Genomic DNA, 72,089 nt, shown 5'->3' with positions numbered 1-72,089 from the left:
CTTATTCGTTTGATAGAAACCTCAACATGATACCTTTTCCTATAGGTTTCGAGACTTCGAGGTACAAAAAAAATGATGGAAGCACTGACCCTCAAGATCACATAAGAGAATTTTGCACAATGAGCATGGAGTTTGCACATGAAGATACATACTTAATGAGACTATTTCCAAAACGCTTAACTGGATTAGCCATGGAATGGTTCTCCAAACTTCCACCAAGAATCAGATCATTTTCAGAGTTGGTGGATAACTTTGTATCCCAATATGCTTATAACATCCAACACGAAATAACAATGCTAGACCTATGTAACACAAAACAAAAAAGCGGAGAACCCTTCATGACATTCTTACAATGATGCAGGCGGTTAGCTTCGAGGTATCCTCGTATAGTGCCGGAGTATGAAAAAATGGACATTTTCATAGATAACTTAAACGATCAAATGAGTTATTACTTAAAAATGCAAGGAAATCAAAGTTTTACAAAAATGATTGATAATGGAATCGGAATGGAAGAAGCCATGATAAAGAAAGATGAGTTGAAAATATTCAAAGGAGTTCACCCTCCTAACAACACTAACAACAATAATCACAATGATAAACCAAAATTTTGGAATATAAATCGTAATGTCGTCAATGACGGGATAGTGGATAACAACAATGTAAAACCAAAGCAACTGGTTTTCAACTTATCCAATCACTCAGCAGCAGCTCAACAAAACAACAATCACCAAAAAGCAACTATCAAAAATTTCTTTCGAAGACAATTTACAAACATTGGTGAACCCCTTGGGTCCGCATTAAAAACACTCATCGCAAACAAATTGATTACATTACCAGAAGAAAGAAACTTTGAACCCAAGGTAAAACCTGCTTGGTGGAATGACAACCATTACTATGATTTCCATCGAAACAAAGGACACCAAATAGATGCTTGTCAACGATTAAAACATGTCATCCAAGATTTGATTGATAATGGAATAATAGCTATGGATGGACATACAACAAATGAATCTCACACAGCTTTCAAAACTCCACTTCCTAATTATGAGAAGGGTGAATCATCAATAGGGCAGAATAGTAAAGGTAAAGCAAAGGTAAACTATGCTCATGCATATGACAATGTGGTAAATGTAATCGTGGTTAAAGAGAAACAACATCATGAACCTGCTCATGTTATCACACGAAGTAAAGCCAAAGTGGTTTTGCCAGATCCTACAACAAACATGTCATCCACTACCAAACAATACAATCTAGTGGATCAATTACAAAAAACACCCGCACAAATATCCATCTTAGAACTTTTAAAACTGTCACCTACACACAAAGAGATTCTTGAACGAGCATTAGTAGATACCACAGTGTCCAAAGATCTTGATATAGATCAATTCCAAACCATGGTGGGACACCTCACAACTCCTCACTACTTATCATTTACCGAAGAAGACGACATGTCCTTGCAACACCCCCACAACGCTCCTTTGCATATTGAAGTCCTCGTTCACAAAATGCGAGTTAAATGTGTTCCAATAGATGGTGGAGCTGGCCTAAATATTTGTTCATTGAGTCTTGTTCATGCCTTAGGATATTCAGAAGATGCAGTTGATCCCCGCAAAAAAATCACCATAAAAGCCTATGATGAAGAAGAACATTCCTCCAAGGGAATTGTGATACTACCCATCAGAGTGGGACCTTTACAGAAAAACACAACATGCCAAGTTTTGGACTTGGACTTATCATATAATATACTCCTGGGGAGACCATGGATACATGACTTGCAAGTTGTCCCATCAACCTATCATCAGTGTGTCAAATTTCCCTATGATGGACAAGAAATCACAATATCTACAGATTCAAATCCATTCCAGTATTGTGGCAATCTAAAAATGGCTCAAGAAGTCATTGTTCCTCATAACAGGGAGGCGTCATCTTCAAAAACACAATCCAAAGAATAATCCTTTGCATCTATTCTATCAAGTATGGAAAAACAGATGCAGCTAAGAGATCGAGGAAATGGAGAATACTCAATATCACAATTACCACTCTCTCCTAAATCTTTTGGAAAACCATCAAACTCTAAACAACAACCAATTGTGAAACATCTTCCAATATTTGATGGAGCATTCATTAGTGTTGGAACCTTATCAAAGAAGATAGAAGACAAAGATGTGCTACAGTGGCTATACAAAGATGAAGAAGTTCAACAAAAGGTCAACAATGTTAGAATACCTACAGAAAAATATGGAAAAGGATTCAACATTCTTCAAAAGATGGGATACACTAGAACAGGTCCTATAGGAAAAAGAAAAGAAGGTATCTCAGAACCTATCCAACCTAATACTCAGCAAGCTACAGACAAAGCAGGCTTAGGGTATGGACAAGTTACTTCACCAGAAGACATATTCTCTAATCAGCACCAAGAATAATATGAAAATAGACAAGAACAACTTGCAATTGAAAGGGGAAAAGCATCTGCAAAGCAACAAGCACAACCAAACATGAAATGGCAAAAGAAACAATCCTCAAATCAACAAGAGAAACAAACCAATAGTACCTCCCAAGCAGCATTAACTCTCAATCAAAACAAGCATGAACCTAGTACTAATCAAGGAGAGCTGATAGTAAAGCTGACAGAACTCAATCTCAGTCCAGAAGAAGTTGAATATGAAAGAAGGAAAGATATAGCAAGACAAACAGAAGAAACACACCAAAATCTATATGAACAAATTTGTAGATTGCAAGCTGCAAGTGAGATAGATTCTGATGAATGGGAATGGGATTCCTATCATTCTGAAGAATCAGCTGAAGAAAATTGCTTTAAGGAAGATGTAGGAGTCGATGTAGTGCACACGTATGCAAGGCAAACGTTAGGAACTAGTTCGCTTGAATTAGAATCACATTCAGCTGACTTGGACTTAATTGAGGACAATCAAGAACTTCTTGGACGAGGTCATTCTGATGAGGGTACCGTTCTAGACATTGACATACATATCGAAAACTTTGATAACTCAATCATGACCCTAAATATTCTCGAAACATCTCAACCTGATGATCCCTTACCTCTAATACACCCCGAACTTATTGAAAGGGAAAATGAAGGACATACGGCCATTGATACCTTTCCAAATGACTATGCCATATCCGTATATCTTAATGCAATTGAACCCACAACAACTTCCACCATGAATTTCAACAATGCCTCTTCCAGTCAAGTGAGTGCCAAATCTCCTAGTTGCAAAAAGGAAAATAAAGAAAACAATATCAGATCTAATGTTGAATACCATTTCTTGGTAACATTAGATCAGGAAAAAGTAAAAAGAAAGGATGCATCTAATAGTGAAAACCTCCTCGAGGCGCCGGAAGATGGGAGATTTGACACTTTACCTAAGTACTATCAAGAAAGGTCATCAATTTTGATTGAACCAATAGAAGCAGTTAATATTGGGACAACAGAGCAACCAAAGATCCTACATCCAGTAACTTCTCTATTAGAAAAAGAAAGGAAAGAATATATGGAATTCTTTACATGACAGCAAATCAATTTCGCCTAGTCATATGCAGACATGCGAGGGTTGGATCCAGAGCTTATTATGCATCACTTGAATCTCAATCCAGGAGCCAAACTAGTCAAACAAAAATTAAGAAAGATGCATCCACATATTGCTCTCTTGGTCAAAGCGGAACTAAAAAAATTACTGGATGTAGGATTCATCAGACCTATAGCATATCCTCAATGGGTATCAAACATTGTTCCTATTTCAAAGCCAGACAAAAGTATCAGAGTATGCACAGACTTCAGAGATATTAATAATGCATGTCCAAAGGATGACTTTCCTTTACCTAACATTGACATCATTGTAGATTTAACAGCTAGACACTCCATGTTTTCTCTAATGGATGGTTTCTCCGGATGCAATCAGATTAAAATAGCACTTGAAGATCAAGAAAAGACAGCTTTCACATGTTTATGGGGTACTTTCTGTTGGAACATCATGCCTTTTGGATTAAAGAACGCAGTTGCCACATATCAGAGAGCTATGACAACGATATTCCATGACATGATGCATACATTCATGGAAGACTATGTGGATGACATCTTGGCAAAATCATACAACAGAGAAGAACATATTGAAATACTGGAAAAGATCTTTGATCAGTTAGAACAGTACAAGCTATGGCTAAATCCTAAGAAATGTGCCTTTGGTGTCACTTCAGGAAAGCTATTGGGATACATTGTTTCAGCTAGAGGTATCGAAGTAGATCCAGCTAAGGTCAAAGCAATCATGGAAATGGCATCTCCCAAGAATATAAGTCAACTCAGATCACTATAGGGAAGATTGCAGTCAATTATAGAAGATTTGTGGCTCAACTAGCAGATAAATGTCAACCATTTACCCATCTATTGCATAAAAATGTTCATTTCAAATGGGATCATCAATGTGAGGATGCATTCAACAAGATCAAGGCATATCTCATGCAACCACTTGTTCTAATGTCACCAATTCCAAACAAGCCGTTATTGCTCTATGTATCGACCACTGAAGTATCATTAGGAGTTTTACTTGCACAACAAGATAATGAAGGAAAAGAGCGAGCCATCTACTACATCAGTAGAACACTAGTGGGATACGAGCTCAACTATTCCCCAACAGAAAAAAGCATGCTTGGCGGTAGTTTTTTCTTCTCAAAAATTAAGACACTATCTACTGTCTCACTCCATCAAGTTGATAGCTAAAATCGATCCATTGAAATATTTGCTCAGCAAGGCAACATTGACAGGACGACTAGCAAAATGGATCATGATCCTAAGTGAGTTTGATATTGAGTATGTAGATAGAAAAGCTATCAAGGGACAAGTCATCGCAGATCAACTAGCAGAGGCACCACTTCAAGATGATCATCCTCTATAGATTGAGTTTCCTAATGTTGATATCCTAACAGTCACAACAAAAGCATGGCAACTATACTTTGATGGTTCATATACACAGCACGGATCAGGAGCAGAAATTCTATTTATCACACCACAAGGTCATACCATCCCAAAAGCATACAAATTAAGCTTCCCATGCACCAACAACACCGCAGAGTATGAAGCTTTGGTTACAGGTATCAAAATGGCTATGGAATGGAACATTACACAACTTCAGGTCTTTAGAGATTCTTAGCTCATCATCAATCAAATCAATGATGACTATCAAACAAAAGATAACAAACTCATGCCTTACAAAAAGATGGTGGATGACTTCAAGAAATATTTTGTTGAAATCACTTTTGAACAAATTCCAAGAAATGATAACAAAGCAGTAGATGTCATGGCAACCCTTGCTTCTCTATTACAAACACAGGAAAATCAAGAGCATTATGAATTCCTGGTTGAAGAGTTGTTTTACCCTTCTCATAATTGTCCTGATTCCCAAATCATTTGTCAGCTTATAGGACATGATTCCTCCCGTTATGGCCAAACTTACACATACCTGAAAGATAACATCTTACCTCCTGACTTATCAAAAAATCAAAAGAGAAACTTTATCCGCCAATCCTCCCATTATACTCTTGTCATGGATACCCTATTTAAACGAGGTCTAGACGGTACTCTTTTAAGATGTCTCGAACAAGAAGAATCTAAGAAGGCCTTAAAGGAAGTCCATAACAGTATTTGTGGCACTCATTCAAGTGGTCTTACCCTTTCGAAAAAACTCATATGCTTGGGCTATTATTGGCCGACTATGGAACGAGGTTCTTTTCAGATAGCTAGAACATGCAAACAATGTCAGATCCATGGGAACTTGATCCATGCACCAGCACAAGAACTTCATGCTTTGGCAACATCTTGGCCTTTTTGTCAATGGGGTCTTGATCTAGTAGGAAAAATAAATCTTTCTTCATCAAATGGTCACAAATTCATCCTTGTAGCTAGAGAATATTTTACAAAATGGATCGAGGCAGTACCTCTCACAAACATCATAGGAAAACAAATTGTTGCATTCATCTTGAATTACATCATCTGTCGCTATGGAATACCAATGACCATTATCACTGATAATGGGCGACCATTCAAGAATCAAGATGTACAAGAGCTATATGAGAAGTTTAAGATCCAGCACAGATTCTCCACACCCTATTATCCACAGGGAAATGGGCAGGCAGAAGCATCTAACAAAACTATTCTGAAAATTCTCAAAAAGATAGTGAACGATGTTGGGAAAGATTGGGATATTCAACTAAACCCTGCTCTCTGGGCCTACCGCACTAGTATCCGCACACCAACAGGTGCCACACCTTTCTCTCTTGTATATGGATCAGAAGCCATATTGCCAATCGAAGTAGAGATTCCCTCTCTACGTGTATCACTAAAAGGTCTTATTCCAGATGAAGAACAACGAGTATCTAGACTGCAGGAGTTAGAATTGATCCATGAACGAAGACAAAATGCCTTTGATCATTTAAAGGTATATCAGCAAAGAATGTGTTGAAGCTATAATCACAAGGCCAAACCACGAATCTTTCAAGTGGGAGAACTAGTACTAAAGGAAAATCCACGAAATCAGTCAGATCGAGAAAAGAAAGGAAAATTTGAACCAAACTGGTTAGGTCCGTTTGTAGTCACAGTAGTATTTGGGTGAGGGGCATATCAGCTATCAACACAAGATGGAGATCAGCTTGAGAAACCCATCAATAGCATGCATCTGAAGAAGTTTTATGCCTGAAAAATCCAAAAACAGTGAAAAAGTAGAAAATCCAAAAACAGTGAAAAAGCAAAAACAATAATAAAGAAAAAAAAAAAATCAAATATGAGAAAAAGTGCAATAAAAAAAATAGATGGTGAAAACCTGGCAAACAGGTGCTATCTATTGGCTAGCTCTGCCATCTATTGGTTCGCGCTTTCTTCTGCTTGCATTCTTTTCCATCAGTGTTGTTCATATCATAAAGCCTTTTGTACATACGCAGGCATCCCAGGTGATTTCTCGTCATGGTTTGGATCATTGACTATATCATAATAAGGCTTGTTTCTAGGCTGGGGGCAAAATCCTAAACCTGGTTGGGGGCAAAAAGTTGCAATCATTTTGAGCTTAATCAAAGCAGGTAGAACAATAGTCAGACAACGCTTATCAAACGAAAAACTGAGATACATCCAACATTGAACATAAGATCACATTGTCAACCATTAACTATCACATATCAATATAAACATGACAAAACATGTATCAATGGATGATATATCTTGACTCATGAATTTAACACTTTGGCAATAATGCTTCAATTATTTTATTTCGATTTTCGCTATCATGATTTCTAAGTAACTCCAGGATGTCTTTGACTAGAGGAACGAGGAAGGAACATGATATTTTTCTTGTCTACTATCTGTAAATTAATCATTAATATGTGCAAAGATGTCTAAGGAAATGATCATCAGAATATCATGGAAGACATTTCGGACTTCAATATAGATATGGTTAATACTGCCTGTTTTACACAAGCAACACTCTAGTCATCTTGGTTCAATTATACCTCGATGCTTGTGCTAACTTGCAATATCAAAACCCAGGAAAGTAGTACTTAGGTCATCATGGTTCAATTATACCATTGATGTTTGCATTCACTTCCCACATTTTAAAGGCTCAATGATGAAACAAAGCAATGACTCCATGACTGGTCTAATCACTGCATTGCATTGCATTTTAAGATAGATTTGCATTCCATTCTGCATGGGATCACAATGCTCATCTTTTCCAAGGCCAAAGCTAACATGGTGTTATCTCTCTTATTACGTGATTGAGTACATTGAACAATAACAAAAATAATCAATTCATTCATCCTGCATGATAAGTTAGTTCATCTCATGTAACCATTGCATACCAAGGCATCATTCATATAAAGCATCAAATCATTCATTCATTTAGTAAGATCATTGCAAGGCATTCATCAAATCTCAAATCATATAAAATAACACCATTGCATTGCATTTGCATCCATCTCATATTAACATGCATGAGAAAATCATAAAAAAATATCATAAACATAGAAAGCATTGCAATCGCACAAACGTCACATAGAAATTATAAGCATCACCATCCATATTTGCATTTGCATACATCATGTAAATACTGCATCATCATATATTCATCATATAGAATTCATAAGAATATAGAAATTAAAGCATACATCATGAAAGTAACTGCACATCATAATCATATATCAAATAGAATGCATCCATCATCTCATAGGTCATGTAGAACGAATAGGATCGACTATATATCATATCATCAAAACAAGATCAATGTCCAAGGTACAATGATATCACAAAATATATGAGATACATCACAAATATACATCGTAGGAATAATCAATATCTCATCACAAAAAGGTGTGTACATAAATAGATCAATGTCCCATATCAGTGTGACCACTTGGACGTGGAGCAAAACTCTGTCCTGATGCGGCAGGTAGAGTAGCACTAGCTAGTACCCCTATACCTGAGTCCCCACCTGAGGGAGCTCTCTGAAGTGGCCCTGTCACTCCTTGACTCTCAGTCTGGCTCTATCCCGATCTCCTACTCAGCTATGAAAATCCCAGAGCCCTCCGCTCAGGAGGAACAACAGTAAAATATAATGTCCTGTAATACTCAGCCTCTCAGATCCCCTGGCACATCATCTTCAGGGCACTCTTCCCTGAAGTAGACCCTCCTGACAACTGTACCTATGTCTCAGCCTGCCGACACCTATCCATAGTTGCGTCTCTCTCGACTAGGAGAGAAGCCATCTGAGTCTCTAGCTAGGCCATTTGAGAGTCCCTCTCTACTAGTCGACTCTCTAGCTACTGAACCTGAGCCTGTAACTCTATAATCTGAGCTTGTTGCTGATACAACGGCATCCTAATGAGGATCCGTCAAGGTGCCTCTTCCTGTGGCTACTCAACCCGTGATACTATCGTAGGTACCTGCTCAACTGGGGGTCCCTCCTGCTCTGGAACCTAATGATCCTGATCCCTTGGACCTGATCTCCTGCGTCTAACCACCCAGGCCATCCAATCTGTATATACATCTCTAGCAGATCTGGAATTGCTAGCTCTTGGTGTGCCTGTCCCTGCCACTGCCACTGCTTGACCATCTCCCTCATCATCATCTTCCCCATCATCATCTCCACCATCATCTCCTCCATCACCCTGATCTCCTGCATCTCCTCCATATCCATCTCCATCTCCGCTATCATCTCTGTCTCTACCATCCCTTCGTCGTCTAGGAGCTCTGCGTCGTGGCCTCTCATCATCCTCATCTAACACTGGCTCTGGCTCATTCGGACGTGTCAGCCTTGAAAACCTGTGTGTAATATAATACATGGCGTACTCATGTGTCATCCCGCTATCCATCACACCTGGAAGATAATCCCAATCCATAGGCCCCAATGATCGATACTCTACGCAGGCATGGTCATATGAAATAGAAGGCCCCCAAGTAGCCACATCCAATCTCTGATGAGCATAATGAGTTGTACCCTATGGTATCCCTTGTATCCTGCCATACTATCTCAACACCCTCATACAAGGGAATCGCTCGATGATGTAAGGTGTCGAGCCAATCAGATATCGTGTCATGAATACATATGGCATCTCCACTGCATCCTTGGGCCAAATCTCGCAGTCCCTATATGGCCTCCATATCACAGTATCTAGGTCATCCAAAGTCCGTCTCCAGTACTCTAATTTGCCCAGCTTTCGCTGGACAATGGCACCAGGATACCCGTCAGCATAAGGTCTGCCTATAGGTCTCTCTCTGTCTGCCAATGGTCATGTGATAGGTAAATGCTCCCAGGCTCATATCTGAAGCAAAGTCACCCCTACTGATAATGCAGCTGATCCCTGGTATAGAACTCGGTGCAAGTCATGATACAAATGCACTAACATACATGATCCCCATGAAAATTAGGTCCCCTCTATCACCATCTGCTCAAGCAGATGACCCCATCCAACAGATAATCCCTTTGACCTATGATCAGGACAAAGGAAGCCTCCAATGAATCCAGCAAGCACAGTCGGTAACGTGGCATACCCTAACTCTAACATCTCCTACCACACAATATCATACCCGTCGATCTCGTCATCCTCAAACATGCGACAAAGTGCCTCTGTCCCACCCCGCTCGCTAAGATCATAATATACTAAATCGCCCATCACAGGGATCCGCAAAATTTGGTAGACATCCTCGGGTGTCACTGTTATCTCTCCAGTTGGCAAGTGAAACGTGTTATGTTCACTATGCCAGCACTCTGCTAAAGTTGTCAGTAATCCCTGGTTTATCAAGGGCAGGGGCATGTCAAGAAGGGAAGACAGACCACATCTACTAATGTGATCTCGCTTCGCCTGGCTAAGGCGGGGTATCAACATCCATGTCTTCGGGAAATGCTCTTGAGACTGAAGAACGGTAAAGTGCTCCTGCAATCCAATCATCTCATCATATCAGTTTCTTGATTTATCTATCAAATCTATCTATCGGTCTATTTTGCTCAAATTGAGATTTTTATCAAATCTCATTAGGTCCCTATCAATGATGCTCATCTATCATGAGGTCATTATCAATCTTATCTCATCTCTCACGTGCATCGAGATAATCAGAACTAATCATCAAATTTATCAATCAAGAGTGTCTAATTTTATCAATTAGATAGCTAATCAAACCTTACATTATCAAAAATCAAAAAATCAAATCAAATCTTACCCTTTCAAAAATCAAATCCAATTGACAGCAAATTTGAAGAATTGAAAAATCAAATCAACTCATCAAAATCAAAAATCGTGAAAAATCATCAACCAATTGCCAAATTGAAATAAAAAATTGTGAAAACTCATCAACCAATCACCAAATTGAAATCAAAAATTGCGAAAATCATCAACCAATCATCAAAATCAAAAATCGAAAAATCAAATTAAAATCATCAAAAAATCGAAAAACTCAATCATCAAAATCAAAAAATCAAAAAACTCAGTCAAAAAATCAAAAAATTGAAAAACTCAGTTAAAAAATAAATAAATAATAATAATAATAATTTTCTAAGCCCTGCGGTGGCGCAGGCAGCGCCGGCGCAGGCGCTCGCGGTGGCGGCCGCCGCCAAGCCTCCACCGCCCCGCCTTTTCCCTCTCCAGCCCAATTTTTGAAAATTTCAAAAATTGAAAAATGCATGAATAATTTTTGGGGGGGGGGTTTCGAGTGAATTTTTTTTTAAAATCGAAAAACCCATTTCACTACTCAAAAAACCCATCTCAAAAATGCAATTTTATCCCCAACCCATCTGACGAAAACGCTAAAAATGATTTTTTATGCTAACAACTAAATTTTTTTTTAAAAATCAACAAAGCTGGGTTTTCTCGAAGTGCGTACCAGTGGACTGTATGTCGGAGGACGCTCATATCGCCGAACTCGCTCAAACCTATGCTGGTGATACAGGATCATCATTTCCTTCCTCCAGAGCAATTTTTCTCCAACAACTGCAGTGCACAAATGAGGAGTGGAAAAATGAATTCACCTTTTTAAACTCATAATGGGGCATTTAAGTGGGATTTTTATTCCACTTATTGTTAATCATCTAATCAACTAATCAACCTGGCAGGATAATATTTTCAAATTTCTTATCGGGAAATGAATCGGATCGACTCTAAAAATTAAAAAATCATTAAAATTTACAAATTGCAAAAAATTTCAAAAATTTCAAAAAATTCAAAAAATCGCGAAAAATTCAAAATCATTTGAAAATTATCCGATTCATCTCTCAAAGGGGCATCCTCACATCAATTTTTATCAATCAGAGTCTGGGGCATCATATCGAGATTTATCATCTCCAAGATCGAAACTGCATCATATCGAGATTTATCATCTTCAAGATCGAAACTGCATCATATCAAGATTTATCATCTCCAAATCAAATCAGTATCATATTGAAACCAAATCTGCATCAAATCAAGATCAAATCTGCATTCTATCAAATCAGCAACATCATCAATCAAGTTTTCTTTGAACCAATGCGTCGTCACACATCACTTCAAAGAGGGGCAAAATGTATACACCTAAAAATGGTATGAAGATAGTTAATTAAATACATCAATTATTTGATTAATTCCCCTTCCCAATTGATTGAATTCACAAGCAATTTAATTAATTTCTCTATTCATCTACTAGTAAATAAATCGATTTATTTATATAGTTCATCTCACATCCCCCTTTGATTAATTAATTCTAAATTAATTAATGTCTCTCCATATTAATCAATTCTTCTAATCCCTAATTAAGATTAACAAACTCAAGTTTGTTGAGATTAATTATCATTTTCCAATTATTTGAATTTCTAAATTCAAATGAGCACATGGCTCCTAACTTTAACCACCCAACCTAACCATCCCCTAACTTAACCCATTCAATCTAATCTTGGGTCTAACTAAACCTATCCTATCTTGCACATTCTAACCTCCTTATCCTAACCTCTCATGGTGTGGATATTCTCTCCTTGAGACACATGGCACTTTTGCCACATGTCTCCTCCCTTGGACACTTGCCCTCTCATGAGCAAGGCTCCTTGACACTTGTCACCACAGAGATGACAAGTGTCCCTTCCTCCAACCTTTTCTCCAACTTCCTCAATCTTGGCCCTTGACATCTTCAAATCAAATCTGGACCGTCGATTCCTGTCACCTCAACTTTGGCCTTGGAAATCATATAAATACCCCTCATTTTGGAGAAACAAGGATCCCATCTCATATCAATTTAGGCATTGTTACTATAGGCATTTACATTTCAATTATCTAGTAATTAGCTTTGGATTTATCATAGCATGTTAATCTAGTTTCTTAAATCATGCATTTCATATCATCTCCATAGTCAATCATGATCAATTAGCTACTCAACTCTTGAGTTGTCACTTTGGAGGTCATTGCTCTACTGAGAGCCCATCAATCCAACACCTTCAAGGTCCTCAAGAATAGAGGAAAATGGGACATTTCGAGGAAGGCTTATGGTTTGCATCTTTGATTTAGTTTTGAAATTAAGCTTTTCAATTATTATATATTGTCTCATTATATGTGTATGCCTCTTATACTAACCACATTTTTAGCATCACAAAACTGAATTCTTTAAAAAATTTAGTGATGAATCTATGTTCATGAATTTACGAATTAGTCAAAGATCATTTGAAAAATGCAAACCCTAGTATGTTAAAATCAATAAATAAAGAATATCTTGTTGTTGTAAAACTCATGTTCAGTTTCGTTACTATTCTAATGTTTTTCGATATATACGTTGTATGTTGCATGGTAATGATCTTGTGCAGGATTGTGGTGTTTATGTTCCACTTGAAACTATAAAATATTTTATTGGAAGTTTATTTTGTAAACCACCTAATGAGCAATAATTTCTTTCCAGTTCATGCATTTATGGCCTTTGAAATTTATGTGGGAACTATTCTTTGATAGGTGAATGTTTGCATGAACATGTTTCATTTGAGTTTGGACAAAAAATGGTTGATGTTAGGAGATTTAAAAATATAGAATACCCTCTAAAGGATGGAAAGATGGTGAAACGTTTAGAATTGATTATAGAACAGAATAGTGTGAATGCATTTATTAGTGAGTTTAAAACTCATATTGTTCCAAAATATGTGAAACATTCCCAACATGCCTGATGGCTTGATGGACAGTTTCACATATGCAAGAGCACATTTCCAGTTGGAACAATAGTATCAGTTGTGGATTTTGTAGAAAATTATACTCTAAAATCACAAGAGGAAACTCAATCACAATACTACAACTCAGTGCAAGTGGCCATATTTGTGCACATTATATATAGACATGACCATGATAGTACAGAAGATAACAGAAAAATTTTTGAGGGAGTATCATTTCTATGTTAGTGATAATCCATTAAACTCTTCAGAGTTTGTTCGGAATTGCTTTGAGGTTTTATGATAATCTTAAGGAAAAAGAAATTGACATGAAACAACATATGATATGGTCATATAACTGCACTGGACAATTCAAAAATGCAAGAATGTTTTATTGGCTATGCAAAGTTCACAAGATAACCAATGTCCAACATTTATGGAGTTTTTTTGAAGTGGGACATGGTAAGGGGGAACACAATGGAGGCGGTGCCTGTGTAAAAAGATCTCTTGCTAGAGAACAATTTAAATTTGAGGATGCAGTGAAATTCAGAGATGCTCGTGTAGTTATAGATTGGTGCAATTCAAAGTTGTCAAAAGGATCAACTGAAAACTCTGCAATTCGACGTTTCTTCTGGTTGATAGAGGAAGATAGTATTCCTATTCGGCATGATTGTAATACCATCATTGGATCAGCTACATGGCATTTGTTTAAGAGTTCTAATTCAAACACATGGACTATATTCATAAGGCAACTTGCTTTCTTTTGTCAGTTTTGTGTTTCCAGAGATTGGGAATTTTGTGAGAATAAAGAATGGGTTGAAGAATGGCAACAAAGATTATTGACACCCATAGATGCAAATGATCCGCATGAAAGAACTGATGAAGATATGGATCAGATGTTTGCATCAAATGACTATGATCGCATTTCAGATCTTATGGAGTTAAGTTACAATGTTGTAAGAGTTCATATTTAATTTATGAATTATAAGATACATACCATAGATGGTGTCACAGTAGTCATACCCTCTTCTCAATGTGATGTAGAGGGTCCCTCATGACCTAAATCCTGGAGAAAGAAGCATTCAATGTATCAACATGAAAATTTACATAGTATATGATGATAACATATTAACTTAAAAAGATAGTACAATGTCTAGATAGAAATTTATACTATACCCCATAAGGTGTGCCAAGTTGTGTTCCAATAGATGCAATATTGACTCTAACATTAGGTGTAGTCCTTATCTACATAAACAAAATTTATTTAATGAAGTATTAGATTGTATAAAAAAAAGGCATGCACTTAATTTATACCTATATTTAATGAAGTATTAAAAGATTGTCATGTACATGTATATATATCTATACCTAGTCAAGATGATCATCCAAGCAAAGAAAATCCATATATGATGTCATCCAATCTAGGGGGTGGAGGTGGAGGTGGTGGTGGTGGTGGTGGTGGAGATGGAGGAGGAGGAGGAGGGGGTTGTGGTGGGGGATTTTCACCTAATAGTTCATCTATGTCAAAGACATCCATGATAACAAAGAGCTCCTGCATATATAAAGATATACATGAATTATATACAACTCTATGTCAAAGAAGAATTTATTTTAGTTTTAAAAAAAACATTTATAAATAGTAACATTTCTATGTTGTTGAATGAGATACACGTGAAATATAATATAATATTAAACTTAAAAAAATATACATGTACATACTATTGAATCTTTAAATATAAAATTTGCGCATAAAAATTAATAAAAACTTACAATGAAACTTCATAAATCTATTATATATTCAATTTAATGCATTCATTTCTTGTAAAATGCATCAACTATTAAAATCAATATAAAATATTTCATACAATAAGATCAATAAAGAAGTGGGAAATAAGATGATACTCCTTCTAGTGTAAGAATATATAAGGATTGATGATAAGTGCTTAAAATGAGATATTGAAATGTAAGATCATTACGCTCTATAAACCAAGATATGATCATATGATCATCATGTGAGGCACAATCATATGATACTAAGATGCAAAAATGCATGATAAAATAGTGATAAACTATTATATTCTCTAAAATAATAGGCAAATGTATGAACATAAGATATAATTATATATAAATGGAAGGATATACAAAAATGATCTAAAGTGATAAATTGCCCAATGTATGAACATAAGATAATACTTTAAGAAGATAGATTAACCAATATACAAACATAAGATAATGCTTTAATAAGATTAAAAAAAAAACACTATATGAACATACATGTGAGGCAAATAGTCTTGAAGATCATAAGATAGAACAAAGATTAAAGTATAAGACATAAATCATTATGGGAAATCAGTCTAGTTACTAATAAAGATTAGATAATGTAAAAACAGGAGATAATTTACACATGAAGTAAAAGTAGGATTAAAAAAGGAAATCAAGTGAGAAAATATTAAACATACACTACAAGTGGGGTAATAGAATACATGCACAAATTCACGGAAGTATAAGGATCTAAAGTGATAATAGGATCTAAAGTGATAATAGATGCATGCCCTACAAGTGGGGTAATAGGATCTAAAGTGATAAATTGCCCAATGTATGAACATAAGATAATACTTTAAGAATATAGATTAACCAATATACAAACATAAGATAATGCTTTAATAAGATTAAAAAAACACTATACGAACATACATGTGAAGCAAATAGTCTTAAAGATCATAAGATAGAACAAAGATTAAAGTATAAGACATAAATAATTATGGGAAATTAGCCTAGTTACTAATAAAGATTAGATAATGTAAAAATAGGAGATAATTTACACATGAAGTAAAAGTAGGATTAAAAAAGGAAATCAAGTGAGAAAATATTAAACATGCCCTACAAGTGGGGTAATAGAATATGAAGTAAACATAAAAGATTAAATTATGTGATATCTAGTGGTTTCTCTTTTATGTTATGTGTCACCTCAATGTGTACATTCACTTTGTTGGTGCATCATTATTTTCTTGCATTTAGCTAACTATTGTATTGCATATTTGCACCTAGAGGATAGGATAAGATTACTTGGGTAGATATCTACCTAGGTAGGCATCACATGTTCAACTCATACTCCATACTTTGGTAGAGATGTGGATATATGTTACTCATCTTCTCAATTTTTTTGTAAGAGTTCTCTGTAAATAAGATTTTATATATTAGAATTTTCCTAAAACGTGTATCAAAATGATTAAAACACTTGAATCAAGGTCAAAAACTAGGAATGTGAGATACATGATATGGATGATGACAAGGATGGTTGAGAATAAAGAGAATTTGAATGGATTATGGTATACTCCTAAGTGTAGCGTACTTTTAAAAAAAAATTATACATGATGCCAAGGTACTTGTCCAAGGTGTCATAAGAATGGTTTTCACCCATGAATAAAAAAATTATGTTTACTTTTCTCTCTTTTTTAATTTTAATGTAAGACCAAATCCTTTAGGTGTGGATATGTTAAATGATACACAAGATATTTATAAGTTTTTAAAAATCCAATAATAGGACCAACTATGGACCTATTATGCAATGTCATGGCATAATAGGACTATCATGGCATAATAGGTCCATAATTGGTCCTATCATACTAAGTAAACATGTCAAATTAGCATAGTTTAAGTGTTGGAGATGAATTAGATGATGAAGTTGGCAATTCAAGAAAATCATGTCATGTTGTGGCTTAATAGGTCCTATTATGGACCTATTATGTCATGATGGCATAATAGGTGGACTGTTATGAAATGTCATGGCATAATAGGACCTATTATGCCATGATGGCATAATAGGTCCTATTATGTCATGACATGATATAATAGGACCAACTATGGACCCATTATGCAATGTCATGGCATAATAGGACATATTATGCCATCATGGCATAATGTGTCCTATTATGCCATGACATGACATAATGTGTCCATAATTGGTCCTTTTATACCATCACATGACATAATAGGACCATAATAGGACCTTTATGTCATGACATGGCATAAACCTAAGCCTAAACTTTTATATCTAAAATTTGAAGAGTAATGTTAATTAATTTTAAGGTTATACTAATATTGGTAAGTTTTGTATTGCCTAATGAGGATTAAGAACAATTTTGGTACATATGTTCGGTTTTGTTTCTATATCCTTTTCATTTTTGTTTTTGTTTCGATTTTATTTTCGTTTTTGTTTTTGTTTCGATTTTGTTTTTGTTTTTGTTTTTGTTTCGATTTCGTTTTCTTTTTTTTTTGTTTCGATTTCATTTTCGTTTTGATGTTTCTGAGATATCTAATTTGATATTTTGTTTTGTTAACTATCTAGGTTTGGTTTTGATTTGTAAATTTGTTGATTAGGGTTTAGGGTTAACTATTGAAGAATATTTCATATCAAAATCAAGAATTTACAAATATAAAAACTAATTTATTTATAGGCTACTTTAAAAAAAACTAAACTAATACAAAAAAAACTAAATAATACACAAAAAATAGGAAAATTATACAAGAAAATTATGAAATGTGAAAATAGATGACTGAATGTGTACCTTGGATAGTGGTGGAGGCTTGAAATGGAATCCACAACACAGGGGACCATTTTTTATCTCCTCTTCTCAATTTACTGTCACAGTGAAAATGAAAAAATTCGCCCAAAAAAATGGTAAAAATACAATTTAAAAATGGGGGCCCGTTTACTTTAGCTTCGGGCCCCCGTCACCTTTCAGCTCGGGAGCCCGAACCATTAACGGGCCCCCATTTTTTTGAAACAGGCCCCCATTTTTTGAAAATAGGGGCCTGTTTTGAAGAGCGCATTTTCCAACACGTAGACTTCTGTGAATTTGTGACTCATTAGCTTGCACTTGCCCTTATGACAATTAAAACCTACTAGTTTGTAGGTTCTCTTATCGATGATCTTCTTGGTTTTAGGTGAAGATTTATCTTCATGCATGATGTCCTTGGTATCAGATGGCTCTCCTTGTTAAAAGTTCATGTATCCCAAGCCATGTGTATCTCCATTCTACCTTTGTGTCTGAATCTGCTCAGCAAGCATAGCAGTGCTCTTATTGAATTTAGCTAATAACTCATTAGCATCAGCCAACTCCTTGGTAAGCTCTTCATTCTTCTTTGTAATACTTTCTCTAGGAGACATAGCCATGTCTAGATCATCTTGTATCTCCTTTTTTTATTCTTTTTCCTCTGAAGATGTCCATGCAGGGTACCAATCTCATGGTTCAGCTTAAAGATCTCATGCTCCTTCTCTCTTATCTTGTCTTCATCTATCCTCCTAGCTTCCAACTCTTGGCCCATCCTGATGGTTAGGGATTCTAACTATCATTCAGCTTTTCCACCTCATTAGCCAAGGCATCAATGTTTGCTTCCTCAAATGAACTATTTTTACTAAGTGATAACTTAATGATGAGCGAATAGTACCAAACCAGTACTGAGAGGGGGGGTGAATCAGTATAGACAAAAATTTAGTCCAAAACCTATTTGACAGCAGAGACTTCAAACAACTGGCAGACAGTGACACTGGTTTGAAACAGAGTGCAACTGGTAAAGCTAAGAATGTCTGAGACAAGTATTAACTGGTTACTCACTTAGCTTTTCATTCAACTTGAGACTACACTACCATTTCACCCTTATGCATAAACAGGTAATCTATCATCAGATCATAATAATAGCTAGTTCAACATGTTTTATTGACCGGCATAAAACACAGAACCATCATATGCTTGACAGACAATAGCAAAGAATCACACATGACACACATATTTTTCACGTGGAAACCCAACTGGGAAAAACCATGGTGGGGATGAATACCCACAAGCTATTTTTGAACTCTTTAGAAGTCTGCTGTGTTAGGAGCCTTGTCCGGTTAGAGACATTACAAAAGGTTCTGCTAGGAACCGATCCTGTTAGAGATCACCCGGTTAAGGGTTAAACCCTGTTAAAGGTTACCTTGTTAGAGGATTTCAAGAACTCAATAGCTAAAGGATTTTGAACTCAGTAGCTTTGAGTTACCCTGTTAAAGGATTTTTAGCAAGCCGCTTAAGGCTACCCTGTTAAGGGATTTTCCAACTGTTGAGGTGGTTAGAGATCAACAAGTATTACAATGATCTGGTAACAACACTCAATGCCAATGCAGATCTGCTTAAGCTCCTCTTCACCTTTTGCACTTAGACTCTACAGGTATCACTTCTCTCCTTTTGATCTGGCAAGAATCATGTATCCTTTCTCTTGGATACACACACACAACTTTTGCCAACAACCTCAGAAAGAGACACAACATCGACCTTATAGGAAAACAGACAGGTCAGTAGCATAAACCCTAAACCCTAAACCTGTTAGGTTAAGGAATTCAAACGGTTCAATCCTGACCGTTGAGCTCACTGCATTAAATGCAGCAGATCTTGATCCAAACTCAAGACATTCTCCATCGTCCATTTCCACCGATTTTATGGCGGCTGATAACCCATCACATGTTATCACCATTTTACAAACTTCGCACATTCCTGAGGTAGATAGGAACAATCTCCCTCATGCAAGATCCGTTACACACACAGGCTTGCATGGCAACATGATCTGTTCTTCTTTACAATGCTAACTCATCACACAATATCATCGGTTGAGCCACATAGACTTGAAGCACATTAACTGGAAACCCTAAAGTTGAGACTACCAACCGGTAGTCATACAATACTTCCATATGCTGGTTCCCATAACTCTATGCCGGTTCATCATGAACAAGCACACCGCTTCACTTTGGCATGAATATCGGTTCACAGTGTTATACTGGTTCTCACATATGTTGGTTCACACCTCTTCATCATATTGACATCAATGACAACATACAATGTCATTATGTCCTCATACCGATTCACATAATGCCAACAATCTCCCCCTTTGGCATTGATGGCAATATACAAAGATATCTCTCCACTTCACATCTTCTCCCCCAATTTCTGCAGATATCTTCTCTGCTTCACATCTTCTCCCCCTTTGACAACAATGCCAAAGTGGAGGTACAAGCTACCCTATTCCATTATGTTGCTCCCCCTGAGGAGTAGCATCCTTCAACACATCAATCCAAAATAAATTTGACTATGCAATACCTGACTGATGTGGAGCATATGCTTTTAGTTCACCTCCGGAAGGGGCAGTACCCCTAATTCACCTCTTAAGTATGTAAATGTAGTCTTTGGGAGAGGCTTGGTGAATATGTCTACTAACTGCTCCTTACTGGAAACATGCTCCAGTGCAATCTCTTTGTTCTGAACCTTTTCCCTCAAGAAATGGTACTTAAGCTCAAAGTGCTTGGTTCTAGAATGTAAAACCGGATTCTTGGAGATATTAATTGCACTGGTATTCTCACAAAATATACTTACCGGTTCAGATACAGGAACTTTGAAGCCATTCAATACATGCTTCATCCAAATTGTTTGAGTGCAGTTCATGAAAGCTGCAACATACTCTGCTTCCACTGTAGACTGAGAGATACAACTCTTCTTTTTACTCATCCATGAGACCAGTCTACCACCAAGGAAGAATGCACCACCGGTTGTGCTCTTCCGGTCATCTACATTACCAGCCCAATCAGCATCTGTGAACACTTTCAGGTTAAAATCATTATTGTATGGATACCATAACCCATAGTCAATAGTTCCTTTCAGATACCTAAGAATCCACTTGACTGCAACCAAGTGGGATTCTCTTGGACTTTTCTGGAATCTTACAGTAATGTTGACTACATGTGCAATATCCAGTCTACTGTGCACTACATAATGCAACTTACCAATCATTGATCGGTTTTCCTTCTCATCAACTAATGCAGAGTCATCCTCTTTGGATAGTTTACAACCGGTCACCATCGGTGTACCAATCGGTTTGCTATCTTCCATGTCAAAGGTCTTCAACACCTCTTTGACATACTTGGACTGAGTGATAAAGATTCCATCCTTCATCTACTGGATTTGTAGTCCAATGAAGAACTTAATCTCGCCTATGAGTGACATCTCAAACTCTTTCTTCATCTCATCTGCAAATTCATGACTCATCTTGTCATCTCCACCAAAGATAATGTCATCAATGAATGCCTCACAGATCAAGATCTGATCTCCTTCAGAATTCAAGTAGATATTACTATCTTCACTTGTTCTCTCAAATCCAATCTTCACAAGATGGGAATGCAAGCATTCATACCATGCTCTAGGTTCCTGCTTTAGCCCATATAAGGCTTTATGTAGCCTACATACCATGTCATTATCTTCAGATAGGGAAAACCCATCGGGTTGCTCTATATACACCTCTTCAAGTACACCATTTAGGAATGCAGATTTTACATCCATTTGATATACTTTCAAGCCTTTAAAAGCTGCATATGCAAGAAGCATACGAACTCCTTCCAATCTGGCTACAGGAGCAAAGGTTTCTCCATAGTCTTCTCCTTCTTCTTGACCATATCCTTTGCATACCAATCTAGCTTTGTTTCTAATCACTATGCCATCCTCATTCAGCTTATTTTTGAAGACCCATTTAGTACCAATGACATTTTTATGCTTTGGTCTAGGTACCAAAGACCATGTACCATTTTCCTCTATCTGGTCAAGTTCCTCTTCCATTGCCTTGATCCAGTCTTCATCTTTATGTGCTTCTATAAATGATTTAGGCTCAAATTCAGAGATCATACATGAGTTTTCTCTGACCTTTCTTCTTGTAAGGATTCTTGCATCCTTATCTCCTATGATCTGATTAGGATCATGATTCAACTAGACATACTGAGGAATGGTCTTGATGGATTCCTCTTGCTTTTCTTCTTCATCCTCATCTCCATCAGTATCAGCATCTACATTTGTCAGTGTAGGAACACTATTACTGGTACTCGGTTGACTGACAACCGGTTCCCAAAAGGTTGCAACCGGTTTGTTTACCGCTTGCTCACTGTCGGTTTCCTCAATTTTCTCAGAGGTTTCATCAACTCTTACATTAATGCTTTCCATTATTCTCTGAGTCCTATTGTTGAAACACTTGAGAGCTTTTCTCTTGGTGGAATATCCAAGGAATATTCCCTCATCACATTTCGCATCAAATTTTCTCTGGTGTTCACTCCTCTTGATGTAACATTTGCTACCAAACACTCTAAAGTAGCTAACCATGGGTGTCTTACCGGTCCAATACTCATAAGGAGTTTTATCCTTACCTTTCTTGATGAGTACCTGGTTCATTGTGTAGACTGCAATGCTCACCGCTTCTCTCCAAAAGGTGTGAGCTACCTTTCCTTGTATCATCATGGTTCTAGCTGCTTCAACCATAGTCCGGTTATTCCTTTCTGCTAGGCCATTCTACTATGGAATCCGGGGGGCAGACAATTGCCTCTTGATGCCATGTTCTTCACAGTACTTGTTGAATTCACCGGAAATGAATTCCCCTCCTTGATCAGTTCTCAGGCACTTGATCCTTTTACCGCTTTCCTTATCCACTAAAGCTCTGAAAGCTTTGAACTTTACAAAGGCTTTAGACTTTTCTTTCAAGAATGTGACCCACATCATTCTTGAGCAGTCATCAGTGAGAATCATGAAGTACCTATCACCCTGCACACTTCTAGTTTTCATAGGACCACATAAATCAGTATGCACAAGATCAAGCAAGTTGTCAGCAGTGAAAGATTTACCTTTAAAGGTTGAGGAAGACATTTTCCCCAATTGACACTCTCTACACAAGGTATTATCCAGTTTTCTTAGCACCGGTAACCCTCTAACTGCCTTGATCTTACTAGCTTTCACAATGTTATCAAAGTTTACATGGTAGAGTCTCCTATGCCATATCCAGCTATCATCAAATTTTGCCATAAGACATGTACTTATATTTGCATTCAGATGAAATAGGTTACCTTTGGTCTATATGTCGATGGCCACCAATTCACCATTCTTTCCTTTGATTCTACAAATTCCATTCTTGAATTTCAGAGTGAGGCCACTGTCATTCAGCTGGGCAACACTCAGAAGGTTGTCTGAGACCATCAACCCAATACACATTGTCAGCACTACTCTTTCCATTCAGAGCGATGGACCCTCTGCCTTTGACCATGCATGGTGCATCATTTCCAAAGCGAACCACACCACCATCATACTCCTCCAAGGATAGAAACTTGCTCCAATCACCAGTCATATGGTGAGAACAGCCACTGTCAATAATCCACTCATTGGAATTATCAAACTGGGAGACAAGAGCCTTCTTGTCTGACACATCTTCCTTGACAGCAACAAACACAATATCTTCATTTTCTTCATCCTCTGATTCTTCATCTGTGACACCTTCATCAACTGTCACAAAATGGTTTCTCTAGTTTCCTCCTTTGAATTTCTTGAACCTTTCCGGTTTGTCCTTGTTGTCACCATTAGGACAATTTACAGCAATATGTCCTATCTGGTTGCAAGAAAAGCATTTCAAAGGTAGCTTACCTTTGTATTTGCTGGTTCCTTTAGGAATTTTCCTAGCAAGGAGAGCTTCAAATGCCATCAAAATCTCCTCATCATCCATTTCTCTGCTCTGTCTTGGTTCACCACTAGTGCTAGCTTCTTTTCCTTTTCTGGATGGTATAGCAAAAGCTTTAAAAGTTGATTCAGTATTTTGAACACTGACATCAAAACTATTTAGCTCATAGGCTATCAACTTTGCTATGATGGAGTTTAAGGATACCTTAGTCTTGTCTATTGATCTTAGCTCCTGAATAGCAACAACCCTTATTGCATAGACCGACAATAGGGATCTTAGGACTTTGCTTACCACAGTGGCATCTTCTATTTTACCACCTGCACTCTTTATATCTCCAACAACAGTTTTGATCCTTATTCCATACTGTTGAATGGTCTCACCTTCAACCATCTGCATATCTTCAAACTTCCCTCTAAGGCTTTCTTCCTTAGCCTGTTTTACATGCTCATCACCGCCAAAGATATTTTCAAGAGTATCCCATACCTCTTTGGGATTTACCTTATCCTGAACATCAATAAACTCAATGTCAGATAAACTACTAATTAGGGCTTCCATGACTTGCCCATTCTCCTGCATCTCTCTCTTTTGGTCATCAGTAAGGGTACTAGTAGGAGCAGCATAGACAGTCTCAACATAGCTCTAGTGTTGAGCACCCATGCTTCTAATGAATATCTTAATTCTGTCTTTCCATATTCTGAAATTTTCTCTATTAAACTTTGGACCTTCCCTCTTCATCATTAGACTAGGATCTTTACCTCAAGCAATTAAGCTTATAGCACAGAGGACCTAGAGAATGCTCTGATACCAATTGATAACTTAATGATGAGTGAATAGTACCAAACCGGTACTGAGAGGGGGGGTGAATCAGTACAGACAAAAATTTAGTCCAAAACCGGTTTGACAACAGACACTTCAAACGACTGGCAAACAATGACACAAGTTTGAAACAGAGTGCAACCGATAAAGCTAAGAATGTCTGAGACAAGCATTAACTAGTTACTCACTTAGCTTTTCACTCAACATGAGACTACACTACCATTTCACCCTTATGCATAAATAGGTAATCTATCATCAGATCATAATAATAGCTAGTTCAACATGTTTTATTGATAGGCATAAAACACAAAACCATCATATGCTTGACAGACAATAGCAAAGCATCACACATGACACACATATTTTTCACGTGGAAACCCAACTGGGAAAAGCCACGCGGGGATGAATACCCACAAGCTGTTTTTGAACTCTTTAGAAGTCCGCTCTGTTAGGAGCCTTGTCTGGTTAGAGACATTACAAAAGGTTCTACTAGGAACCGATCCTGTTAGAGATCACCGAGTTAAGGGATGGCTACAATACCCAGTTAAGGGTTAAACCCTATTAAAGGTTACCTTGTTAGAGGATTTCAAGAACTCAATAGCTAAAGGATTCCGAACTCAGTAGCTTTGAGTTACCCTATTAAAGGATTTTCAGCAAGTCGGTTAAGGCTACCCTATTAAGGGATTTTCCAACTGTTGAGGTGGTTAGAGATCAACAGGTATTACAATGATCTGGTAACAACACTCAATGCCAATGCAGATCCACTTAAGCTCCTCTTCACCTTCTGCACTTACACTCTACAGGTATCACTTCTCTCCTTTTGGTCTGGCAAGAATCACGTATCCCTTCTCTTGGATACACACACACAACTTTTGCCAACAACCTCAGAAAGAGACACAACATCGACCTTATAGGAAAATAGATAGGTTGGTAGCATAAACCCTAAACCCTAAACCTGTTAGGTTAAGGAATTCAAATAGTTCAATCCTAACTATTGAGCTCATTGCATTAAATGCAGCAGATCTTGATCCAAACTCAAGACATTCTCCATCGTCCATTTCCATCGATTTTATGGCGGCTGATAACCCATTACATGTTATCACCATTTTACAAACTTTGCACATTCCTGAGGTAGATAGGAACAATCTCCCTCATGCAAGATCCTTTACGCACATAGGCTTGCATGGCAACATGATCTGTTCTTCTTTATAATGCTAACTCATCACACAATATCATCGATTGAGCCACACAGGCTTGAAGCACATTAACTGGAAACCCTAAAGTTGAGACTACCAACTGGTAGTCATACAATACTTCCATATGCGGGTTCCCATAACTATATGCCAGTTCATCATGAACAAGCACACCGCTTCACTTTGGCACAAATACTGGTTCATAGTGTTATACCGATTCTCACATATGCTGGTTCACACCTCTTCATCATATTGACATCAATGACAACATACAATGTCATTATGTCCTCATACCGGTTCACATAATGCCAACACTAAGTTCCATCAACTATTCAGCTAGCTCTCTTCTCTTAGCCAGTGAAGCTTTATACTTGACTCTAAGTTCACCAAGGGCTTCTTCAGATTCTGTAAGCCTATTTCAAAGCTCTATGTAACTCATTGAACCTTCCCCCATGTTACCCTTAGGGATCATTCCCAAATGGTTAAGCCTTAAGGGAATTAGGCTTTGATACCAATTGATAAACTTATAAGGCACTGAGAGGGGGGTGAATCAGTGCAAATAAAAACTTAATTAATCTGATAACACCTTTCACCAATCTCAAAATTAATATGCATGCAAGAAATATATCCACATAAGGCACTAAGAGGGGGGGGTGAATCAGTGCAAGTAACAACTTAATTAATCTAATAACACCTTTCACCAATCTCAAAATTAATATGCATGCAAGAAATATATCCACATAAGCAAACATCCAATAAAACATGCAAACCATAACACAATGATTTTTCACGTGGAAACCCAAATGGGAAAAACCATGGTGGGAATTAGTACCACAAAGATCAACTAGCTGTCTTATATAGATCTGACCGGTTAAGGTCTTACAATACCTTGTTAGGGGCACACCAGGTTAGGAGTGTCTTAGCCCGGTTAAGAGCTATACAATAAGGCCTGTTAGGAATATCCCTATTAGGATCTATCTAGGTCACTAGGATTTACAAACACAAGCTAATGTGTCACCTTTTTAGAGGATTTAACCTTCGGACCTACTAGGATCCTACCGCAACATGTTAGGAGTGACCTTGCTAGAGGATTTTCTTGTTGTAACTGTTAGGAAGATAAGAAGCTTGACTGATCTGTTCTTAGCACATATGTGCCTGATTAGATATGGTTTTTCTCAAATTCTATCACTGACTAAACATCAAAACCAAACTCCCTCTTTAACTGCATGATCAAATTCCCTCTTTGATACATGAAATCATTCAATTTACATCTCCTTATAACAAACTCAGTTAGGTCGGTGAAAAACCTTGGAACAATTCCCTAGATACAATGAATCTAGTCACCTTTTACAATTTCTTGCTCAATATACTTTTCTTGTGTCAGCCAAACAAAACATAGCTCAAAACATTACAAAAAGTCTATCGGTTTACTGATCAAAATAACTCCGCTTTATCGGTTCTCTATTTTTCCTGGCTATGTTTGTTCTTCCAATCATAACTTGCCCAATACATTGAATCTGTCGACGTGGTTCCTATCAAAGACTCATTCCAATGTCATAAACATATGTTCCAAACCGCAACATCTAACTCTTCTCCAATCATCTATACTGGTTGTCTGATCATCGCTATGTTCTTGTTTACCAGTTTGACAACAACTTAGCAGTTTTGTTGTCTAACAAATGCCACTACTGGTTAGGCTATACTAGTTGGTGTAGATGACTTAGATGACTAAAAAAATGTGGTTTCCGTCAATGAAAACACAAATAAAGTCATCAAACATCCTATTACAACTCTATCATCATCATCAAGCCAACATGAAGAAGACACATGAAGAAGAAGACTTGATGGATGCTTGAAGACTTGAACACTTGATGACAATAATGGAGACCTTCCCCTTGTTTTCCCAATTTTTTCTTATCTTCACTTATGCAAAGGAGAAGACTATATTCCCTTTTATACTTTCCTAGGAGAATTAATTTTTATCTCACTGAAGGCCAACATAGGCAAGATTAAAATCCCGAAGAGAAAACTAGGTCCAAGGGCCGAATGGACCCATTTTTGGGCCACCTAAAGAGGGAGGACAGGGGTGCCACGCCCCTGACCTGTCCTATTTTGGGGCTTGGATAGGGTCATAGGGTGATGCAAGGGCTGAAATAGGAGGAGATTTGGAAGAATAATGTAGAAAGGGGTCCCAATTGAGTAGGGAGACATAGTCACCAAGGTGAGGGCCTAAAACGCAATCAAAATTGCAAGGGCACAATTTTATGATGCTACATTTAGCCCCCACTTTAGTATGGCTTATGCCAATACTGTTGGTAAAGTAGAAGAAAGAGAGATGAAGATGAGAGATGTGGAGCAAGATCACAAGGAGTATAAGACATCATGAATCTCGAGGAACCAATACCCCAGCCTTAGGATTTTAACTCACTCAAACATATGCAAGTGCACATAAAAAGGCACACAACAAAATCTAATATCTTAAGACCTCAAGTCAACTAGCCGAAGAGACCTTGATATGAAAAATGTCTCAATCAACTAATGTCATCCTTGAAACATAAAATGTCATCTCATGAACACATATAATCACATAAAAGAGAAAAGCTGACATCATCCATGAGCCATCAATAGTAAAACTATAAGTTCACGAGAGGAAGAAGAGAGAGAACATGAATACACACTTTGGTGATCCATGAGAAGAAAGGAAAACAAAAAGAACCATGGACATCTCACCCCTAGAACTAGGTGATCCATGGAGAAAAAAGGACATGGAAAACTAGCCCCTAGATTATGTCTAGGTGATCCATGTAAGGGAGGAGAGTGAGAACACCGCTAGTTACACTCAACCTCGTGCATGTGTGTGCAAGTGAGGTTTGAAGCATCTCATAGGAGTCTATGCTCGGGTAGCTACAACCTGTATAAGATGTATAGTACAAATATCAAGAAAGTGGCGACATCTCGCTCTAAGAGGCTACCCTCTGGTTCCGGGAATGACCCACTATATAAGAGAAAAGTGGTGACATATCATTCTGAGAATGACCCATTGTATAAGAGAAAAGTGGTGACATATCATTCTGAGAATGACCCACTGTATAAGAGGAAAGTGGTGACATCTCATTTTTAGAGTGACCCATTGTATAAGAGATACAATGCGCAAGAGAAATATAATAAAAAAGGAGCAGTGTGGGTGCCCCCCCCTTAAGATGTCAACATAGTTTAATATTGATATCTTAAGGAAAGTAGAACAATGATACCTACCTTTGACACCAAAAAGATATCCATCATGCAACAATGTCATAAATCCAAGCAAGAGAGGGAATACTCTTCAAGCAGGGATAAAATAGTTGAAAATAGATATCTTGCTATAAGTGTAAATGAGATCCTTGGAGGAGAAGAGTTCTTTTCTCAAAATGCATCTACCTCCAAGAGGAGTTGTCTTAGACAAATATAATATCTTCTAGAACGAAGCGCAAAAGAGAACAAGAATTCAATCCTTCTTCCTATTGCTAGGTGGAAGGGATTCTTGATGAAGGATGACTCACTTTTGTCCCAATAGGAATGGGTGAATTTATTATAGATGTACATTACCCAGTGTGAAAGAGATTGTAGTCAAGGACTTACACCTCTTGTATAAGAAAGAACCCTTGATTGAACAACAACAATTCCACACAAGGAATGACATCAAGTAATAAAACTCACACCATCCATAGGAAAGAGTGGATCCTTAGAGAAAGGGACAGGGAGAGGGATCATTGCCCCCCAAGTGTAGGACAATGAGAAGAATTACACAACTTCTAGAGAGAGACGTACCATTTCAAGAAAGGAATACATCATAACCAAGGAACAAACATGTGCTTGCATGAAGGATAACTCCATTCAAGAAAGGGCATCAAGTTATGAATAACACAATAGAAGAGGTAGTTTTCAAAGAGAGAAAAAAGAAGAAGATTCACAAAATCTCTCTGAGGAGAGACTGTTCATAATAGACGTACTGTTTCAATCAAGGCGAAGATCCCACTCACGAAACAAAAATGTGCTCACATGAAGGAAAACTCCATGCAAGAAAGGACATCAAGTTTATGAATAATGTACTCCATAAAGAAAATAGTGAAACCTTAGAAAGAGGAAAAGGAATATTCTTTCCCCCCAAGCACAGAGGCAAGAATAAATAGACTATTACGTTGCTCACTAAGTATGATTTCACTTGAAATTGTACCACCATGAATGACAAGGAGCCCCCAATTGGTAGGCTAACTATGTCACATAGTGAGAAGCAACATAATAGGAACTTGAATGATATTTTAAATGATAATGATGAATATGCCATCCATTATCAGATGTTATTTTTAACATGCCTGAATCAATGTAATGTTGTATTTGTGTTTTCAAAGCTTGACACCCATTAGTAGAATGGCCATGGGTTTGATGATATTTACAAAAAAAAGAATTTTGAGAATGTTGTTTATGTTTTCTTCTTCGATTAGGACAAAGAGGAGATATTAAGTTGGAATTTAGAAGATTTGTCAACACATGTTCTTGTTGTAACTCAAAATTAGAATGAGAAGGTATGGATTTACAAGACAATGGAGAAGAATATGTTGACAAAGGAAAGTGTGATTACTCATGACTTTAAAGACTTTGTTGCACACATATTAGAACTCGTCCATTGTATTTGCTCCTATCAAGACATGTGTTAGAAGGAGAAGTGGAAATTGGTTTAGAAACTTGGATAAAAGACACAAAAGGCTTCACAGAGGCTTCAATATTAGATTGATGGATCTTGTATCCATTAGAGGAGGCTGTAAAGTCTCTTGTACCCCAATTCTTTTTTTTAGAAGCATCTTTGATAGGAGATGGTGTTGCTGAAGGAATAATAGTACTAAAGGGGGGAATATATTTCACTTCATCATAAGTAAAATTATAAGGACTAAAATCATCCTTTATTGAGTGAAGTTCATTGTTATATATGAGTTTTATTGTGTGATAAAGGGTAGAATGGATTTCTTTCATAGCATGAATCCACGGTCTACCTAGAAGAAGGTTATAATTAAGATGGTTCGGCATGACATGAATAGGAGTAGGCAAAGTCATGGACCCTACTTTAATAGGTAATATGACTATACCAAGTGACTCTCTAGGAACATTATCATAGCCATGCACACCAAGATGATCGAGTTGAATAGAAGAATAATCCCAATTTCTCTTATCTAATAAGTCAACACAACAAATGTTAAGAGCTGACCCATTATCAATTAAAGTACCTCTTATCTTTTGTTCATAAATGAAAGAAGTAATCATAAGGGGATCATATTTATTTTTAACCTCTATAAAAGGCAATTCATCTTATGAGAATGTGATATCATTTGTTTTATAAGAGGGATGAGGAACCACCCTTTGCAAGGCTTCTTGGATCAATTTATGATATGAAGGTGAAGTTTGAATTAAATCCCAAAGGGAAATATTAGCTAAGATATTATGAATCTTTTTCACAAGATTAGGTTCCCTATCAACATGTTTCATAGAATGAGGAGGGCAAGGAAGAGAGGTAAAAAGAATATTGGGATCTTTCTTTTTTATGCTAGCATTAAATGAGTGATGTAGTTCAGAACCATATTTTTTCTCTAGTTCCCTTTCCATATTACTTCTTTCACATATGTATTTTGTAGCTTGTAGGATATTAGGAGGTTTTTTAGTTCTAGGCTTCGCATAACTAGAAGCATGAATGGTATTGACTTGACAAGGTTCTTTTTTCTCTAAGGATACATCTTGAGAAAGAAGATAATCAAGGAAATTGCTAATAATTTCATCTTCTTGCTCTAAGACATCTTTTTTATTAGGAAAGGGACTATCATATGTAATAAATGCTTAATCTCTAGGGGGGAGATCATGAAAAGAAGGTGTGGTATCACAAGGATAAGTAGCCATAATATCATCCTCTTACACCAAATAATCCTTATGAGGGAGGTAGTTTTTAGGAGAAGAAGGAACACAATTCTCCAAAGATTTATCTTTAGGAGGGAGATCTTTGAAAGAAGTGTCGATATTCCCTTTTTGCACCAATGTACCCTCATTAATGAGATCAATTTTGGGAGAGGGTAAATCATAGGTATGAATGAAAGGGAGAACTAAATTAGCATCATATGCATGAAAGGGAACATCATGAACATCTTTAATGTAACTTGAAATTGAATTAGAAAAATAAGCTAAGAACATATGCACTTATGATCAAACAAGAAACTCATATGTCATTTAACCATAATAATGTTCACCCCATACATGCATAGAAAATTGAATAAAGGAGGGAAAATGGAATTTGAATTGCAAATTTGAAATTTGAATCTTGAAATTTGAATTTGAAATTGTGAAACTTGAATTTGAAATTTGAAACTTGCAAAATGATTGAATAATTTGAAATTCTAGGAAAAATGATTATTCAATGAACAAATTGATTGAAAGAATAAAGATAAATAATGCAACCTCCTAGAAAATTGAAATTTAAAATTAGGATTATGTAAAAAATAACCTCTTAATTTAAAAGTAAAATTATTAAAAAGAGATTGAATTTTAAAATTAGGGCCTTGTGAAGATAACCTCTTAATTTTAAAATTTGAAATATTGAAATTTTGAATTGAAAGAATTAAATTTAAATTTAAAAATTAGAGTTTGTTTGATTAACCACTTAATTTTAAAATTTAAATTGGAAATTGAAATTTGATCTAAGATTGCAATTTTGAATTTAAATTGAAATTAGAAACCAAATTTGAAGAGGGAAATTCAAAGTTTAAATAACCCACAAGCTCAATTTTTAATTTTTTTTTTAAATAGGGTTTTTGAAATTAACCACTTAATTTTAGAAATTAATTGTGAAATTTATCTTGTAGATGAAATTTTGAATTATGAAATTGAAAAAGTGCTCAGATCTGAAATAATTGATCCAAATTAAACAATTAACAAGCTCAATTTTGAAATTAAAAATTAGGGTTTAATGAAATCAACCTCTAAATCTTTAAAATTTGCAAGGAAATCAAACTTGTAAATGAAAATTTAAATTTTAAATTGCATACACTTAGATATGAAAACAAAAATCAAAATTAATGGTGTAAGACATTGGGTTCACCAAAATGTAAAGTAGAAAATTGAAACCTGGTGATTCCCCACCTAGGAGAGAGAAAAGAAATCACTAGGATGATTTTCACTTGGGAGATACTTTACATTCAAAAGAGAGGTTGAATTTACTAGATCCAAACCCTAGAGTGAATAAGGATCTGAATACTAAGTGAATTGCAAGGGTGCAATGTAATTTACCCTTTTGTAAGTAGAAGAATTGACTTGTTGACTATGCAGAAAATGAAGACAAAATGGGTGAAATAAGGAGTTGTCGGTTCGGGATTGCGTTGTAACTTCATATCTAAGGTATTTATACTGATATAGATCTGCACTGGAAATTTGAAGAAAAGTTGTCGGGACCGGGTTGAAGTTGCACCTAGTCCTCTGAGTCGAAAAGGGTTTTTCCGTCTCTCCAAATGAAGCCTAAATCTGCAATTACAGTTGCACACCTACAACCTGCACATAGAAAAGAAGGGAAGAAGGGTTGTGGATAGGGGTTTGCCTTAGTCAAACCCCAGTTGAGGAATAAAATTTGAAAGAAAGTAATTGCAAATGCTTAAATGTAAATAATGGAAATGTATACCTTATAGATTTGCAATTTGTTGATGATGGTTGCTTTTCTTCTTGAAAGCAATCACAAGTATTGCATGAAATGGCATGTAACATGACAAAACCCTAACACACACATATTCTTGAAAATGAATGTTGTAATTTTGCTCCAATGGATGAATGAAGAACACACATGAAGAAGAAGACTTGATGGATGCTTGAATACTTGAACACTTGATGACAATAATGGAGACCTTCTGCTTGTTTTCCCAATTTTCGCTTATCTTTGCTTATACAAATGAGAAGACTATATCCCCTTTTATACTTGCCTAGGAGAATTAATTTTCATCTCACCGAAGGCTGACATAGGGGAGATTAAAATCCCGAAGAGAAAACTAGGTCCAAGCGTCGGATGGACCCATTTTTGGGCCACCTAAAGAGGGAGGATAGGGGCGTCCATGCCCCTATCCTACCTTATTTTGGGGCTTGGCCAGGGTCAGAGGGAAATGCAAGGGTTGAAACAGGAGGAGATTTGGAAGAATGGTGCATAAAGGAGTCCCAATTGAGTAGGGAGACACAGTTGCCAAGGTGAGGGCCTAAAACGCAGTCAAAATTGCAAGGGTTGTAAGTTTATGATGCTACAGTGTTATTTAGCAATGAACGTTATAATATATCTCAAGAGCCTCCATGAATACTTCTAAAATATCAAGCCTCTCCAATGCATCCTCCATGTGTCCAAGCATGAATCCAAACATCCCATGCCATGCTTCACATATGCACACTTTGTTACGATTAAGGTGCCATCTACCTTGAAAATCGTATGACATGGTTCCAACATCCTTGGAAAGTGTCCTAAGGCACTTAGGATGTATTAGAAAAATAACTTGACATATTTATTTCTCACAATTGTTTGTAATACATTCATATGGGGTGATGGGTTACACTAGTAGTGGTAAAAGTGGATTGTGAACACAAATATTAATATTATTTTCCCCACTTATGGATGTCTCTAGAATATGATATTTTAATTAATTAAGAAAGTAGAAAAAGAGTGACGTATGGGCTTCTACAAGTGGGAGTGTGGAAGAGGCAACATGTGTCTCTTGGTTTCCAGTCATTTCATATATTTAATATTATATTTATCTTTCATGTATATGTGTCCATGTTGGAGGGGACGTATTGGAAGCTAAATCAATGTTTTATTGAGTTCCATGGAGGAATTCCAAGGGTTGTGATCGTGAGTGATGAAGGGCCTTCCTTGGGAACCTTCATTGGTGATTTTGGAGCTCTTTCCATACTATATATTCAGTCCTTGGGCATGATTTTATGTAGAAAAAAATGTAGAATAGTTGAATGTAGATTTCCTTGTAGGAACGAAGGATAGATGGGAGGCATGAGGAGGTTGTTCACATGTACATAGGTGTCGATATGGTAGAGGCAAAGAGGAGAATGGAAGTGATTGTATTGTAAGTGCTTTTATTGTTGTTAATACAAGCTTGTCCTCTCTTCTTGGGGGAGTTTTTTCTTGCAAGGATTTCTCCACGTAAATCATGTGCTATGTGTGGATGTTATGTTGCTTAGTTATGCCTTATTGTTGTCATCTTATGATTATATTAATCATTATTTATTTATTTTATAATTTCACATAAGATAGATTTTTTAAGCATGGTTAATAGGCTAATTTTTGGCATCATAAAGAAGAAGGATCTAATCATGGGTTTTCCATAATTAAGAAAACTTAATTTTCATATTTGCATAAGTTTTATATTTTCATGTTGCTATTATCCAAGCCTTGAATCTCATCCTTTGATTAGTTTATTAGATAGAGATTGATCTTCACAATATCTGGTATTGAACCTATTTATTTCTCAACATTTGGTATCAAAGTTGAAGGTTATTGGTTTTGGGTATTCCTCTATTTTTGGTTTCTTATAATGTAAAGCTTGTGGGAATAATTTAGAAGGAATTAAAGGTTGTTGAAAGGCTTTTGGGGCTGCAATGAATGTTTTATGAGTTAACTCTATTTTGCAAATTTGTGAGATTGAAACCATGCACATATTATCAATGTAATCTATGTTGTAATCTATGTTGGGCATTTGAAGAGCATTCTTATGGTCTTCATGGAGTTTCTCATGCTTATGCATCTTCATAGGGTTTGATACTATGTATATGTATTCTCTTGTTTGGTGGTTTTGTTCCTTTATCTTGTGGTCATGTGTAGTGAGAAGGTATTCATGTTGAATGAGTATGGACATCTTGGTCACATGGAGACACACTGACTATTTGGACTATGGAATGGGGTTCTTATGTTGGGTTCATGGTTTTAGCCCATGGCTACATGAGAGCATTAAAAGATAAGACACCGACCTCTTTGAGAGTTGTGGAGCTGATATGTTTCATATGGTTTAAACTCATGGACAACTTTCCTTTCCTTTATTGGGTTGCAATGATCTCTTATTTTCAGTTGTTGGGTTTTGTAGATCTATGGTATTTCCATTGTTCAAATGACAAGATGATAATTATGGGTGAGTCATGAGATAGTGCTTTGGAAAGTTGCTATGTGCAATGTGTCATGGAAATGACAACTTATTTTTCTAACACCACTTACCTTTTGAGCATATGAGTTGGTTTTGAACATCATGGGTGCTTTCCACTACTATTGTTGAGCTCTATAAGCATGTGGCCTCTTTATGTATTTTGTATGAAGACTTTATGAGATTTTTTTATGTGCTAGATACTCTATAGAGTTCTCTATTGTTGTAATTACTCTTGAAGAGCATTGGCTTTGCACTTTGTATTTTAATTGTTGGTTGTTGTTAATAATACAATTGAGCTTTGGAATTTGGAGTGTGGATTCTTTTCAAAAGCATTTTCCCACTTATATTTGGTGTTATGAGTTTACTTGTAATATTATTTTGTGTGTGTTTATCTAAATTGTAAAAGTTAAAGTATTTGTACTAAGAATTTTTTTTATTCACTCTTATGTTAGATCTAGCAAATGAAATCTTTATTTTGCACTTGGCTTCCTTTCAATTAGTATCAGATTCTAGAAGCTTTGTTATTGTTGTTGGGTAGAAGGTTTTTTTGTGCTAACCTAGTTTTAATGAGAGTTTTGCAAAGAAAAATTTCATAACTTTGTTGTAGTTTTGAGATAGCAAGCACATCAAGTAGAATAGAGATGGGTAAGTTTAAAGGTAAAAAAATTGAGTTTTGAAAACTCATAATAAAAAGGATATGCTTGTTGATAGAGATCTATGGCTTGCAGTTTCTTTGACGAAACCCCAAACTACAAAACAAGATGTATGGGATACAATGGATAAAAAATACAAGGGTTTGATATGACTTTGTCTAGTTGATTTTTTGCTCCTAAATATCCATGAAGAGAAGACTACAACTGATATTTGGAAGAAGCTTGGTGATATTTATCAAGGAAAATCCTTGGTAACTAAGTTAGTCTTAAGAAAGAAGTTGTATTCTCTAAGGATGGAGGAAGAAGGGATCTATTGTACAGATCACATGAATGCATTTAGCATGTTGGTTGCCCAATTGGGTTTTTTCGGTATCAAGAAAGATAAACAAGAGAAATGCATGTTTTTGTAATGTTCTTTGCTAGACTCATGAGATCACCTTGGTATGACCATTGTAAGCACAACAATTACTTTCAATATAGGGGATGTGTTTTCTTCATTGTTATTTGAAGAGATGTGAAGGAAATCTTTCAAGATGGTTAAGGAGGCCTTGGCTGATCATAGTAGAATGATAGAGAGAGGAAACAAGAAGGACAAGAAGGGTAAATCAAAATATTTGGGGAGATTTAAGTCTCCTAACAAAAAATCCAAGCCAAAATGTTGGAACTCTAAAAAATCTAGCCATTTCTGAAAAGAGTGCAGGGAGGAGAACAAAAAGAAAGGTAAAAATGGTTTTATTTTTATTCTAGCTCTAAAACATCCTCTCATGATGAAGAAGATGATTTTGTCACAACCTTGGCAACACATGCATTGGAAGATGTGTGGTTGACAGATTCAGGTGTCTTGGCCACATGACTCTCACAAAGGTTTGTTTTTGAAGTACGAAAGAGTTTGATGGTGGGAAGGTGTATTTGGATGATGAATTTCACTTGAAGATTGTTGGTCAAGGAAGAGTCAAGATCTAATTCCTTGATTTTAGAGTGAAGGGGATTGATGGTGTCATGCATATTCTTGGTTTGGCACATAACCTAATTTTAGTTAGCAAGTTGAGTGATGTGGGTATGCACATTATTTTCTCAAGTGGTGGATGCAAGATGATAAGAGGATCTATGGCATTTGTTAATGGTGTTTAGATTGGAATCTTACAGTATAAGCTAGATTTATGCATGGTTCAATGCAATAGTGCCTCTATGAAGTCCAAGAAGAGGGATTTTGATTCTTTATCCTCGTCATTAGATCAAATAAAGAAAAAGAGTGTTATTTATATATTTGATGGTCATTCCTTTTGGGTACTTGAGGGTGCAAGTACTTTAGAGGTGAAGCTCCCTTTGAAGACGACAATGTTATGGCACCAAAGACTCAATTGTATTAGTGAGAATAGTCTTAGAGCCCTAAAAAATAATTACCTTGTTGAAGGCCTTAGTGATTGTAATCTTGACTTTGAATTTTGGGAACATTGTGTCTATGGTAAACAACACCATGCTTTTTTAATTTTAATGCTCATAATTCTTTTGGAGTTTTAGATTATTTTAATTCAGATGCGTTTGGTTCTATTAATGTTCCTTTGATGTCTAGATCTATGTATTTTGTCTCTTTCATGGATGACTATAGTAGAAGGAAATTTGTGCATTTCCACGTAAGTAAATCTAGAATTTTACTCAATTTAAGGAATTCAAATTTTTGGTTAAAAACTAGACTAGTAGAAAAATCAAGTGATTAAGGACAGACAAATGAGTTTTGTTTGATAGAATTCGACAAGTTCTATAAGGGACATGGGATTGAGAGACACACGAAATCTTCATACACTGATAGAAAAATGAAGTTGTTGAGAGGGCTAGGAGTATGTTGAATGGTGCTAGGCTTGAACAGAAGTTTTGGGCTAAAGGTGTAGCCACTGCATGTTATTTGATTAATAGATCTCCTACTTCAACACTAGTTGAAAAGACATCAATGGAGGCGTGGTATTGTAAGAATTCTTCTTTGAGACAATTTAAAGTCTTTGGTTGTGAGGCATAAGCACATGTGCCAAGTAAAAAAATATCAAAATTGGAGAACAAGACGGTTAAGTGTATCTTCATCAACTATAATGTTGGTGTGAAAGGTTATAATCTTTGGGATCCTATTGTAGAGAAGGTGTTCTATAGTAGAAGTGTGATCTTTTGAGTTGAAACCTTCCACTATTGATTTGTACCTAGAGAAGGAAGAAGAATAGAAAAGGGGGTAGTTTATATACCAGTTAGATAGTCTGATGAAAAATGAACTACACACTCCTATTGGACTTGATGGTGAGGAGAGCTCAAGTAGCTCTGAAATTTATAAAGAAGAGTAAGAACCTCAACCTCAACAATTGAGGAGGTCTACTCGTGATATGCGACAACTAAAATATTTGGCTATTCATCAGACAGGTTTAGTTATTCATTGTTGTATTCTAGTTGTATATATTCTTTAATTTCTATTGCTAATGAGCCTAAGACTGTTAGAGAGGCTATGGGTATGCATGATGCATATTCCTACATGGAAGCCATGAATTAAGAAATGACTACATTGAATAAGAATGCTACATGGGATCTCGTACCTTTACCTAAAGGACAAAAACCTATTGGATGTAAATGGGTGTTCAAGAAGAAACTAGGTCCAAATGGTAGTGTTGAGAAGCATAAAGCATGGTTGGTCTTGAATGGGTACTGAAGGGAATTGATAATGGTGAATTATTCTCTCCTATAGCTAAGTTGACCATTCTTCAACATCTATTATCACTTGCAATATATTATGACTTGGAAGTCAAGCAGATGGATGTGAAGACAACATTCCTTTATGGCGATTTGGAGGAGAAAATTTACATATCATAGCTAGAGCATTTCATTGAAAAAGATAAATGGAACCTTGTTTGCAATTTGAACAAATCTTTGTATGGTTTGAAATAGTCTCCTAGAATGTGGCATCAAAATTTTGACACCTATGTGTTACATTTTGGATTTCTAAGATCTAAATCTAACCGTTGTGTGTATTACAAATTTGAAAATAGTTAAATTATTATTATATAGTTCTATATGTGGATGATATGTTATTTATTGAGAATGATAAAAGAATGATTTTAGATTTGAAGTCTCTGTTAGAAGCATAGTTTGAGATAAACGATCTAGGTGCAACAAGATATATTATTGGGATTGAGATCATCAAAGATAGATCTAGCTTTGGATGAGCAAGAGTACGTATGTTAACTGTGTTGGAGAGATTCAAAATGACAACTCACAAACAATTAGTTGTTCTAGTGATATAGGTGACAAAAAATTTTGTGGAGGATTGTCCAAAATCTCCTACTAAGATGGAGGACATGACTAGAGTACCTTACACGAGTGTTGTTGGAAACTTGATGTATGCTACGGTCTTTGCTAGGCCAGACATTTCCCAAGCAGTTAGAGTCCTTAGTCAATTTATTCTTAATCTTGTAGGGCACATTGAGATGTGGTTAAGAGAGTGTTTAGGTAATTGAGGGGTACTTTTGCTTATTCCTTAAATGCTTTCAATATTATCCTACTATACCTTGACATCTAGATTGAATTCATGCATATGTGGATTGGGATTTGGTAAGTGAGATTAACAATAGAAGATCCAGCAATGGATATTTTTTCATGATTTTTGGTGGTGCTATCAGTGGGATGAGTAAGTGGGAAGCTGTAGTTGCTTTGTCCACTACAGAAGAAGAGTACATGGAAGCTACTCGTGCTTGTAAAGAAGCCATTTGTCTTAAGATATTATGTTCTGGTATTGATTTTGATGCAAGACATATTACTATTTGTTTGTGATAGCCAAGTGTTATTTGTTTAACAAAGACTCCTTCTTTCCATGCTAAAACAAAGCACATTGATGTATACTTTCATTTTGTTTGTGATATGGTGGAAGATGGAAAGGTGAAGATAGAAAAACTTGATACTTAAGCAAATGTTGCAGATGCAATGACAAAGCCTATGAGCACTAAATTTTAGATGGTGTGTTGGTTCTATGGACCTTAGGGTATGGACCTTAGGGCCTTGAGCAGATGACAAAATTTTGACTCTTGATAGACCTTCAACAAGTGGGAGGATGTTGGGATTAAGGTGTCTCAAATTTAGAGTCCTAACATGTTGATTATTTTATTGTTTTATTTTTACCTACTTAGGAAGTCCAAAAATTTAGGGGATTAGTGTCAGAGTTTGCCATGTTGGGACTATGACAGTTTCTTTTATTTACTATGACGATTACTATTTCGATGGAAGAGTCATGGAGAGTTTTTTTTGGCAACTGATATTTGTGGTAGAGTGTATTTTTTTGGCAACTAGTATTTATGGTAGAGTTCACTTTTCATAAGTGGAGTGAGGTAGGTGTAGTGCAAATGGCAAGATTACTGTTATGGGTGAGTCATGAGTTAGTGCTTTGGAAAGTTGCTATGTGCAATGTGTCATGGAAATGACAACTTGTTTTTAATACCACAACCATGAGTTAGTTTTGGAGACCATAGGTGCTTTCCACTCATGTTGTTGAGCTCTATAAATATGTCGCCTCTTAGTGTATTTTGTATGACAAGTTGAATACTTTCTGAGAAGTTGTTATGTGCTCAAAATTCTCCAATTTTTTCTATTGTTGTAATTACTCCTGAAGAGCATTGGCTTAGTGCATTGTATTGTAACCATTGGTTGTTGATGATAATACAATTAAGCTCTAACTTTTGGAGTGTGGGTTTTTGCCCAAAAGAGTTTTCCCACATATATCTAGTGTTATGAGTTTATTTGTTTAAATCTAATTTTATATGTGTTCATCTAATTTGTAGCAATTAAAGGGTCTGTAAGAATTTTTTGCATTCACTCTGTTGCTAGATTTAGCATTTGGAAGCGTTATTTTAACTTGGCTTCCTTTTAAATGTAGATCATTCAATTTTTATTTTTTGTACACCAAATCTAAGCCTTCTAGACTTTATCCATTGCCTTGTCAACCCATGTGCCACTAGATTTTATTAAGAGACCATGGATGTTGTATTGTTGACATATCCTAGGTTAATAAAAAACCAATGGAGTCAATTATAAAATAAGATTCAATTCAAATTCATAGAATCGACCACATGAAAAATTTGATCAACAAGCACTCTAAAGCTACATCTTTCCTTCACTTTCATGGTATGATTGAAAAGTTATACTCATCTCCTAAGGGTTTGATAACTATCACGACAAATATAAGACTTCTCTAGGCTCATCTTACCTTTAATTTGTTGTTTTATTGCAAAAATTAATCCATGAGAAAAAAAAAATCATAAATCGTTGTCAAAATGCCTCAATAATTTCACAAGAAGATAATTTTGTGATTCCAACATTGTACAATTTTTTTATATAGAATTTAATAATAGATCAAACATAAAGAGAACCATAGTTAGAGAGAAGAGAATTCTATTCTTTACTTTTGCCTAGTGGGAGATTTAAAAAAAAACTTCATTAACATTAACATTCAATAAATTAAAATTTAACATTTTAAAATATTTAATTTAACTTATTAATTATTAATATATAAAATTTGAGGTCTCTTTTCTTCATGTTGAAGCAGGATTAGGGTTAAGGTAAGAAAGCGTTTTTGAAGCAGTCTGAAGTGTTCCTTTGTTCTAAGAAGTCTGGGAAGGGGAAGAGGCCAGATACAGAAGTCATTCAAGGGATATACATTGACAAAAAAAATGCCCATTCACTGGAGATGTGTCAATCATAGGTCGTATTTTAAGTGGAACATGCCACAGTGAAAAATGAATCGCACAATCATTGTTCGGCGTAATTACCTCCATTTTTTCAACAAGTATCAGAGGTATGAGAAGAGGCATTCAAACATACCTGCACATATTTCACCTTGTTCCTTCTAATTTTATTGTTGCTTAGATTTATGCTATTGCTGACATCGAAAGTTCTAGCAAAACCTGGTATCCCGCCTTAGGGTTTCTGACTAGAGACAGGCCCTAATCTTTGGAGAACTCTCTAGATATTGGTAGATTGATAGTATAGATCGAGGGACTCTATTTTGCAATCTGAATAATCTATATTAAATTTAGGAAATACCCATAGGGGGAAAATTAAGAACTCATCGTCCTTACATGGTCACTGAAAATATTAGGAATTGCAGACCTTAGACATATAGTTGTATATAAGAATGACAGACCCCAGATGTTTGGTTGCATATAATATTGTTTGTTAAATTACCATAGCACTTTCAATGCATTAAATGTCCTTCTGGCTAGCAATGTTTGCACTTTCAAATCCTCGACTTCTTCACCTGTTGTCTCTTATCAGCAATGTGTGCACTTTCTTCCTTTGACAAATTCATTCAATTTTCTTACACAAAAATAGATTTTATCCAAGTGACTTCTGGACAATGCCAAACATAGCAGCCTCTCCCTATGTTCTTTTACTCTCACAACCAGAAATCAGCAATAGTAAAATAACAAAAACTTTAGGACCAGCAATGAAAGTTGAAAGCAATTTCACCAAATTTATGCCTTTATATCCAATCTGAACAACTGTAGATCAATAACCAGCACATATTCATCGGCTCTTCATAGGAGCGATTCAAACCCTCACGTTTATTCTCTAACTTGTCACTGATTCTCTTTGCATACAATTCTTTTCTAAACTATGTGTCTTTTCTAAACTCTGTGTTTCTGTCCTTCCAAACTGCAATAGCATATCTCTCCCTCACATCAACGCACAGGAACAAACAAGTGCAATGGTTTTTATGCACTCATAGGGCCTCCCTACAACTCTGATATCAATGGAAGGAATATAAAACAGTAATAAAACTTGAAAGTTTACATAATATATAAATAGAATATATAAACTTAAAATTATTACATTGTATTCATTCTCCGTTACATATTCATGATACATTGCGCTATATAGATATAACTGAAATTTTCGCACTACTTCCAAATACCCACAAACATATAACTAAATACCTTTCTAATATTCATAATCCTTCACTCTTTCACCTTTTCACATACCAGATAGTGTCCACTGTACGTACCATACATATGTATATGTATGTTCCAACAACACCAATTGTATACCACATTTTTCAATCATGGACTGATTTCGATCTTGAAGCGATCCAAAATGCTCTTACCCTTCAAACCTTGGCTCCAGAATGCCTTCATGTATTCTTCAAATTTATATCCTCTGTGTAAAGCCGGATGCTCCTCATCCACCATGGATGCTACAGGAGCGATGAAGGCATCAGACGAAGGCCCATAGAAGGTGGGAATAGAGATGCGTGCAGTGGTTGTATTGGTTATGCCCCAGTGCTCGGCGCTTTTGAATCTTCCATTGCTTATGACCTAATAAAAACACACAAAAACAATTCTAAATTCAGTCCTCCCAAAACAAGTTTTGAACAGGGGAAGTCTGTATACAGCGAATAACATTTATTTTGCTATAAACCTCAATTTGATCAGCCACATTGACCACAAAGGCATTGGGTATTGGTTCTACTGCAAACCATTTCCCATCTTTTAGCACTTGCAGGCCACTCACATCACCTTGCATCGAAACGGTAATGCCACCTGGATCTGAATGAGGTGCTGCACCAAAGGTAAGATCTGGATTTGGGCATGCAGGATAGTAATTTATGTGCAGCATCTGGATATGCTTGCCAAACATTGCATTCAAATAATCAGAATCTTGTCCGAGAGCTTCAGAAATTGCAGCCAAAAGCCTTAGAACCAGTACTCTTATCTCCTTGGCATACTTCCCTGCAACATCTCTGTTTCAAAAAAATGTAATGCGAAAGAAGGGGGCATACATACTTGTTGGTGAATTCCTGTGAAAAACTTTCTCTGTTTTTATTTTTCTTCAAGTTTTTTGTCACTACCTGTAAAGTGCAGGCTTTTGGGGCCATGAATTGATGAATTCCTCCAGCGGATGACATGGGTGTGTTAGATAATCCCTCCAGTCAAATAATTCATCTTTGGTGACATTGAAGCTCGTGGTAACCCTGACAGCTTGCCTTGGATCCTCTGAATGGAAACAAACACTGTCTTCCACAGGCATTTCAAAAAACTCTTTGGCAATGCCCATCATGCTTTTCATCACAGTTTCTGGCACTCCATGGTTAATGATCTGAATGATCCATATTGAATTTAGGCAATACCCAGATAAAATAAAAAAGAACAAAACAAATGTAATGCCCAGTTAAAAGAAAAAAGAACAAAACAAATGTAGATGTTTACCTGGAAGAAGCCGTCCTCCTCGCATGCCTGGCTAATGTCATTGATTACGTTTATTCTATGAGGCGCATCCAAATCTTTGAGGTCAATGACTGGAAATGTATAAGAATGACAGACCTGGGACATGTCAGGACGTTCACCCGGAGGAAAGACATGCTTATCCTGAACATGAAGATGATTGTGTCCATTGGACATGAATTTGTCCATAGCATTGAGATTAGACCCAACATGTGCTGCGGATGTCATTTTGTGATGAAAAGAAGATGGCTTCAATTGCTCTAAGATTCAGGTAGGCATTCTTAGATTGAATCGGTGTGCTTAGTTGGGTAAAATAATATTTTGAAGAGATAGAGAACTGGAAACATTTGTCTGCATTCAAGAAAAAAATGCAAAAGTCGATTGAAATACATCTACAGTTTATTTGGATCACTTATTCATAGGTGAAGTTGATATACAACCATTTTTTAGAAACTTCAGTATCATAAAATACATCCATTTACAAGCAATTTAATTCGGATCATTCACCACAAGTAAAATTGATATACAAGTTTTTACTTCACTATCATGAAAGACATCAATTTATAAGTTGTTTAACTTGGATCATTCACAGGTAGGTGAAATTGATGTATCAGCTTTTAAGAAAACTTCATTAACATAAAAGATGTCTATTTATAAAGTGTTTAATTTTGGATCACTCACAGATAGCTGAAATTGATATAGGAGCTTTTAAGGAAAACTCCATTATCATAAAAGATGTCTTTTTATAGACTGTTTTATTTGGATCACTCATTGACAAATGAGATTGATAGGAGAGTTTATAAAATAAGCATTTTAATAGAAATGGGTTGTTCATTGTATCTGTGTGTGGTGAAATTGATATACAAGTTTTTAAGGAAAAGTCCATTATCATAAAATATGTCTATTTATAAACTATTTTATTTGGATCACTCATTAATAGATGAAATTGATAAAAGAATTTGTAAAATAAGCAGTTTAGAAGAAATGTATTATTATCTATCTATATATATATAGTGAAATTGATATATGAGCTTTTAAGAACACCATTATCATATATATATATATGACAGTCTACTAATTGTCTTTTTCTATTTAATTTCATTTTTCTCCATAGCATTGAGATTATGGATTATAGGATTCAAATTCCTCGTCTTCTAGGTGTCCCCATGAAAATTGATGTAGGTAGATGCCATACATATTGTGAAGATGCTAATCATATGGGTGGGTAGGTGGAAATAGAGGACAAACCTACGTGGCGAGCATTGTAATTTTAATAAATTAACTCCTATAGATATTGCGTGTTAACCTTATAGAGATGTGTCATATGATGACCTAACAATAAACATAAGTTGAGATGAATTTTCTTTATTTCGTCCACCAAAATCTTACTCTTAACAAATTAAACTAAGGTAAAAAATAAAGAATAGGAAACATTTTTATGTATTGATTTTTATTATTATAAAATCAATATGTCAATAGACATAACTCTATAATGACAACAGACTTTCTTATCCATGTAAGAACAAGAACAAGTCTGATGCTGCCATGGCTGCCACAACAAGAAATTTTGGCCTTATCTTCTTGGCTCCCACGATCTAGTTATTGGTGAAAATATTGCGAAAAGGTTTACGGAGCTCTATTCTCATATCAAATTTCTACACACCTCTCCCCCACGAAATTCATCTATCCTTTCTGCTTTTGTGGGAGTCCATATCCTCTGACAGGGCACACTTACTCATGCCATTTTTTAATGCTTTGATGGGCATTGATAACCTATTTAAAAGCTCTCATTGCAGTAAAGATAGGGAGGATGCCGGTGAAGGTTGTGGAGTTTTTGCTTTACACTAGCCAATCACGTTTTGCCTAAAATCTTTTTAACTCTTTTCAACTATTGCAGACCATGAGGCCACATTTTCTGAGGCAGTTCTATCCTCTATTAAATGCATTGGCATACCTGACTTTTCTTCTGCTGTCTTTTTCCCTTTCTAGGCTTATTAACTGGGATGATATAGTGTACTGTAACCTCACCTGCAACTCCTCCTTGCTCAATTCCATGGACTCCAACAAAAAAACAAAATTTGGATAAAGAAAACAACAAAACATAAAATACGTCGAAAAAATTGACTACTCACTGTTGCAGAGCTTTACAAATTGCAGTCACAAGACTTAGAATTTTACTCATCTTCTCCTTAGAGTACTCCCCTGCAACCTCTCTTTCAAAATCAAAATTTGAATTCGTAGTACCCATTATATTTAAACTCTTGTTAAAGGTTTGATTTTATTTTTATTTCTTTTGTCACCGTAAGCTGCAGGGTAATGAGTGGATGACTTCCTGTAGAACCTATGAGCGGATGACTTCTTCTAGAGGATAAAATGGGTGTCTTAGATAATCTTTCAGCCAAAAAAATTAGTGTTGCTGACATCGAAGGTTGTAGCAAAATCTGATATCCTGCCTAAGATTTTTCGACTAGAGACTATCTAGCAGTGTCCATGTTTTCAAACACAAATTCTGTCACTCCATGGTTTGTAATCCGAATAATCCATATTAAATTTAGGAAATGCCCAGATAAAGGGAGAAAATATTACAAATATTTCTTTATCATAAAGAATTGATCATCCTCAAATGCTCACTGGAAATATACAGGGATGGCAGACCTCAGGCATGTAAGAATGACAGAGTCCAGACATGTGGTTGCATAGAATATTTATCTTCACTGAAAGCAATAATTGTTAAGCTACAACCGCACTTTCTATGCAATTGCTACTATGAAAAGCTTTATTAAATGTCCTCCTTATCAGCTAGACTGATAAGCTTTTACAAATCTCTTTTTAAGTAACATTTAATGTTAAAATGAATGAATGATCATTTAATTGATTTCCATTAAAAGGTAAGGATTGATGAGGTACTTTAAAAATAAATAGTATCAATCTGGCGGAAGTTTATAGTTGTGTTGTATGAGAGATCAAAAAAACTGTAATCAAATCCCCATAACAATTAAAGTTATGATCTCATAGAACTATCAAATAGAAGCTGTTCTCACCACCCATCAAGTCTTAATGTAGAGGAATAGGTTAATCTCTTCCACCTTATTTACCTGATAAAGTATGATGTACAAGATAGTGCCCACTGTCCATACCAGCATATGTATGTGTTCTAACAATCAGAATATAATAATGCAGAGGTAAACAACAAAAATATAGAACAGAGACTGGGAACAGCTGAATAACTCAAGATTTGTTTTCATCAAATGTTACATATTTATGCACACCGTGAGACAACTATCTGCACTATAAATCTGCTAAAGGGACTGACAACAAAGTGATGAAGATTGACAGCTAACTGAAAAAACAGGACAGCAAACTGAACGTATATAACTAACAACAGCAGTTATATATCACACTTTTCAATCATGGACTGATTTCGATCTTGAAGCGATCCAAAATTCTCTTGCCCTTCAAACCACATTGGCTCCAGAATGCTGCCATGTATTCTTCAAATTTATAGCTTCTGTATAAAGCCGGACGCTCCTCATCCACCATGGATGCTGCAGGAGCGACGAAGGTATCAGACGAAGGCCCATAGAAGGTGGGAATAGATATATGTGCAGTGGTTGTATTGGTTACAGCCCCGTGCTCGGCGCTTTTGAATCTTCCATTGCTTACAACCTAATAAAAAGTTAAAAACCCACACAAAAACAATTTAAAATTCAGTCCTACGAAAATAAGTTTTGAACAGAGGAAGTCTGTATAGAGCGAATAACATTTATAATATTATAAACCTCAATCTGATCGGCCACATCGGCCACAAAGGCATTGGGTGTTGGTTTTACTGCAAACCATTTCCCATCTTTTAGCACTTGCAGGCCACTCACATCTCCTTGCATCAAAACAGTAATGCCACCTGGATCTGAATGAGGTACCATGCCAAAGGTAACATCTGGATTTGGGCATGCAGGATAGTAATTTATCCGGAGTACCTGGCTAGGCTTTCCAAAGATTTCATTCAAATAATCAGAATCTTGTCCAAGAGCTTTAGAAATTGCAGCCAGAAGCTTTAAACTAGTATTCTTATCGCCTTGCAATACTTCCCTGCAACCTCTCTGTTTCAAAAAAGTGAAATGTGAAAAAAGGGGTCATACACACCTGTGGAAAACATTCTTTGTTTTTAATTTTTCTTTAAGTTTTTGGTCACGACCTGTAAAGTGCGGGTTTTTGAGGCCATGAATTGATAGATTCCTCCAGCGGATGACATGGGTGTTTTAGAGAATCGCTCCAGTCAAAAAAAATTTCTTTGGTGACATTGAAGCTTGTGGAAACTCTGACCGCCTGCCTTGGGTCCTCTGAATAGAGGCAAACCCTTTCTTCCACAGGCATTTCAAAAAATTCTCTGGCAATGTCCATCATGCTTTTCATCACGGTTTCTGGCACTCCATGGTTAATGATCTGAATGATCCATATTGAATTTAGGGGATACCCAGATGAAAGAAAAAAGAACAAAATAAATGTAGATGCTTACCTGGAAGAAGCCATCCTCGTCGCAAGCCCGCCTAATGTCATTAACTACATTTATTCTCTGAGGCCCATCCAAATCTTTGAGGTCTATGACTGGAAATTTATATGAATGACAGACCTTGGACATGTCGGGTCGTTCACCAGGAGGAAGGACAATCTTATTCTGAGCATGAAGATGATTGTGTCCATTGGACATGAGTTTCTCCACAGCATTGAAATTAACATGGGCTGAGGATGTCATTTTGTAATGAAAAGAAGATAGCTTCAATTGCTCTGGGACTCAGGTATTCAGGTATTTTCTTGGGTAAAATAATATTTTGGAGGTATTTTGTTGGCTAAAATAATATTTTGGAGAATTAAGAGAACTGGAAACATTTGTCTGCATTCAAGAAAAGACATGCAAAAGTTGATTGAAATATTTCTGATAGGAGAAATTGATATATAAGTTTTTCGGAAAATTTCATTATTATAAAATACATCTATTTATAAGCTGTTCAACTTAAATTACTTACTCCAGGTGAAATTATTTTCATGGAGAACTTTATTATCATAAAAGATGTCTATTTATAACCTTTTTAATTTGAATCACTCACAGACCAGATGAAATTAATATACAAGCTTTTAAAGAAAATTCTATTATCATAAAAGATGTATAAACTGTTTTATTTGGATCCCTTATTGACAAATGGTGAAATTGATATACAAGCTCTTGAAGAAAACTCCATTATCATAAAAGATGTCTATTTATAAACTGTTTTATTTGGATCACTCATTGACAGATGAAATTGATAGAAGAGTTTATAAAATAAGCATTTTATGAAAAATGAGCTGTTAGCTATTTTTAATAAATATATATATATATATATATATATATAAAAGATCTTTTAAGAAAATCTCCAGTTCCATAAAGAATGTTTATTTATAAATTATTTTATTTGGATCACTCATTGACACATGAAATGGTAGAGAAGAGATTACAAAGTAAGCATTTTAAAAAATGAGTTTCTCTCTCTCTCTACACCAAAAAATTGCATTTTCTATTTAATTTAACTATTATTAATTGAGATATATTTTTCCTAAAAACTTTTAATTTTGTAATTGTAAAATTACATCATTTTGATTTTAAATGGTGGAGAACTTAAAACACGTGAAAATAGATTCAAAATAGAAGAAATTTATGTTATAGGGGAATATATGCCAATATAATTGATCATGGTTTTAGTTTTTTAAAATTATTTCTTCAGTTGATCAGCATATCTTCTTTCATGCATGATACTTCTTGTTATCTTTTAATGTGGGCATTTTTTGAGGTCAAAGAGTGGCATTAAGTTGTTAAATACACAATACCTATAGGTGGAATAGACCATACACCCAAATATACTTAGGTTGTCAATAGAGTAGGGCTAGGACGCGTCAGAGAAATGCCTACATTTGATTATGAAGCTCAAAAGTTGATGAAATTGATGAAGTGTTGTGAGTTAAATACAACAGTTTCTTCTTACCCATAAATGAGTTGAAATAACTTTGCATGATGGTTGGTGTATTCTTAGATTGCTCATTCATGGTTCAAAAGTCATTATGAACTATGAGATGTCTTAAGACTAAGATGAAGGATTTTATATTGTATTGGAAGAGTAGGAAATGCTAAAAAGGAGTACCTCTATTAAATGTTATAGATGGTAATTTCTCCAAAGGAAACAAGCTGTTATTGTCAATTATTATCATTTTGGTTAATTTCGATGTATAAATTTATGTAAACATTAGATAAATAGTAGAACACTTTGAGTGAGTGTCCTCCAATGATCAAGAAAATGATATATGTATATATATGAATTCAATATTAAAAGTTATGATAATATGAGAGATAATTTTCTTCTTATGTAGATAACTATGCAGGGATACACCCCTTTATCTTAATTAAAAGATGTTATAGTAGTAACGAAAACTAGTGCTAAAGTTAAGCATGTCACAAGTGTTTATCCTTACAGTATATACTTAGTAATGTATAATATTAGGATCATGGATAATAATATTAGTTTATTATCACACTTCATCCTTACAGTATATACTTAGTAATGTATGATATTAGGATCATGGATAATAATATTAGTTTATTATCACACTTCCTTTCTTATTTTATTGGAGGCTATTGAGCTTTTCCATTTAAAAGACATTGTGCTTCCTCTACACATACTATGCTTTCAAAATCATATATCTATATTTAAGAGCATTGAACTTCCCTTTATAACAACTTTGCATCTTTATGTGTCTTCAAATTGTTATATTTTCATAGATGTTTATAGTCACTAAGGACCACACCACCATCCTTTGCCCACGTTAAAGGAAACATTATTATCCTGTTCACTGGTATTTGCCCATGTACTTATCATGATAATCATCTTGCATTTTTCATAGTCGTCGCTATACATCATCATGTGATTTAATGATTATGTGTTTAGGTTATATTTATTTATTATGTATTTTTTCTCCACTTCCAACAATACCTTGCATCCTCTGGACAACCAATTTACAAGGGTGGGAAGCATCACTTGTCACTTATATTTTCATGTTATAGGAATTCTAGAGACTTGTCTTCTAGAGAATGTATACACAAAAAATGAACATACATGATCATATCCTCATAGGGTCAACTACTTTATAAGGACATCATGACAATATCCTTTGAGTTTCTAAGATATTTACTTTATATGCATATTTTTTAGTGCTACATTTTTTAGATGTATGATTATTCTAGGATTGGCATGCACTTAGTAGTGGGGACAAAACTTAACAACAAAATTTGCATTTTCGTATCATTTTCTATTTAGTTTTGTATCTATTTTAAAGAGAACACCTTGATATAAAACATATTGACAAAATGAAATAATTTTGTGTGAAATCGATTTCCTTATTCTATACTATCCATCTGTCAATTAAACATCCTTATATATACTTTATTGTTATTCAACATGTATATGATCACATATGCCTATACATTTAACATCACACCTATACTCACATACTTGTGTACATGCATTATGCACCAAAATTTAACTTACTTGCTACACATCTAGAGTTTTTTTCAAATAACAAGAGTCCTAATAGAGAACTTTAGTAATCATAGTCACGAGCCTTAAACCATTTATTTCCATCTCCTTAGAGTGCTCCCTTTTTTTTTTATGGGTACCTTAGAGTGCCCCCTTGCAATCTCTCATTCCAAAATTAAAATTTTAATTTATCATACTCATGTATTGTTTGTTTATTATTAGTTCCTGCCACATGCATGAATACTTATGCGTTCATTATGTTTTTTAAATCTCAAAACATCAACCATGAGAGACAAGATTTAAAATATGTTGACCAAATTTTCTAATGTTTATATATTTTCAAATTTATTTCAAAATACACAAATTGCTTTATCTATTATTTTATTGAATAGTACTCTATAGTCTTGTTAGTATGACATAAGCATTTGGCTATTCATTGAATGTTTTTTTTGGCATTTTTATACAATAGTATTTTACAAAAGTGCCACTATTACTTAGTAGTAACTATTTTGTCCTATTTCTTTTGACAATGCAAAATTAGTAAATCCATTTGATTTCTAATGATAATAATTTAAAAAATACATAAAATTATAAATATCAAACATTTAAAAAGTTAAATGTGTAGCTATAATTAATCCATTTATATAATGATGAGATAATATTTTTTTATATAATTTTAAAATAAATAAATTATTATATAATAATATAATAATTATTTTAAAGGCATTCCCTATATGAAATGGACCGCCCACTTTTTGAATTGAATGGTTCAAAATTAAGGAGAACGATGCAAAACTATAGAATTAATCTCACCCATATGCTTTTATATTAATTTTAATAAAGAAGTCTTTTTTTTAAAATAAATTAGCAATTGCACCTTGATTTGCAATGGGCATGTCAAAGAGGCGTGGAAGGGTGATTAGGGAAAAATTTGGTCTATGTTTTGGATAAATTTGTGTAGTTGATAAGGTCAATTGGTAGTCCATGATGTTGTTTCTACAACAAAGGTCTCAATAGAGAAGTGATAACTCAAAATCAACTATTCATTCACTTACAAGGATCCAATTATACCTAAAACAAAACCTTTGAATCGAGAAGATAATTAAGTTTCATTACCAAAAGGCTCATGTTTTTTATTAAGGAAAAAGCAGGTTTTGAAGGGGCCCCAAAACCCTTTACATGCAGAACTTAAACAACAAAGCTACGAGAAACAGAAAAGAACAGAACCACAAAAAAACCAGTGGAAAATCGAAGAAAACCCAAAAAATCCCCATAAAGCCAGCAGACCTTCCAACATTTTGATTTTTTCCAGGGCTTTAGCCAGGGTGTTGTTGATTTCATACAACTCTTTGATGTTGTCTTTGAAGTTAGGGCGATCCTTTGTTGAAGCAGCCACAACTTTCTTGATACTGGCCCTAGTTCTCTTCGTTGTACCGCCCACCAGAGTAGCATCACCGCTTCTAGTCTGGATGGTCTCTTCCTCCAGGTCAAGATCCACGACTGGTTTTGGAATGCAGGTATGATCAACAACCTTGGTGATGTCCTCCAGGTTTTTAGTGACAGCAGAGAGGATACTTGGGATAACTCCCATCAGATTTTTCATCGCTTCTTTTCCCTCTTCCAATGATTTTACCTTATTCTCCATTTCCTGCTTCCAATTAATCTACTCTCTGTTTTCATCCTCCCTCTTTTCATCCGTTTTTATCCCTTTCTTATCCAAAAGGCTCATGTTATGTTTGCAATAGGGTGAGAGTAAGAGAGAAATTGATATATAGCTAGAAAGAGGGATATATATATAGATAGATAGATAGATAGAGAGAGAGAGAGAGAGAGAGAGAGAGAGAGAGAGAGAGAGAGAGAGAGAGAGAGAGAGAGAGAGATGGTTGGATAGCTCAGGAGGCATGTCTAGAGATATAGGGGGAGAGAGGAAGATAGAGCAAGAGAGAAAGATGAAAAAATAGATAGAGAGATAGAGAAAGGTAGAGGTAGAGAGAGGTACCTAGTGTACCCATCAACAACTATAAATACTTTGTATGTAATCTAGTTATCTCATACTAGGGAAGATGACCTTTAGAGAAAAGATGAAGTTCAATAGAAAGTCCTTGGTGGTTTTGATTGCAACGTTCATTTTGGCTGTAGTAATGTCATCTCATACTACATATCATGCTAACAATCCTCCTCCACTGGTCCACCAGACATCTCCTTCAAAAGTGTACATTTACAAATCTCCTCCTCCAAAGGTGGAAGTGAAGCCTCATAACCCTCATGTTGTAACTTCCTCCACATTCCAAATCCCCAATCTACCCACCACCTACTCATCCTACTCATCACTACTCTTACAAGTCTCCTCCTCCTCCATACTAGTTGATCTACAAAACAGCTGATAAGGTATCCAATTCATTGGCAATTTGGGTTCTTTGTTGTATTTCTATTACAATTAATGGTTAAAAATGTGTAGTATAAATACCATTTGGCTTACTCCATGTTTACTTACTGCAGGATGTTAGCTTGTTGTTTGGAAGTTTGAAGATTCAAAGAGGCACTAGTTAAATGCAATAACGTATTTAGCTTTAGTCTTTGTAGGGCAAAATCTTACAGAACAATGTAACTACATCTGCATATGGATCTCCATCGTACTCATTATATGAACTACATATTTGATTAAGTAAATCATGCCAATGTTTTATTTAGACTAACTATGATTTTGTCTTTTATTTTAAACTAACTACTAATACTCTAAGGTGTTAGAATTCATGAAATGCGAATCCTGCAAGCCCAGTTATCTTCTTCAAGAATACCTCCATGTAAAGAGAGAGTTGAACAACAAAAATAATTGAAGACAATAACAATTGAAATTGATTGAATTGCTTTGAAATTGCTTGAGTTACAATGAAGGATATGACATCCGTATAAAGAAATCTAACTCTAAAGATAGAAACCCTAAATGGTGGAGTTTAAAAGATAGATTGAGAGTTAAAATAGAATGCATGAATCAGTCATGTAAGCACAAATAGAATAATAGACTAATTAAATGCATGAAACTCTCGAAATCTAAACATAGTTTGCTTTTCCTAGTTTGCATTATGCATGGAGATAAATATTAATTAATTATCCCCAATTAATTAATTAACTAAATAATAAATGCCAATAATTAATTACTAATTAAGGCATCGATTAATTAGTGAATTAATGCAATTAAGTGAATAATTAATGTATAAATTATTTACTCCAACATAAGGTAGTAAAAATAGTTTTTATGTGTACATGAAAATAAGCTTTGATTGCTCTGGGATTTAGGTAATCTTAGATTGACTTGGGGGTATTTAGTTGGATAAACTAATAATTTGGAGCGTTAGACATGTAAAAGTTGATTGAAAAATTTATGAATAGGTAAAATTGATTTACAAATTTTTAAGGAAAATTTAATTATAAAATACATTTATTTATAAATAGTTTAATTTGAATCACTTATCAAGGTGAAAATACTTTTTTGGAAAACATGTCTATTTATAAATTGTTTAATTTGAAACACTCACATACAGATGAAATTGATATACAATCTTTTAGGAAAAATCCCATTATCATTAAAAATGTCTACTTATAATTTTTTTATTTGGATCACCCGGGCAAATGGTGATCAACTGACATACAAGATTTTAAGAAAAACTCCATCTCCATAAAATATGTCTATTTATAAACCCTTTCATTTTGATCAAATCATTGACACGTGAAATGGTAGAAGAGATTATAAGTATTTTAAGAGAAATGGGTTCTTAGCTATATATATTGTCTTTTTTTCTATGTAATTTCATTGTTTTGTTTCTATAATAAATATCATTTTATGAAAAATTGTTTTTTTAATTTATATTAACTATTATTAATTGAGATATATATTTTTTCTAAAAGTTATTATTTTGTAAGTGTAAAATTACATTATCTTGTTTATAAATGGGAGAGAACCTAAAACCCTTGAAAATAGATTCAAAATAGAAGAAGTTTACATTATAGGAGAATATGTGTCAATATTATTGATCACGACTTTATATTTTTTAATTTTTTCTTCAATTGATCAACATATCTTCCTTGGTGCATATAATGATCTTATTTTTTCTTTTCACTTGTTAATGTAGGCAATTATTGAGGTCAAGAGTGGCATAAAGTTGTTAATTACACAATATCTACGGGTGGGATAGACCACACACCCAAATATATTTAGGCTATCAATAGAGAAGGGCTAGGACACCTTAGAGAAATGCCTACATTTGATTATGAAGCTCAAATGTTGATGACATTGATGAAGTGTTGGGAATTAAATGCAATAGTTTCTTCTTACCCACAAATGAGCTGAAAATGACGTTGCATGATGTTTGGTGTATTCCTAGATTGCTCATTCATGGTTCATAAGTCATTACTAACTATGTGATGGCTTAATAGTAAGATGAAGAATTATATTTATATTGTCTTGGAAGAGTAGGACATGCCAAAAAGGAGTACCACTATTAAATGTTATAGTTGGTGATTTCTCCAAAGGAGATAAGTTGTTATTGTCAATTATTATCATTTTTGTTCCTTTCCATGTATAAATTTATGTAACCATTCGATAAATAGTGGATAGTGGAACACTTTGAGAAGGTGTCCTCTGATGATCAAGAAAATGATATATACAATTTCAATATTAAAAGTTATGATGATATGAGAGAGAGTTTTCTTCTTATGTAGATAACTATGTAGGGACACACCCGTTTATTCTAATGAAAAGAGGTTATAGTAGTAACTGAAACTAGTGTTAAAGTTAGGCACGCCTCAAGTGTTTATCATTATAATATATACTTATTAATCTATAATATTAGGATCATAGCAAACAATATTATTTTATTAAGTATCACACTTCTTTTTAAATCTTATTGGAGGCCATTGAGCCTTTCCAATTAAAAAACGTTGTGCTTCCTCTATACATATTGTGCTTTCACAATCGTATATTTATATTTAAGAGAATTGAACTTCACATTATAATGACTTTGCATCTTTATGCGGCTTCATGTTGTTATATTTTCGTAGATGTTTATGGTCACTAAGGACTACACCACCATCCCTTTCCCATGCTAGGAAAACATTATTATTATGTTCATTGGTATTTACCCATGTACTTATCATGATTATCAAGTTTCATTTTTAATAGTCATTGCTATACATCCTCATATGATTTAATGAAATTATGTGTCTAGATTATATTTATTTACTATGTATTTTTTCTCCTCTTCCAACAATTCGTTATATCCTATGGACAGCCAATGGACAACCAATTTGGAGAATATATATATATATTGTATATGGTGAAAATGGATAACAATAATAACAATATTGAAAGGCTAAATGAATTCAACCACAAAACCTTAGCCTAACAACAACAAAGATCCACCATAACATATGAAGATTACCTGAGACAATGCAAATCAAATGAAATCACAAAGATTATACCATCACATGTCCAATAGGGTTTGGATCTCCATTCTTCCTATCTCCATTGATCTTGCTTGATATATTTGCTCTCAGATTTTATGTGCACAAGAGCTCAACAAAGAACGGAATGTGGTTGCAAGTAGGATCGTAATGTAGTCAAGTCCTTAAGATGATTCATTAGGGTTTGATAATGAAGGAAGCATCCTCTTATATAGAAGACACTATATGAAATGGAGGGATAAGATTGAGAGGTGTAAAAGGAGGTTGGCTATGATTAGAGGGTAGGTAAAAGAATTAATAAAATAATGAAAGATGTAGGTAGTGTATGAATTAAGAGATGAATGACATGTGTCATGGGTAGAAAAGGCTAATGAATTAATTAAATAAATAAAGATCTATTTAATTAATAGAAGAAGTGGGATCAATTAAATAAATAAGATATTTATTTAATTTAGGAAAAGGATAATTTAAATAAATAAATGTATTTATTTAAATGAGAAATAAAGCTAAAAGATGATAAATCAATTAATTAAATAAATAAAAATTTATATAATTAATAGAAGAATTAAGCTTAGATAATTAAATAAATAAAGTATTTATTTAATTAGACATGTCAATTTTAGGTGTCTACATTTTGCCCCTCTTTGAGACAATGCGGCTTGTCGCGTTCTTTCAAAGAAGATAAGATGAACTGATACAGAGTTGCCCCAGGATGGGAATGATATGCCCCCTCGAGAGATTGGATGAAAATGTCTGAAAAGATCACAAACAATCTCTCGATAAGAAAGACGGGCTAGAATGGATTGACCGAATAAAGTGACAGAGTCACGAGATAATGAAGACTGACTCGAGAAACGAGGGCTAGGGCAGTCTATAAGATAGACCACGAGGGAAATACATCCTCATTGTCATCTACACCTCCAAGAGATTAGAGTGCAGAGAGAGAAAAGAGCAACAACAATCAACAGCGATGGCTTTCATTCACAGATTCGACCGCATTCGTCGATTTCAGAGGCCAACAGAGGCAGGAGAGCCAGTAAATACCGCAAAACCTCCTTGTACTTTGATGCATTTATTGTTGTCATTAATGCAAGGTAGATAGGGCAATAAATGCGCTTAGAATAGGGTCCAAAAATTTCAAAAAACGTCCAGGTGCGTCTGCGTTGGTGCCCGGCGCGTCTATGATGGAAAACGCGTCTGTGCCAAATGCGACCGCATCTATGATGTGTAGGCACGTCTATGCCAAAAAGGCATGTCTGTGTCGCCCAGGCGCGTCTGTGTAGAGCATAGGCACGTCTTTGTTTTTCAGGCGCGTCTGCGTTTTTCAGGCGCGTCTGTGCAGTCTGTAAGCACGTTTATGTCAAGTAAGCGCGTTTGTGTCCAAAAATGTGAATTTTTGTCTTCTAGGTCAAATCGGTAGTTCTGTGATGAACATACGCTGTCGATTGGATAAGCTGCTGAGAAGATACACTCAAGCAAGTCCTCTAGGGAAGACTAGAATAGATCAAGGCACTTTGTGATGAACAGTGAGTACCAAGATATAGTACTTTGTGATGAACAGGGAGTACTAAAATATGAGCAGCACTTTGTGATGAACAGGGAGTGCAAATGTGAGCAACACTTTGTGATGAACATGGAGTGCCAAACACGTAGTACTTTGTGATGAACAGGGAGTACCACTAGGATAGAAGCAACACTTTGTGATGAACAGTGAGTGTCACTAGGATAGAATGCCATATGCATTTAGATAAAAATTAGCATTTTGTGATGAACAGTGAATGCCACGATGACTGACATGATTGATTTGCTTGACTGCAGGAGTATTTGCCTATGTTGGAGTCACGGGAGAGATTCCCATCGACTTAGAGGTTGCGACCTGAGCTGACAGCTGAGGACTGAGCTGCGATCGAGTCTATGGGATTGAGACATGTTCTGTATGTTCCTGAGTTTCGGGCGAACATGGGACTGTTGACTACGCTGGCAGAGAGATGGCACTCCGAGACATGTACATTTCATTTGTCGATGGGGGAGATGACAGTCACCCTTGAGGATGTATATAGGATTTTGAGGATACCGATCGATGGGGAGCTGATCCCATATGATCGAGATGGAGACAGGGAGGCCTTGAGACGAGTGTTCCAGGACCCGAGACTGGAGATGAGGGCTGGACATGTGGCTTGGGATACTATGACAGCTACAGGGTTAGCGCTGCCAACAGTAATAGGAGGAGCGATCAGTGGGTTCCTGTGTTTGGATAGGGCGACACGGGGGTTGGTTGTGGGTTGGGGAGGTGCACTGGAGACACTGGTGACACAACACACCAGATATGCTTGGGGACCGTGTGTGCTAGCACACCTGTACTATGAGCTGCATCAGTTTGTGTACCACGGATCAGTGGGATTGGGTTGTGGGGTGACATTGTTGCAGGTGTGGGCGTATGAGCATCTGCCAGTGACGAGGCCGATACACTTCAAAGGCAGAGGTCATGGACGTAGTTTTGTACATTTATATGACATGATCACGTCACAGCCATGGATTGGCAGGCTAGAGCATTGGCGATGAGTGATTGATGATATCGATATGGTCATATGGAGGCCATACCTGGGATGCGAGCAGTGGGAGGACGATGTGGTAGAGCTTCCCTACACCTTTCGGAGCAGGTACCTGATTGGGCGGATGCCCTATGTGCTGGAGAGGCAGCTAGTGGACAGGGTTGGCAGGCAGTTTGGCAGGATTCAGCGAATGCCACGGGGTTCAGGCATGTATGCACAGAACGTGAGAGATCAGACATAGTTTGGACCCTTGTTATCATATGTTCAAGCTATTACACAACTTGTAGAGATGATGCCCCTACCCTGGGACATGTGGCCAGAGATTGAGGATGCCGGCATGGATGCCAAGTACACAACATACTGGGCGGAGCATCGATTCCCATGCCTAATGGATCCAGGAGAGCCATTAGATGGAGATGGTGGTGGGGATGATGATGATGGTGGAGTTGATAGGGGCAGAGGCCGACGGAGGAGGAGGGGAGTAGTTGGAGAGAGGAGGGTTGCACCGCGGAGGGAGGGTGGAGAGGAGAGGCAGGCTCGGGTGGTGAGGGGTCGCGGTGGATTGCCGCTACAGGTGCCAGCAGCACAGGGTCCCAGATAGGTGCAGGTACAGGGACAAGTACATGGACAGATACAGGGACAGGTACCAGTACAGGTACAGGCACAGGCACAGGGGTAGGCACCCGTACAGGGGGAGCCACAGGTAGAGCCACAAGGGGCTGATGCAGAGGAGGATGAGTTGATGGAGCTAAGGGAGATCTGTCAGGGATAGGCAGATGAGATCCAGGAGTTGGAGAGGGAGAGGGATAGGCTCAAGAGGCGGCTCTGAGATACTGAGCGGGAGCGAGACTAGGCCATTCAGCGCTACACAGAGGCTGAGACAACACTGAGGGCTGGGAGATAGGCAGTAGAGGACACAGGGGCCAGATATGCCTATGTTCTACGAGAAGGGGAGGAGATTGCCTACTGGTGGGATCTCTATTATGGTGCAGTACTAGCGGATCAGCGGGCGAGGAGCTTCCATAGACCATCGCGGACAGCGATAGCTACGGGAGGGAGCCGGAGGAGACATGCATCTAGTGGTGGGGTTATGGGTTCTCCACCACCACCAGATAGAGGGGACAGGAGGGATGATCCCGGGGCGGGTCCTTCAGAGGCTCAGATTCCATCGAGGCTAGGCGGCTCCGAGGGAGGGAGTTCATCATAGCCGTAGAGGGCTCCCTATGTATCAGTATTGTACCATTTTTGTATGATGATGTAGACACCTTCGGTTGATTGTAGCCATATGATTTTTTGACATCATTGTATCATGACACTTTATATATATATATATATATATATATATATGAGATGATTCATCTTTGCGGCAGCTATATGAATGTGTACCTATGTGATGAGATGTTCTTATGTGATGCTTATGATATGGATGCAAATATGTACATGATGCAATGCAATATTTTTTTGTTCTTTTATGTTTTATATGTGTATGCATGATGCAAATGTGAATGTATGTAATGCAGATGAATATGATAATGCAAATAATTATTTACATGATGAGAATATAAAATGTTCTAACATGTGTTGTGTGTAGGATGTGGTGTGATTGTGATATCTATATGTATGTATGAAATGCTTATATGTGGTAATGCAGGTGCAACTACATGAAATGCAAATATTTTTGTTGTGTCATTATACTCAGTCATATGATAGCAGGCTACACGGACTCGAGAAGGACGATGAAAGTCAATCAAGAAAGGGGGATGAAAGACAAAAGATATGAAAGTGAAAGAGCTTCTTGTGTGTTATCATCATTGAGCTTTATTATGGCAAAATAGGTTATGACAATCGAGGCATATATTCGACCCAGAAAGTCATTGTATCTATTTGCATGGATATAAGATAGTCACAAACAAGGAATGCCCCAGTTCATACTAGACTCACAGTGTCCTCATATCCTTGGACAAGTCATAGCATTACTAAGAGACAATCCACAGACAACAAATACGAATAGGTGACGATACCCCATCCTCGCCTTTCTAGTCAAAGACATCCTGGAGATAGAATCTCTAGTCAGAGACATCCTGGAAAAGCTAAAAGACATGTCACCAAAAAAAGATGAAATCAAAAGAAAACCAAGACTCGACACCAACATCCACTGTAGCCCTCAAGTTTAGTGTCTCTTGTCACTTGTATAAGTCTTATTTGATTGTGGTCACAATATTTACTTTCACAGAAAGGATAGATAGCACTGAACCATATGTTGTCTGAGTTTGTTGAAAGATTTAATTTGTTGAAGCCCATTGTTGCTGCTGTCTCATCTGAAACTGACTGAATCCATGAAACTGATGCTTTATTGCGGAGAAGATGAAACTTTATTGCGGATTGGCGATGCAGATGCTGCTTTATTGCGGATTGTGCGCGGATAGACTGAAGGAAGCTGGAAGAAACTATACTCCTCAGAACGTGCGATGCTCTCAATTCCACACCCATCACTAGACGTAGGATTTGCCTTAGCCACATATAGGATCTGATTTATTATGGATGGAAAGGGAGGTTTATTATGAATGGCTAACCAATCTTGGGTAGATCAATAACAAGCCATGATGGGAATGGGTAAGTTTATTATGAACGAATAGGTTGTGAGTGTGTGCAAAGTGAAGTGATGAAAGTGAATCCTGAAGGAGGGAGGAGCAATGTCTCTACGCATGGCGCTGGTGATCCAGTTTTCACCATGGTACTTGCCCAGGGCGCCACTGAAGTGGTTTTCACCATTGGACGAAATTATTTCTCTTTACTTTTTTTGATTTTTTGATTTTTTTTGTGTCACAAGGCGCCTATTTGCCAGGTTTTCACCAAGTAACGATTTTTTATGTTTTATGTTTTTTTATTTTTTTTTTGAAAATTTTGAATTTTTTTGTATTTTTTGAATTAGGATACTCTGAAGAGCTATGTGTAAAACCTGTGAAGGTGCATGTTGTTGATAGGATCCTCCAAAGGTTCACCTTCTGTAGTTGAGAGCTGATATGCCCCAGATCCATATGTTGTTGTAATGATGTAAGGACCAAGCCAATTTGGTTCGAACTTGCCCTTCTTCTCTCTGTCTTGCTGATTTTTGGGGTTTTCTCTGAAAACCAAATCACCTACCTCAAATGTGCGAGGCTTGACCTTATGACTGTAGCTGTGACTCATTCGTTGTTGATAAGCCTTGAGATGATTAAAAGCAGTTTGTCTTTGTTCATCCAGTAGTTCAAGCTCTTGTAAGCAAGAGACCCTATAGTCTTCATCACTGATAATGTTTTGCAAAGAGACTCATAAAGAGGGTAGCTCGACCTCAATAGGAAAGATGGCTTCAGCGCCGTAGACAAGTGAATAGGGTGTAGCTCCTGTAGGTGTGCGGACACTTGTGCGGTAGGCCCAAAGTGCAGGATTAAGTTGGATATGCCATTTACGGCTAGCCTCATCGACTATCTTCTTTAGGATTTTAAGGATTGTTTTATTAGACGCCTCAGCTTGACCGTTACCTTGGGGGTAATATGGTGTGGAGAAATGATGGGAAATATGGAAGCGGTCACAGAGTTCACGAACATCCTGATTTTTGAAGGGACGCCCGTTATCAGTGATAATGGAAATAGGAATACCGTATCGGCAAATGATATAGTTGAGGATGAATGTAGCAATCTGTTTTCCTGTGACTTGTGTGAGAGGCACGACTTCAATCCATTTTGTGAAATACTCTGTGGCAGTGATAATGAATTTTTGACCATTGGAAGAAGGAGGGTGAATCTTGCCTATGAGATCGAGTCCCCACTGACAAAAGGGCCAAGGAGACGCAAGTGGTTGAAGTTCTTGTGATGGCGCATGTATGAGATCTCCATGAATTTGACATTGCTTACATTTCTTGACAAACTGATATGAGTCATTTTCCATATTGGGCCAGTAATATCCAGTCCTGATGAGTTTCTTGGCCAAGGTAGGACCACTAGCATGTGGACCACATATCCCTTCATGCACTTCCCGTAACGCAATCTGAGCTTCGTCACTTTCTAAAAATCTAAGAAGAGTGCCATCTAGACCTCGTCGGTATAGGATATTAGCTAAAATGACATATCGAGAGGATTGGCGAATGAAAGTGCGACATTGGTTATTTGATAGATCAGGAAGTAGAGTATTGTCACGAAGGTATGTGAAAATGGAACCATATAACTGGGACTCGGGACCGACGACACATATCATCTCAGTAGGAATGATTTCATATGAAGGAACCAATAGGTTATCCACCAAGAACTCATAGCGGGTCTCATTTGGAGGTAGATCAATCAGTGAAGCAATTGTAGCCATGGCATTTGCGGCTCTATTCTGCTCTCTTGGTATCTGCTCAAAATCTATCTTTGTGAAGTGTTGTTTCAGGTCATCCACCATTTGTTTGTAAGGCATTAATTTTTCATCTTTTTTTTGGTAATCATCAGTTGTTTGACGGATGACAAGTTGAGAGTCCCCAAAAACACGAAGTTCCTAGATCTTCCACTGAACTATGATCCGTAATCCAGTTGTTAATGCCTCATATTTCGCTATATTGTTAGTGCAAGGAAATGATAAGCGGTATGATTTTGGTATAGAATCCCCTTGAGGAGTTATAAAGAGGATGCCAGCTCCTACCCCATGCTGTGTGTATGAGCCATCAAAGTACAGTTGCCATGGCTTTGCATGTGACATTGTTAAAATAGATTCATCTGGAAATTATGAACTTAGAGGAACATCATCTATCATGGGAGCATCTTCTAATTGATCTGTGATGGCTTGTCCTTTTATTGCTTTTCTGTCCACATACTCGATGTCGAATTCACTCAGGATCATTACCCATTTGGCCAATCGCCCAGTAAGTGTTACTTTATTGAGAAGGTATTTCAATGGATCTATCCTTGCAACCAACTTAGTCTTATGAGTGAGCATGTAATGTCATAATTTCTGCGAAGCAAAGACCACGGCGAGACATGCACGCTCAATTGGTGTGTAGTTTAGTTCATATCCCACCAATGTGCGACTGATATAGTATACTGCTTTTTCCTTGCCCTCACCAATTTGTTGTGCTAAGAGTGCCCCCAGTGTTGTTGAAGTAGCCGATATGTATAGTAACAGAGGTTGATCTAGAACTGGTGGCATCAGAACTGGCGGATTTAGAAGATAATCTTTGAGCATCTGGAAAGCCTGTTGACAGTTATCATCCCATTTGAATTTGATGTTTTTATGTAGCAGGTGCTGAAAAGGATTACACTTATCTGCAAGTTGTGCTATGAATCTTCGTATGGATTGGAGTCTGCCTTGTAAGGATCGAAGTTGACTGATATTTCTTGGTGGTTGCATCTCCAAGATGGCTTTGACTTTTGCTGGATCAGCTTCGATTCCTCTTTTGGATACTATGAATCCTAGGAGCTTCCTAGAGGTTACTCCAAAGACACATTTCTTGGGGTTTAATCTTACTTTGTATTTTTCCAACTGATCAAAGACAACTGAAAGTATGTCCAAATGTGTATTTCTGTCTATTGATTTTCCCAAGAGGTCATCGACATAATCTTCCACGGTTACGTGCATGAGATCATGAAAGATAGTAGTCATGGCTCTTTGATATGTAGCACCTGCATTTTTTAGCCCGAAGGGCATGACATTCCAGCAAAAAGTTCCCCAAGGACAAGTGAATGATGTTTTGTGTTGATCCTCGGGCGCGATCCTTATTTGATTATAACCAGAAAATCCATCCATTAATGATAACATTTCATGACCTGCCGTGAGATCAACAATCAAGTCAATATTTGGTAATGGGAAGTCATCCTTTGGACAAGCTTTGTTGATGTCTCTGAAATCTGTACATATTCTGATGCTGCGATCTGGTTTACTGACAGGCACTAAGTTAGAGATCCATTCAAGATAATCAATTGGGTGTATGAATCCGACATCCAATAGTTTCTCAAGTTCTGCTTTGACCAGTAATGCCACTTGTGGATGCATTTTTCTTAATTTCTGTTTCACTAGTTTTGCCCCCGGTTTGACTGTCAAATGATGCATTACCAAATCCGGATCCAATCCAGGCATATCAGCGTATGACCATGCAAAGTTGATTTGTTGTTTTTTAAAGAAACTTATGAATTTTGACCTTTCTGACTCTGTCAACGATTGAACCAGGAATATGTTGTGTGGAACCTCTTCTATACCAATGTTTGTTTTCATAGTCTCCTCTACCAACATGGATGACTTTTCCTCATATGATGCTGGGAGAATGTCAAGCCTTCCATCTTCAGGTGCCTCGGAGAGGTTTTCACCCTCAGATGCATCCTTTCTTTTTACTTTTTTGGGGTCAAATAGTGCCACAGTGTGGTTTTCGCCATAAGACCCTTGATTTGTTCTTATTTTCACATTTTTGCGACTGGAAGGTCTGACACCCTCACCAAAATATGCCACACTATTGAGTTCTATAGTGTATCCCGCTTTATGGTTCCCAGGGGGAAGATCATCTCGTATGCCCAGATAGTCAATAAAAGCTTCATCATTTTGGAATGTGTCAAACTGTGCAGGTCCTTCATGATCCTAGTCAATGAGTTGGTGGTGAACAAGGGGAAGGCCTTTAATGTCTTCGAAGTTAGTGGGGTAAGAGTGAAGATGCAGTTATATTCAGGTATGTCAAGGTAATTATCGAGGTCATTGATGGCACTCTCCTCATTAGTCTCGATCGTGAGGGAATCCAAATTGTCATCACTAGTAGCTCATTCTGGGACAGGTGTTCTCATCCTATGTGATTTCAACCTAGGACCTTGAGACAAGGACTGTGTGGAATCCTCATGGGTTGTTTCTTGACCAACTTTGAATCTTTTATAAAATTCCTCTTCTTCTATGGGTTCATCTAGCTCTCTGAATATCTCAGTGAGCTCGTAGTCACTGGAGGACTTATCTAAGCCCCATTCCCATTCATTGGAGTCTGTGGAATAGCGATCCTCTTGTTGAATTTTGGCAGCTTTGATTTGTAAGGCTTCTTCTGTCCTTTGAGTGTGGACCTTGGAAGTTAAGAAACCAAGTCCTTTCAAGCATTCCTTTTTGAAAGTCAATTCAGGTTGTAAAGGTTCAATGATGCCTTCCTTTCGTAACCCAAGAGGGTTTTTTCCATCATACCCGAATTTTTGTAGAATTTTGAAGCCTTTGCTATATTTCTCACATGGTAGACTGATGTGATCTTGTGTGTCATCTTCAATGTCTTTGTAAAGAATTTTATATAAGTCTTCCTCTTCCAGTTCGCCCCATCTTTGAAAGGTAGTAGGGTCCCATTTAAGTACCATGATGGATACTTGCTTGTTAGGATGTGGTCTTCCATATTCTTTTGGGGAACTCATGACTTGTCGTAAGTACATGGTCTGATTTAAAGTATATTCCCCCATGCCTTTGTCTTGAAACTTGCCTTTAAGCTCACCTTGTTTTGATGTCGAAGGTTTTAATGACTCAGGATCAATGTATGCCGAGGAAGGAACAACTTCACGATTACTGGGAATGATAGTCTCAGTTTTTGATCTCATGTTATTGTAGTATATGAATGGATTAGGATCACCGTTAACGGTTACCTCCACTCCATTGTGAGGAAACTTAATGCATTAATGATATGTAGATGGGACTGCCCTCATTTCATGAATCCAAGGACGTCCTAGCAAGATATTATAAGTGAGATCTAGATCCAAAACTTGACAAACCACATCCTTTGTAACTGGCCCAACTCTGAGAGGCAAGGTGACTGTGCCCTTGGATGAATGCTCTTCATCATCATATGCCTTGATGGTGATTTGATTTGTAGAATTCATAGTTTTATCAGAATATCCCAATTGTTTAATTGTGCTCAATGTACAAATGTTTAGACCAACTCCTCCATCTATCAGGACTCATTTTATTCGATGTTTGTGTATGAAGGCTTCAACGTGTAGCGGTGCATTATGTGGCTGACTTACGAAGGTGTCATCGGCTTTTGTGAATGTAAGTGAATGTGGAATGGAAAGGTATCCCACCATGGCTTGAAACTGGTCCACGTTCAGATAAGTAGGAATGGTAGTATCTCTCAAGATTTTGTCAAGAATGGCTTTATAAGCGGGGGATATGCGTAGGAGCTCAAGAATGGAGATGAGCGCGGGTGTCTTCCCTAACTGTTCTACAAGGTCATACTTAGGTTTGGTTGATGAAGAAGTGGTGTTTTTAGTTGGAGCACCTTGCAAAGTGATTTTACCTCGGCGGGTTGTGACATTACATTCAGAGTTAGGTTCGAAAGAAGATCCAACACCTTTTAGGACAATCCTGGGTCTCCGGGTAGAATTCTCAGACGTTTTGTCCTTGATGATAATGGTAGAGACATAGTTGTCCATCGAGATGTGATTGATGGTTGAATCATAGTTATAGGATGCTCTTGTATAATTGGTTTGGTCATCTGTGGCTTTAGCTTTTCCCTTGTCATGTTTTGGGAATGGTTCCTTAAACATTTCATGTTCTTGATTGGATGAGTGCCCTTCAATCTCAATGTCACCCCTATCAATGAGATCGTGTATGATGTTCTTCAGTTGATGGCAATTTCCTGTCTTATGACCCTTGCTCTTATGAAATTCACAATACTCATCATCATTCCACCAATTTGGTTTAACCTTTGGTTCATATGGAGGAAAATCTGGAATTGTGATTACCTTGTTTGCCACTAGCTTTTTGAAAATTGACTCAAGTGGTTCTCCCAATGGAGTGTACTTCCTTCATGATCTGGAGGTTGTTTGAGTATTTACTTGATTGTTTGTAGAACTTGATCCCGAAAAGATGAATTTGGGCCGCACTGTGTTGGCATCAACAACACCATCATTGACTATGTTCTTGTTTTTATTCCAAAATCTTGGCTTGTCTTTTCCTTTAAAGTCATCTTTGTTTTCCTTGAATATCTTAACGACTCCTTGTTCAATTAGGACCTTTTCTATTGCTAAGCCTTTTTCAATGACGTCCTTGAAGGTGGACAAACAAGCTTTCCTTAGATCATAACCAATCTCTTTGTTAACATTTTGGGTGAACATTTCTACCATTTGTTTTTGTGGAATTTCACAGGAGCATCTACTAGCTAGATTCCTCCATCTTTGTAAAAATGATGAAAAAGACTCTCCATCTTTTTGCTTGGTGTTGCACAAAGTAGTGACTGATATGTCTATCTCTATGTTGTAGGAGAAATGTTGAATAAATGCCTCTGCTAAGTCACCCCATGACTTAATTCCAGGTGGAAGTTGGGAGAACCATTCCATAGCTTGATCACCTAGGCTTTGTAGGAATAATCTCATCAAATATGTCTCTTCTGCTACCTCAATGCAAGCTGTGAAAAACTGTCTTATGTGTGCCTTAGGATCTCCTTTTCCTCTATACTTGTCAAATTTAGGCGTCACAAAGTGTGTAGGAAATGGAGGCATTGGAATGCTCTTGTCAAATGGATAAGGACATATGTCTCTCATTGTGTATGTTGGCTTTGGTGTATTTATGTCCTCCACTTTCTTTTGTAAGTCCTTGATTTGTTGCTCCAAATTGCTCTTAGGTGGAGATCGACTTCTTGGACCATACCCCATGCTTGAGGCACCAATTGGAGGAGGAGCATGTTGCATATATGGATGATATTGATCATACACATGTTCATATGGAGGAGGTCTATAATGATGCTGCATATATGGACCACTTGGTATAGATTCATGTTGAGGAACACAATATCTATTTTGTCCATGTATACCATACTCTACAGGCATGTCATGTTCTAATGTGTTGCCCCCAAATTTGACACGGGGTTTCCTTGTGTCCAAATTTTGAGCATGCCTTTGAATATCCAATTGCTTTGGTGGTTGATCCTTAGCGTTGATATGTGATTGAGCATATTTCTCTGCATAAGACTTCCATAATGGTCTGCGAAGGTGAGTATCATATGCTTGACCATGTGTATGTGGGACCTCTAGTTTTTGAAACAAAGATGATGGTGATTCAGGCACCATATGTGGTCTTCTATTGCCTCCACTATTAGGCCTCCTTTGATCCATGTTGGAATGAGGTTGTTGCAAAGGTCGATTTTCCATTATTTGAGACATGTCAAAATCATGAGGTATCTTGGCTCCACTTTGTGCCATCATTTGTAAGATGTATTGTCTATCCCTCCTCATTATTTCCTCAACCAATTGATTGAAATGGGGATCCATAATGGATTCTTTCACATTTGTTGAATGTACTGAAAAGTTGTCCATATCATCATTGTGTGTATCATTGTTGTTTGTAGTGTCCATGTTCTCAACATTTGGAATGTTTCTATAGGCATCCATGTCAGGTAATGTAGTATGATCAGAATTGAAAAAGATATCATTGTCATACTCATAAGAACTCATGTTTGCGGACTGTTGAGCCTCTTCAGTTTCTCTCCTAGATTTTTGAAGACGGGTTTCAACCATGAACTAGGTATTGACCGAGATGTGTGAGACTAGATGAAAATGGAAAAAGTATGGAAGACCAAGAGTTGGATGGAATGTAAATGAATCTGAGGTGTACTTGCAATGTCCAAAGTGTAATACCAAGTATGTATGTAGTAGAGTAGGTGTGACTTCCAAAGAGAGGATAGTTTCTCTTGATGAGGTAAGTTGACCTTGACTCTAAGTAAGACCAAATGAGACCCAAAGGTGATAGACCTTGATGAGGGACCACTTAGCAAAATGTTGTTGTATGTAGTGTGTTGACAAAGTATGATGAGGACAAGAAAGTGACCTTTTGACTCAAGTTTAGACAAATGTGAATGTAATGTAAGGTGTAAAACAATGATGGATTTTGTGAGACCCAAAGACAAGTTGAATGCTAGATGAAAACCTGGAGAAACAACCTAGGAAGCTCAAGAATTCCGAAACTGATTGCTCTTGTTTGCTGGACTGTAAAATTTTTCCAATTTGTGAAGTTGTTGGTTGTGACCAAATCTGAATGTTTGACTATTTTTCATGACAAGAGGACACAATGTTGATGATGACTCAATGTTTGCAAGTGTTTAGACTGACAATGACTCCAAGAAAAGTGTGTTGTTTGATGTAAAATTGTTTTGCATACACTTGAAGACACAAAAGACACAATGTTTTGCTGTTTGGTCTTGAATGTTTTGAATGTTTAAAATAAGTCAAGCACAATTCTTATGGCTGGCCAAGACAATAGTTATTGATCCCACATGAGGTTTTACCCTCGAGGCTATGCTATTCAGAGTGGATACTTAGATGC

The 72,089-nt window shown here is 36.5% G+C and overlaps 2 protein-coding genes across 2 annotated transcripts; both read right to left on the bottom strand.

Annotated features, from left to right (window-relative positions):
• Positions 1–43,439: 43,439 nt before the first annotated feature.
• LOC131046790 (protein DMR6-LIKE OXYGENASE 1) lies at positions 43,440–45,472 on the bottom strand. The gene is made up of 4 exons (XM_057980580.2): positions 45,230–45,472; positions 44,872–45,119; positions 44,442–44,763; positions 43,440–44,338 (listed from the first exon to the last, which is right to left on the bottom strand). The coding sequence occupies exons 1-4, from the start codon at positions 45,470–45,472 to the stop codon at positions 44,084–44,086; spliced, it is 1,068 nt and encodes a 355-aa protein (XP_057836563.2). The 3' UTR covers positions 43,440–44,083.
• A 3,180-nt stretch (positions 45,473–48,652) lies between these two features.
• LOC131046791 (protein DMR6-LIKE OXYGENASE 1) lies at positions 48,653–49,997 on the bottom strand. Its single transcript, XM_059210737.1, has 4 exons — positions 49,761–49,997; positions 49,568–49,687; positions 49,024–49,344; positions 48,653–48,910 (listed from the first exon to the last, which is right to left on the bottom strand). Exons 1-4 carry the CDS (start codon positions 49,995–49,997, stop codon positions 48,653–48,655), a joined length of 936 nt encoding a protein of 311 aa, XP_059066720.1.
• Between the last annotated feature and the right edge of the window lie 22,092 nt (positions 49,998–72,089).

This window comes from Cryptomeria japonica, chromosome 8 (assembly GCF_030272615.1).
Source record: "Cryptomeria japonica chromosome 8, Sugi_1.0, whole genome shotgun sequence".
NCBI classification, from domain to species: domain Eukaryota; kingdom Viridiplantae; phylum Streptophyta; class Pinopsida; order Cupressales; family Cupressaceae; genus Cryptomeria; species Cryptomeria japonica.
This window is presented reverse-complemented; position numbering and strand designations above follow the sequence as displayed.

Coding starts and splice junctions, on each gene's coding strand:
- LOC131046790 (XM_057980580.2), bottom strand. CDS start 45,472: ATGACATCCGCAGCACATGTTGGGTCTAATCTCAATGCTATGGACAAA. Junction 44,764..44,871: donor CAAAAGCCTGCACTTTACAG/GTAGTGACAAAA, acceptor TTTTTGAAACAG/AGATGTTGCAGGGAAGTATG. Junction 44,339..44,441: donor ATGTGGCTGATCAAATTGAG/GTTTATAGCAAA, acceptor TGTTTTTATTAG/GTCATAAGCAATGGAAGATT.
- LOC131046791 (XM_059210737.1), bottom strand. CDS start 49,997: ATGACATCCTCAGCCCATGTTAATTTCAATGCTGTGGAGAAACTCATG. Junction 49,688..49,760: donor ACGAGGATGGCTTCTTCCAG/GTAAGCATCTAC, acceptor TGGATCATTCAG/ATCATTAACCATGGAGTGCC. Junction 48,911..49,023: donor ATGTGGCCGATCAGATTGAG/GTTTATAATATT, acceptor ACTTTTTATTAG/GTTGTAAGCAATGGAAGATT.